The 72,089-nt window shown below is 35.9% G+C and overlaps 3 protein-coding genes and 1 long non-coding RNA gene across 17 annotated transcripts; 2 read left to right on the top strand and 2 right to left on the bottom strand.

Annotated features, from left to right (window-relative positions):
- Positions 1-4,638: 4,638 nt before the first annotated feature.
- Positions 4,639-11,612, bottom strand: LOC114283760 (Tetratricopeptide repeat (TPR)-like superfamily protein). 3 transcript variants are annotated; one of them, XM_028226631.2, is made up of 5 exons: positions 11,327-11,612; positions 7,965-10,472; positions 6,878-6,982; positions 5,668-5,749; positions 4,639-5,538 (listed from the first exon to the last, which is right to left on the bottom strand). In XM_028226631.2, exon 2 carries the CDS (start codon positions 10,279-10,281, stop codon positions 8,038-8,040), a length of 2,244 nt encoding a protein of 747 aa, XP_028082432.2. In that variant the 5' UTR covers positions 10,282-10,472; positions 11,327-11,612; the 3' UTR covers positions 4,639-5,538; positions 5,668-5,749; positions 6,878-6,982; positions 7,965-8,037. The 3 variants fall into 3 exon arrangements, with proteins under 3 accessions (XP_028082432.2, XP_028082433.2, XP_082753868.1); XM_028226632.2 differs by lacking the exon at positions 5,668-5,749 and having other exon boundaries at positions 4,812-5,347; XM_082897742.1 differs by lacking the exon at positions 5,668-5,749 and having other exon boundaries at positions 4,933-5,105.
- LOC114322478 (uncharacterized) lies at positions 11,598-25,129 on the top strand. 6 transcript variants are annotated; one of them, XM_082897759.1, is made up of 7 exons: positions 11,598-11,731; positions 19,264-19,469; positions 21,378-21,509; positions 21,654-21,685; positions 22,732-22,817; positions 23,289-23,332; positions 24,821-25,129. In XM_082897759.1, exons 2-7 carry the CDS (start codon positions 19,332-19,334, stop codon positions 24,944-24,946), a joined length of 558 nt encoding a protein of 185 aa, XP_082753885.1. In that variant the 5' UTR covers positions 11,598-11,731; positions 19,264-19,331; the 3' UTR covers positions 24,947-25,129. The 6 variants fall into 6 exon arrangements, with proteins under 6 accessions (XP_082753885.1, XP_082753888.1, XP_082753884.1 ...); XM_082897762.1 differs by lacking the exon at positions 19,264-19,469; XM_082897758.1 differs by lacking the exon at positions 11,598-11,731 and having other exon boundaries at positions 18,853-19,469.
- A 7,116-nt stretch (positions 25,130-32,245) lies between these two features.
- On the bottom strand, positions 32,246-33,798 carry LOC145804121 (uncharacterized). Of its 2 annotated transcripts, none has more exons than XR_014345732.1 (2): positions 33,384-33,798; positions 32,246-32,567 (listed from the first exon to the last, which is right to left on the bottom strand). It is a non-coding gene; the product is annotated as an uncharacterized LOC145804121 (long non-coding RNA). The 2 variants fall into 2 exon arrangements; XR_014345731.1 differs by having other exon boundaries at positions 32,246-32,608; positions 33,384-33,771.
- An 8,657-nt stretch (positions 33,799-42,455) lies between these two features.
- On the top strand, positions 42,456-61,205 carry LOC114283761 (uncharacterized). 6 transcript variants are annotated; one of them, XM_082897747.1, is made up of 14 exons: positions 42,476-43,042; positions 44,813-44,944; positions 45,089-45,115; positions 46,309-46,399; positions 46,866-46,909; positions 48,420-48,476; positions 51,835-51,933; positions 53,699-53,756; positions 53,880-53,932; positions 54,256-54,357; positions 58,111-58,176; positions 59,297-59,418; positions 59,915-60,086; positions 60,998-61,205. In XM_082897747.1, exons 1-14 carry the CDS (start codon positions 42,905-42,907, stop codon positions 61,058-61,060), a joined length of 1,224 nt encoding a protein of 407 aa, XP_082753873.1. In that variant the 5' UTR covers positions 42,476-42,904; the 3' UTR covers positions 61,061-61,205. The 6 variants fall into 6 exon arrangements, 5 of the variants coding, with proteins under 5 accessions (XP_082753874.1, XP_082753873.1, XP_082753878.1 ...); XR_014345730.1 differs by having other exon boundaries at positions 42,506-43,042; positions 58,107-58,176; positions 58,281-59,418; positions 60,998-61,172; XM_082897748.1 differs by lacking the exon at positions 48,420-48,476 and having other exon boundaries at positions 42,456-43,042.
- The last annotated feature ends 10,884 nt before the right edge of the window (positions 61,206-72,089 follow it).

Below are 72,089 nucleotides of genomic sequence, written 5' to 3'. Positions count from 1 at the left end.
GTCGTTTTGGCCATTTGAGCCACTTTTGAGCCACAAAATTTGAGTTACGAGACATTTTCCTTTTTTTAACATTCGGTTCCTTTACAGTAGCCCACATCACATGCGGCACACGTGATTCTGATTTGTTTGGTGTAGGACGATTTTAATTGTTTATTTTACTTTTTAATTATTTTAATCAGATTAAAAAAACAAAAAAACAAAAAAGACTTAGTGCCATTTTGAAAATAAAATAAAAAGTCACGTTTTTAGACAAAATGTCCAAAAATACAAGTACCAAAAACGCAACAACATTGGTTTGGGCAGTGCCAAAAACGCAAGTGTAAAATTACAAATTAAGGCCTATGACAAAAAAATAAAAAAATAAATTTCTCATGTTGGGTAAGGGTATTTTGGTCATTTTAATTTGATTTGACACCATAAATAAATATTAAATTAAAAAGTAAAAAGTCAACTCTTTATCAACTTCTCAAATTACTTTCCAAAAAGCTAAAAAGTTTGGTAAAAAACGCTTTTGGCTTTTTACCAATATCCCAAAACACCCCTTAGACCCCCTTTTAGAAGCAACCCCCACGACCCCCTCTGCCTTTCATTGATCAAAAAAAAATTTTTTTTTTTTTTTCTTCTTCCCCACTCACCAACCGCCGTGTGTGTGGGGTGGTGGGGTGGGAATCTGAGGGGGTTTGTATCGCCACTGTTAAAAAAATTATGTTTAAAAAGTTAATTAATTTTTTTATAATTAATTTAATGATTATAAAAGAAAAAATAAAATGATTATATGTTAGATGTGATATTTTATTTTATTATTTATTTTAGCCTATTTTATCTTTTAATAAATTGTTTTAGTTCAATCCTCTTCCCAAACAAGGTGTAAACCTTCCTGTAAAAAAATTTCACATTTAGACCTCGTTTGACAAGGTAATTGGGATAATTTAACCTATTAAAAGACAAAACAAACTAAAAAATTAATAAGATAAAATGTCACATTTAAACATAATCATTTTTACTTTTTTTCTTACAAAATTATAAAAAAATTAAAAATTTATCTCAAACAAAACTATTTTACTAGGTTAAAATAACTAAAAAACAAAAAAATCAAACTAATTTTTTTTTCCCCCAAACGGAGGCTTAGGTATCGTTTGACAAAAATTACAATTTTTTGTTGTTTTTGTTTATAAAAACAATTCAATATATTTATTTTTATTTTTAATAAAAATGAAAACAAAAAACATATTTAGTACATAAATATTTTTAAAATAAATAAAAATAAGAGTTACGAGAGGTGATTCTCTCCTCTCTTGTATGTGTATGGAGCTGTTTTTCACTACTTATTTTGATTTCATATTGGCCAAAGAGAAGTGAGCAACAAAAAAAAATATTAAAAGGTTGAGTTGAATTTCACAGTGGTAGGCCAAACAGGGGCTTAAAAGTGCTTAAACTTTAAGAATATGTCAATTAATAAATTATAAAAGAACTCAACAATTTCTCTGTATAATAATGCCCGACAATAATAAACTAGCTTTGAACGCGTTCCTCGTGCTAAGCTAAAGCTCTCTCTCTCTCTCTCGGAGTTGGTGAAAGATTATTGGAGTTAGTGAAAGATTAATCATACCTAATTTATAATTTTTCGTTCTTTTGATAGTAATGTTTTAAGGAGTAGATTAAAAATTAATTTTTAAATTTTTTTGATTTTTTTAAATATATAAAAAAAATTTTAAAAATATAATTCAAAAAAGTTAAAACAATCAAAATTTTACTTTTAATTATATTCCTAAAACAATCTACTGGTTTATGAGTAAATAATAATAATGGGGGGCCCATTTGGTAATTCTTTAATTATTATTTTTTAAAATTGAAAATAAAAACCAAATTTTCTGGCTTTTAAATTTTCAAAATGAGGAATTAAAAAAAATATAATTATATTTTCACTTCTTTCAAAATAAGTTTTCTTTCTTTCTTTCTTATCTCATCTCACCGACCCAAATACACTCATTTTCAATCACAATATGCAATGTGTTTAGAAATATGACTCCAACACATCGAATCATAAGTGGTACAGCTCACCGAGCTTTAAAAGATTTGGGCAAATTACCTATACTTTTTTTAAGGTTTAACTAAATTATAATTTTTTTAAAAAAAAATTTCAAAAATTACATCATGCCTTTAAGATTTATATTCGCATAATAATTTAATTTCTACCGTTAACTAAACGTTAAGAATGATTAGCTGACATTATCAAAATATAAATTGATGGACGATATTGCGCTTGCTGAAATCCCTTTGATAAATTAACAAAATTTACAAAAGAATTAAGCTAGGTGGAAAAAAAAAATAAAAAATTGAAACCATTTGTTATAAAAAAAAAAAAACTAATTTAGTAAAAATAAATATGAATTTCTAAAGACTCAAAAGATAAAATTATATAAAAATAATTTTTATTTTTTATTTTTTATTTTTTATTCCTTAATCAAATTAATTTTTAATTTTTTTAAAATAAATTTCTCAAAATCAAACAAAACATATTGAAAAAAAAAAATTTGACAAGCCATTTCTTGTGTTTTTAACTTATTTAATTATTTGTTAATTTTATGATATTTTCATCATCTAACACTACAATATATAAGAGTTTTAGCGACCAATTTTTTGATATCTAAAAGTGAAAATTTTGTTGCAAAAGACATTTAGAGACTAATTTCTATCGTTGTAAGGATAGTTACTAAAAAGTCGTCCTGAAAAGTAAAAAATAAGATTTTTAACAATAAAATTTCAAAAAGGTCAATAATAAATAGACTTTTGGGGCATGTTTGATTAGATTGATTAGTGTAGGTGATTGAAATTATTAATCCGTGAGCCCAATTATCCTATGCTTGTTTTAACATTTTGGTTCAGGATTAATGGATAATTAATCCAACAAATTTGTAGGATTATTAATAATGGGGTAGGGGTGGGATTATTAATCCAATAGATAATTTATCCTATTAATTCAATTGGATAGTAAATACCCCACTAATTTAATAGGATTATTAATATGTCACTTTCAGTCTTGTGAATCAAACATAGCCTTAAGGACAAAATAATTTGGTCTCAAAATGGTTTATTTTTTAAGACAAAATTTGATACCAAAAAGACAATAATTAATTATTAATGTTCAATTTTCGTTACTAAAAATATAATGACACTTTTCGCAATTAAAATATTTAATCTTCAAAAAATATTTTCTTTCCCCAAAACTTTAGTTTCTAAAACCTTAATTTTTTGTATTGTGACAAATGTTTTTCTATTTTAATTTTGCATTTCGTAACTTATTTAAAAATTATAATTTAACTAAACCTCAGGAAAAATTTATAATTTAACTAAATCTCAAGAGATGTAGATAATTTGCCCTTATTTGGCAAAATGACATTTTAGTCAATTTATGATATCCGTTAACAGTGTTAATTGCGATAAGAAGAGATGTAATTTTTAAGACCTCATGAGGAGTATGTAATTTCGTTAAATCTCAAGGGAGGTATAGGTAATTTGCCTTAAAGATTATAAATTTTTGGACAAATTACAAACACCCCACTCAAGGTTTGGTAAAAATACAGATTCTCTCCTGAGGTTTGAGAAATTACAAATTGCCCCCTAAAGGTCAAAATTTCATAACAAATTAGGAAAAATTAGGAAAAAATCTGTATGAAATAAAAACGTCAAGGGGCTATTTGTTATAAAAATATAAATCTCAAGGGGCTGTTTGTAATTTCTCAAACCTTAAGGGGGCTCTGTATTTTCACCGAATCTCGAGAGGGTGCTTATAATTTGCCCTAAATTTTTATGTCTATAGAACAAAGAAATTCTCAAATTTCTTTATTCAACAGGAAAAAAAATTAATAAATACATCCATTCAGCAAAACACAGATTTGGAAAAATTACTACTCTGTTCAACTGAGAAAATTGCAATTCAATAAAGAAATTGGTGGTTGGTGGTGGTGGGTTGGAATTTTTCAAAATAAATTGAACTAACAAAGAAATTCCTTTGTTATTAGTATTCAATTTATTTTAAAAAACCAAAAACCAAAACAAAAACAAACGAACGAACAAAATGGTTGTTTGATTTTTCAAAACAAATTGAACTAACAAAGAAATTTCTCCATTCAGTAAAGAGACAAACTTTGAAATTCTATTTGAAAAGTAAACTTCAAAGAGAAACTTTGGAGCACCTTAGATAAATCTCAATGAAACAATTTCAAAAAAATCAATTTTATGAAAAAATAAACATGAAAAATCAAAAGTTTCGGTATTTTAACAATGTCACTTCCAATCTCAGTAGAGATGTTCTTGAACATACTTCCAATTCATGCTTTCTCAATGTTAAAGGCCCTCGCTCCCACTCAACGAATTGTTTAGGTGTAACCTAAAACAAATTGCAACGAATAACTTTACTTGGAGAGACAAGAATTGAGTCCGCAAGCATCGCAGAGGGGGAGAGAAGTTTATGGTCAGAGTGAGGGAGAGAGCACAATGGCATGCAAAGATTTTTTTTTTCCCCTTAGAAAACCGTAAATTAGTTGTAGTCTTGGAACTTTTTCTATTTATGAGAGGGAACCAAATGATTTAATTTTTTATTATTGTACATCAAATTTTAATAAATTAGAATAAGGATTTCAGAATGTGTCAAGGATATTGAAATTGTAAAATCTAACAGAGACATACAAAATGTCATACAATGTGACATAACATTCAACCTTCCGATCTACCCTAAGGCTATGTTTGGCATCCTCTTCTTGGGCTAAAATAATCATAAAAAGATAAAATACGCTAAAAAGCCAATAAATCAAAATGTCACATTCAAACCATAATCATTTCATTTTTCTCTCACAAAAATTAAAAAGACTCATCACAAATGAGACTTTTTAACCCCAAGCTCACATCCCAAACGAAGGCTACAAGGCAATATTTCAAACGAAGTTCTGAAATGAACTAACCTTCAATGTGCAGAGTTCAAATGTGGATTTTATTGCGGTGAAACAGGTCTCCCAACTGATAAGCACTTTGCTTCCTCGATTACACCCATTGCAACAGTAGTGTTAAACAAAACTCTAGCCCCCAGATTTTGCCTGAATATTTCACTTTTTTTTTTAATTTTGAGCACATGTTAGGCCAATTTTAGAGAATTTACACACAAATAATGCAGAACAGTACATAATTTTAACCAATAGTCACAGATTCCAGCAAATTCACCCATCACAGATATGACATAAGATCAATGTGAGTTGGTTGCAGTGTTGTCACAGATCCCATAGAATGAAACAACTGATTGAATGATAATGATTTCGTTAGGAGGATGATGAATCCAATCCATGAACCAGTCCTGAATGAACAGTTGATTGCCTTGATCAAAATCAAGGCCCAAGCTCAATCCTCTCCAAACATTATCAAAAAAAATAATGAAAGAGAAGAATCGGTTAATAGTATAATATAATGAAGGTGATAAGAGTGAGCACAACAGACATAAAATTGCTCTTTAAAAATACCTTCCCATTTCATTGAGTGATGATCAACCTGAACACCCATAAAAGCCACTTCGATTACGTCAACATATATCATGTAGCTCTATTACAAAATAACAATGGGTTTTGCTACAGTAACACACAATTTTGAGTACTTAGGACTTTTGGTACTGAAACTTACGTGATGGATGAAAGAGAAATCCTATCGCAATCAGAATTGAAAAACTTGCAGAATTGGTACTTAAAATTCAAAATGACCAAAACTGTCAAAAAAAGAAGATAAGATGGTTAAAAAAACACAGAACTTTTTCTTATATCCAAAAAGAGTGCTCATGTGCAACGTTCAGCTTCTAGATATCATTGTCAAAAGAATGAGTGAGTTTTGGACTGTACTACAGATTGATTCCTTGCAGTAGATTTTGTGCCAATGAAAACAACAGAAACAGAATATCATTAAACATAATTTGTGGACAACTAAGCTGGCAATACATCAGATATTCTCGTATAGTAGATACACAAAAACAAAGTGATTACAAGAATATATGACATTGTGAGAATCTTCCTTGGTTTTCATTAAAAAGAGTTTTCAAGAAAATTTTGACGGCTAATTTTTCTGGTGACAACAAACTCAGCAGTTTGCAAAAAAGTAGATCTCATCAAGTAGCCATCAGGACTCTGGATGGGTAAAGTTTCAAAAATCACAATTTAGTACTAATCTAACCATGCTAACAGGCTCCTCAATAGAAAATTCATCCAAGCACATGCCTAATAACCCACCTAGGCAAGCCTCTGAAAGCCTAGCAAGCACCTTACCAGGCTTCTCAGAGGAGTCCTATAACAGTCAAAAGGCTAGTTCTTACGTTTCACATTGTTCATAGTTCGTGGTAGATTATCTTGCTCAGCCAATGAGAAAATAAAAATAAAAGTAAAATAAATAAATAAATTTTTTCATTGAAGGTTGACTCAGAGTACATAGGCACATGCACTTATTTAAAAACTCAAGCTAGTTAATTTTTATTTTTATTTTTTGGTAAGTAAAAAGGTTCGTTTTTTCTCCATAAAATTGTTGCCATGTCATCATAACCACAATGTCAGTAACTTGTTTCTCCAGTAAACAATTAATTGTTACATAATCTCCAACACATTTGGAAGAGAATCACAAAACTGACATCACACAGTAATTACATTGGAACCGGTGATGTACATGCCAATGACCCAAAATTCCTCTTAAATTATATTCAATAAAGAACCTCAATGATATGTACTTCCTAATCAGTTATACTGAGAAAAGAACAAAATTAACAATCAGACCAACAATTAGGCAACTTTGCTATTTCCATATGTTCTGACAACAAATATATCTTTTCACCTTAGTATTATGTTTCACTAACCTCTGTACCTGAATCTGGCAAAGAATCTGTAAAGCAACAAGAACTGAAGAACCATTCAATAAAGTGTAATGAGGTAGTCTCCTGCAAGCTTTGAATAGTGAATACCTACAAAAGCATAAAACATTACATTCATTGAACAGAAATTATACTAACTACAGAAAGACGAACCACAAAGTAAATTGTAAGAGAAATATGGTAGTTTTATCAGTCTTAAATCGTAATTTCCTCAGCATCTGTAGTCTTCATCTTAAGTAAAAGCATTTCAAATTGAACATCTCAACAACTTACAAAGTGGGATACTCCTGGTTTTGAAACTTATCACAGCATGTCAATTAATTTTTTATTTTTTAGTGGAAAGGGAGTTGTGAGATAGTTCATGGGAAAGTGAAATATATTTGGATGAGATTGAGAAGGCTAAATATAGGAGACAGTCATGAAAAAAGGAAAAGAAAATTGAGAAGGCTAACGCCTATCGAAAAAGCTAACTTCTAAAGCCTACAAAAATAGCTAAACCCTAAAACAGATCCACTAGACCATTGAAATAAGAATCTCAGGTCCAAAACAGAGAAGAAAAAAAATACTAACATATTAAACGAAATAGAAGCCATACATGTCTGTATGGCACACAAAGGCATGTGACCATAAATAGGTTTCGAAACATAACATATTAAACGAAATCCTCATACACTAAGCATAAAACCAATTCTCACAATTAATCCACAAATATGGTGCACTGAGGCATATGAAACGGATTGTGTAAAACTTTTATATACTAAACATATAAACCAATCCTCCCTGTTAATGAACATGTGGAATAAAAATAAGCCACATGTTTATGTGCAAATCTAGCTCTAAAAAAAGTAAGGGTGGGGATAATTCGAACAGCGCTTACCAATTAGAGAGACAAAGCATATATGAGAAAAGCCAGAACAGCCACAAAAATATACATCAAACAAAAAAAATAACCATAACTAATAAAATAAATAACTTCATTGAAGGCCAAAAAACAACTATCTATAATACTTATGAAAGAAAACCAAAAGAAAATGAAGACTATTTAAATTTCATAAATTTTCAAGGTTATTACCATACGGACCAAGAATGGCATTTCAGAAGGCTCTTGAGGACAATGCGCATGAAATATGCAACAACTTAATTTTCTAACAGAAGTATTGTTGCTGATTATATTGCTCAAATTCATTATCTAAATCAACATCCTCTGCAACAACGTAACCAGCATCTTTCATTTGCTTGATCAATCCCCCCAATAAGGGGTAAATCTCGTGTGCTTGGGGATTTGATGTGTCCCCCACCAAAAAGGGAGAAAATCCAGAACCCACAGCAACCCAAGCACAGCCTGGAGCCTTTCTCACACCTAAGTCCCTCATGAAAGTTCTCACTCTAGCTAACTTGTTCCAACATCCAGCAGCAGCATACATGTTAGCAATCAGAACATAGTATCCTGAATTTTCAGGCCTCATTTCCAACAATTTCTCAGCTGCCCATTCCCCTATCTCTGTGTTTCCATGGATGCAACATGCTCCAATAAGAGTGGCCCACATTGCAGCGCTTGGCTGGTAAGGCATCCTTGTGATAATCCCTTCTGCTTTCTTCAGTAAACCAGCCCTACCAAAGAGATCAACCATGCAAGCATAGTGCTCCAGTCTCGGAGTTAAACCATAGACGTGCAGCATCTTTTTAAATAGCATTTGACCTTGGATTACAAGACCCGAATGACTACATGCTGATAAAATAGCAACCATGGTTACATGGTCCGGTTTTATCTGGCACCTGATCATCTCTTCAAATAGTTCTACTGCAGCATGTCCCTCTCCTTGTATCCCATACCCAGCTATTAATGAAGTGTAAGTCACTTCATCCTTCTTGCTCAACAAATCAAACAGTCTTTTTGCTTGTAAAACTTTTCCAGATCTGGCATACATATCCACAAGAGCATTCCACAGTAGTAAATAATCCTTGAACCCTGCATGCCTTGTAATGTAGCAATGAAACTCCTTACCATGTTGCAGATTTGCCACACGGGCACAGAGGGGAAGAACACTTGCGATTGTCACATAATTAGGTTCAATCCCAGAAAGCAACATTTCCCTAAATAGAAAGGAGGCTTCCTCAGAGCAGTCCCAATACGTGTAACCCGAAATAATGGAGTTCCAACTAATTACACTTTTAGCTTCTACTGACCAGAACAAAATATTTGCATGCCCAAGGTCTTTGCACCTGGCATACATATTGATCAAAGCATTTTTTACATTATCAAACTCAGCAAAATGACTACGAATAGCTACACAATGAATCTCTTTCCCCAATTTTAATAAACCCACATGGGAACATGCTCCCAAACCAATAAGTGCTGCAACAGAATCCAGAAGAATGCCACAAGTCACCATCTGAGAAAGCAATTCAAGTGCCCAAATATAGTTTCCTGTTTTCAAGCACCCTCCAGCTATGGTATTCCATGTTATGATATTCAATTCTATTCCCTCCATTCTCATGCCTTCAAAAAGCTCAAAAGCTTCTCCCCACATACCCTTGGAGGCATATCCAGAGATCATTGAGTTCCAAGTAACTGCATCCTTTTCAGGCATTTTGTCAAACAGCTTCCGAGCATAATCAACTTCCCCACACGCCCCATACATGGAGACTAAAGCATTTTGCACAAACAAGCACTCAAGGCAGCTAGCATCAATAGACTTATGAACCACCCTCCCAAAATCCAGATTTTGTTCTTGACCACAAGCCTTGAGAACTGATGGGAAAGTAAAGTTATCGGCTCTAATTCCCTTGTTCACCATTTGTCTATAGGTAGATAGAGCCCCCCCAGAAAGCCCCTTTCTAACATAAGAAGAGATAAGCAAATTCCAGGGCAAAGGGTGCAATATTTTTGACGTTTCAGTAATAACATGGGCATCAGCAAAGAGATTAAAGGTTGAGTAAAAGGTAATCAGCTTCGGAACCAATATGGGATGTTCTTCAAAACCTGAAGATATAATATAGGCATGGAGTTGTTTACCCTGTGAAAGTGACTTTAAGTTGGTGCAAGATATCAAAAGAGAAGATATGGAATGCAAAATAAGGTCAGAAGAAATACAATAAGAAGAAGAAGAATGGCATTGGAGGAGAGTGAAGGTCTGGAAGGCTTGAAACAGATGGCCTTTGGCAACAAAATCTTTGAGAGATGTGAGAAGAGAATCAACCATATAACCATCAAGTTCACTGGTTGGAGATGCTACTAGCAATGAATCTCGGTAATTATATAAGTCAGACGGGTTAGTGTTTTGAGTTTCTGATGGTTTGACACTTTGTTTCCATTTCTTAGGGATGAATTTCTGGATTTGGGAGAGAGAAAGGCCTCTGGGTAGCAAATAACATGAAGAAGACGGCATACACTAGAGATGTATGTGTTATGTGTAAAAACGCAGCAGGTGGGTACCGACCACATGACTGGAAACACGTATGCAACACTATACTACAAAGATTGGTAACAGGTCAGTCAGCTTCTTTTCTTCTCAAGACTAAGGATTAGTTCATTTAACTAACAAACCTACCGTACCAACTAGAGCTCTTTGATGTTTTCCTGCAAACAGAGATGTGCTACAGTAAGGAAAATTGTCAATCAAGATACTGAAAAAATTAATTTGACAAGACAAACAATGACTGCGTATGCAAAGACTTTAACAAATCTCATGAAGCACTTGGAATCCTAAGCTTACAATTACACTTTCTGCATGAAAGTTTTCAACTCAATACATTACTTATATTCTAAACCTCAGAGTATCTCCAATCCTTCATCAATTCTTTCATCGAATTCATATTTGATGAATTAGTAAGCTCCAATCATTTCATCAAACTTGTATCAAATCAAGGGAGAGGCAAAACTGTTCACTAAAATGATGAACCAAATCCTTCACCAAATTTTCAACAGTGATACTTTTAATTAAATTTGATGAAATTTTAAAATAGGATTGGAGATGATTTTCTTTCATAAAAAATGGTCAAAACAGGGTTTTAGGATAAATTGAGATTTTTTTTGAAAAAATATAAGGATTAGAGTATTCCACATCTGATCAAACTTTTAAACAAATTTTCGCTCGAATTGATTAAGGGAGTGAGCATTGTAGATGCTCTCAGAAACAAATTATGTGAGAAGTTGAATACAAAATTAGTTTTTCTTTTTTGTAAGTTATAGAGTGGGATTGTGAATAAGACCATTTTATTATTTCAGCAATTGAATGACAGGAAAAACAACTGAATGACTTGTTTTTCTTTCCTACCAGTTGAGCACCAAAAACCAAGACGTTCAAACATTTTCTTTCATTTAGTTTTACAACCCTACATTTACTTAGATACCAAACAACAGACAGAATTCGAAAAAGGAAAAATTTACAAAATAAAAAGAGAAAGTGAGTGTGGAGGAAAATGGAGACCCACCTGCCACAGTTATATGAATTGAGAGATTTCTTTTCCTTTTTTCTGAACTCAGAAGAACAAAATGGAAATCCCCCAAAAGCCCTTGGCGTTTTGGAAGCCTCTGGTAATACTTAGAGGGTTTTTTTTGTGGGATTTTTTTTGTGGGTAGTACTTAGGGTTTTTTAACTGATATGGGCGGCTCAGTTCACTTCATTAAAAAAAATTAAAAATAAAAATTAAAAATTAAAACCAAATTTTGGCTGAAAGCGTGAAAGAGGAGAGAGACAGCAAGCGAAGAGAGAGAGAGGGAGAGAGAGAGACGCATCGATTAACCATCTCAGCCACCGTCGCCGTTCTCCACCGGCGACCACCGTCCATCGGCCATTGTTGTCCGCTGGAGCTCTCTCACGCCATAGATTGAACCAGGTTCCTCCTCCAAACTCGAAATCTAATTTTAAATCTAGATTATAAAGCTAGGATTTTGATTGAGAAAGTAGATTTGAAATTTAAAAAAAAAAAATTGGACTTTGATTTGAAGCTTCAAAAAATTAAGGTTTTCATTAGTTTCATACTATTTATGGATTTATAATTCCATGTTAAATTTTTATTGTTGTTTTAAGAGATTATTTATTTATATTATTGCTGGTGATGAATAGTGACTCATTTTTGTTATTAGTTTAGATTCAAATTTTGGAAATATCAAAAGGTTTTAATAATTAGACTTAATTTTCATCAAGTCTTATTGAAAATAAATCTTAATAAAATTGTCGTTAAAAATAATTTTTTTGCGATAATTTTTTATATATGTCGTCAAAAATTGACAATTAGTGACTCTTTTTTTTATTAATAATTTTTATAAATTGCCGTTAAATTTATAATTAGTGACTTTTTTTTATGATAAATTTTTTTTATAAGACTTATTAAACAATAAGTCAATTTATTATGACCTACATGTAAATATCCCTAGATTTTATCTATATGTGTTCAAAAACTCATTTGAAATCTTGTTTGACAATATTATTTTTTAATTTAAAAATAAAAAATTATTAAAAAATTGATAATATATACTAGAAAGTTAGAGTTTTTTTTACTCTCTACTTTTTATTTATTTTTAAGTAAAAAATTATTTTAAATATATTAATTTTTTTATCTTATATTTTAATTAAAAAATTATTAAAAAAACTATTCACAAACGTGACCTTAATCTCACTAACCCTGCCTATATGTAAGATTATTTTATAAGTGTCTCCACATCGATAATAATATAGTGATTATCTACATTCACTTCTAGAGACCGGAGACCAATATATATATATTCTCTATTTGTATGGTAGAGAATGAAAGTGGGTGGGTATCAACACCACCCCTCACTCTTACGCTGTGTTTGGTTGGGGGATTTGTGGAGGGATTTGGAAAGGGAAATGAAAAAGGTATGTGAAATGTGAATAAATCATGCCTATATTTCACATAATTTCACACACCTTTTCCCTTTCCCTTTCCAAATCCCTCCGTAAATCCCCCAACCAAACACAGCATTAATCGATTTGTTTTTCAATAAGTATTTGATGACTCCTATGTTTAATTACCTATTTTAGTACTTTTCAAAACAATCCATGTATTTGTCCTTAAAAATTTACCACTAAAAAATTACCATTTCGACAAATATCAATTTTTTCTAGTCTTTCTAGATTGCGGCTTTACACCTTTCTTTGCTTTGCATTCACTGGGTTTTATTTTCTCGGAATCCATTTTCCCAGGAAAACATGTTTGCGTACTCTGTTGCTGCTGCTTCCATACAATCCCATTACCAACCCCCCATCAATAATATTTCAATCCCATCAATACCCAAACCCAAACCCCTCCCTATTTTTCTTCCCCCTATTACCAACCCTAAATTACCACCATCTTCAACTCTCAAATCCCAATTTCAGAAAGGAAAAAACCCTAGAAAACCCAGAAAAATTGTGGTCGCTGCAGAGAATGGGAATAATGAGCCGATCGCAGATCCCAAGGAGCAGGAGGAGATAGAAAAGAATGAAGATGATGATGGCATTGACAACAAGAATAAGAAGATGAATGTTGGTGATGAGGAGGAGAGGAAGAGGAGGAATGGACAGCCAGCGTTTAATCTGAGATGGGGAGATCTGTTGCTGGACCCAGATCCTGATAACATATTGGCCGTTGGATTGACGGGGTTACTGGCATGGGCGAGTGTGCAAGTGTTGTGGCAACTGTTCTTCATATCAGTGGCTATAATTGTTGCAGCTCTCAAGTATTCATTCATTGCTGCTCTTCTTCTTTTCATCCTCATCACCCTCCTTTGACTCTCTCTCTCTCTCTCTCTCTCTCTCTCAATTTGTTTGTTTTGTGTTACATATGTTACCTTAGCTTTCATTTGTTGGGATCAATAGTAGAAGCTTTGCTAATTTTTATAGAAAAAAGTATTATTAGTAATATAATTATCAAATTAGTTCCTTATGTTAGCTTTATCCCTATATTTCCCAATTTAATTCCATTTCAATTGAATTTGTTTCGAATGATACAATTATCAGATTAAAAAAAACCCCACCAAAAAAAAAAAAACTTTGGACTACCCAACCAAACATGTCCAATGTTTTAGGAATTGCTTTTGTCTTTTTTAGTTAGATTATTTTCATTTTAATGAATTTATTAAATAATTATGTCCAATTTTTAAATTTTTAAACAAAATTCAATTAGACTAGTTAAACCTACCATATTAATTTGGCATAAATTAATAAGTACATACTTTTTATCTTTTTATATTTTTTGGGTAATATCACCTCTTTATTTTTCTACACATCTTTTTATTAAAAAGTCAAAAAATAAACTTATTTAGATCATTCCAAAACAAAATTTCATAAAATTTTTACTCATATTTATTTCAAGAAACCTATCAATACTCTTTCTTTTTTTCTTTTTTTAGATGGGATATCACTACTCTTTCTTAAACACAAACACCCTATGACATATTTCATTTGTGTTAATTTTGACGCGCATTTAATTAGTTAAAATTTTGTTTAATGTTGATTCATTAAGTAAATTAATCAAATTTTAATTTTGTTAAATTTTTCGAACAAACATTGAACCATTTACTACTTAACTCGATAAATTTATATATACTATAAACAAACAAAAGTATTAAAATTTGATTTATATTCATCTCATCAAAAATTCATTCAATATCAAATTATTATGTTAATAAATTAAATTTAAACACAATTTTAAATAACTTATTATTCATCTCTATTAGACTTGCTCTTAGTTATAAATTAGTGTATTTTGTCTAAATTTTTTAGAGTAAAATACAAATACACCACGTTAAATTTGTTTAAAATACAGATTGTCCTCTATAATTTTAAAAATTGCAAATATCACTTTTATTATAATTTTTTATTTAATAAAATTAATAGGAAAAATAAAATTTCTAACAATTATTTTACACAATAATAAAATTACCTGATTTGTTAATTAAAAAATATTTTTAATATTATTAAAAAATATTAATTGACTTTATAATTTATTAATAAAAATGATCATTTGTTATATAATAAAAAACTTGAAGAGAGATGATGTAATTTCTTGAATTATAAATAGTTCCTATTTTAAACAAGTTACTTATTTAGAGTTCGTTTGTGATGAGAGTTATTTTTTGGTTATTTTAATTTGGAGTTAAAAAATAGATATTTGAAGTTGTTATTTTAGTTTTTAGCTATTTTAATTTTTGACTATTTTAATAGGCTAAATTTATTTATGTTTGAGAAGTTAGTTGAATTTTTTTGTAGTTGGATATGATATTTGCATATGTTTTGAGAAGTATGTTAAAAGTCACTTCTCAGCTTTTAATCCATTTCCTCTCCTACAAAAAAGTTAAAAAATAACTTTTAACTATCTTTTTAAAACACTGAGAGAAAAAAATAAAATGATTATGGATTTGATATGACATTTTGTTTTATTAATTATTTAAACATATTTTATCTTTTTGTAAATTTTAACTTAAAAGAGGCTAAAATTTTTGTTGCCAAACACCTTTTGAATAGATTTTTTTGACTTTTTTTATTTTTATGAAAAAAATAAATAAAATAATTATGAATTAGATATAATATGTTTTAACTTGAAACTAAAAAATTTATTTATTATTTTTTGTAACTATTTTAACCAAAACTTACCCCCAACACGTCCTCCCAAACGATGACTTATAAATACATCCTATTAACATTATGAATGGCAACGGGCCGGGGATGACACTCCCCGTCCCCGATCCCCGAAGGTTAAAAAATCCCCGTCCCCGCCCCCGATCCCCGACGGGGAAAGCATCTCCTCCCCCGCCCCCGCCCCCGCCCCCGTCCCCTAACGGGGATCGGGTTTCCCCGACCCCGAAAAATCCCCGACAGACTTATTCACAACACACACACTGATCTGTTCAACACACACACACTGATCTGTTCAACAAAATATATATATATATATATATATGTATATGGACAACAATCTACAACAGATCTAGAACACACACACCCATACAACAATAGATGTAAAAAAAATTAATCTGTATATATATGGACAACAGATCTAGAACACACACACAGATCTATATATAGATTATTATTTCCATAACCAAATACAGGGAACAATGGCAAGGAAGACCACTATCTCTCACACACACACACACATATATATATAGAGAGAGAGAGAGAGAGGAAAAGAGATGCACAGATCAGTGGCTTGGCTTGACGATTCACGGACCACGATCTGTTAGATCGGTGGCTTCACGGTTCAGATCGGTGGCTTCACGGTGGTGGATCTGGATGATCATGATGATAACGAGGAGTGAGAGAATGAGAGAGAAATCACCGTGGATCTGGACGATGATGATGATGATAACGAGAAATGAGAGAATGGGAGAGAAATCAAAGTGAGTGAGTGAGGGAGAGGGAAAGTAAAAGGGAAAGGGAGAGGGACACGGAGAGTGAGAGAGAGGGAGATGAGAGACGCTGTGGTGAGTGAGAGGGAGATGGACACAGAGAATGAGAGGGAGGGATATGAGAGACGTGGTGGTGAGTGTGAGTGTGAGAGGGTTTGGTTTTTATATATATATAGGGGTAAAATGGTAAATTCATTTCGGGGACCAGCAGGGACGGGGCCGGGGACAGGGGACGGGGACGGGCCGGGTACGGGGCTGGGACACATATCCCCGTCCCCGGCCCGAAACTGATCGGGTATTGAATTTTAAATACCATCCCCGTTCCGTTGGGGATATTTTTCGGGAAAAAACAGCTCAAATCGGGATCGGGGGGTCTGGTCCCCGTCAGGCCGGGTTCAAATTGCCATCCCTAGTTAACATGTGTGCAAATGATAATGACACTTTAAAAAGTATTATAGTATAATATACCAACGACAATGATACATAACATTAAAAATAGTATTTTAAAATATTACTAGTGAGTTGGTATACACTTTAAAAAAAAAATTAAAGCACAACAATATTATGGCAGTGGGTGAGGCCCACTAGTAGGTGAGGCCTACTGTCACATCATTAGTGTTATCACTAATTAGTAGTCTCAACCATTTTCCATATACAAATAGACAAAGCATATCAACAATGATTCATCCCACTAAAAACATCACCACTAATAGCACTAATGCATTAAAAAAGTAAAAAAAAAAAAAAAAAAAAAAATACAACTCCAAGACCAAAACATCACATCATTACTGGCGGGACCCACTGCCACCTAATTAGTGGGAGCACTAATTAGTGCTCCCAAGCATTATTCTTTTTTTAATTGCCACCTCACTAGTGGTGGTATTAGTGATGGTAAATTAGTGGTCTATAGCATTGCTCTTGATATGGGATGCGTTGGCAAGGGAGTAAAAAGCTAGCTTTTAACATTTTACCTATTTTGGATCACATTACCTCTCACAACAAAAAGACAACATAGACTAAAAAAGTCAAAAAATTAACTTTTTACCAACTTCTCAAAACACCATTATGACCATGTTTGGTAGAACTGTGAGAAAATGATTATAACTTATAGTCTAACAGCTTATAGCTTATAACTATGAACATAAGTTAATTTTTGACTTATAAATTAAGCTTCTTCTCCACCACTCAAAGAATAAGTTGATTTTTGACTTACAAAAAGTTATAAGCTGTATTATTAAGTTGAACCAAACACATCAAAATAGCTTAAATTAAGTTAAAAGCTGAAATAAGCTGAAAATAAGCTCTACCAAACAGGGCCTATATATTTTAAGTGCACACATTAACCAAAAAAAAAAAAAAAACCTTTATAAATTATCCAAATTTTAACCGACATCGTTGGTGTAACAGTCACGAGCTAGGTTTAATAAGGCACTAATATTACAAACCCATAATTAACCATCCAAAATAATTATATTTGTGATTTTGATTTATTTTATACATAGATTTTGTACCATACAAATTTAATTTTAATCACACAATTTTAATTCGGTATATATTCAAGATTTGTAAGGCTATCTTTAATGGTTCATCAAATAGATTATCAAATTTAAATTTGATAAAAAAATTTACTTTTTATTGTTCCAACCGTTCATCAAATAAACTATCAAATATAAAATTTCTCAAATCTTCCATCAGACTGAAAACAAATGTATTTTTTATCAAATCACTGTTTATTACCTTTGAATTTTCACCCCTAAATATTTTTCAAATGTCTCCGAATGGCCTAAAGACAAAAATTTATACTAAGGGTTGTTTTGGGAAGATGGTAAAAAGTGACTTTTTGATTTTTAACCAAGCTTTTGGCTTTTTTAGACAAATGATTTGAGAAATCAGTAAAAAGTGACTTTTGACTTTTTTGATTAATGTTTGTTTATGATGTCAAATCATAATAAAATGACCAAACTATCCCTATTTATTTGAAATATTTACAACTTCACCTATGTAACACATTTTGACCCATGAGGGCAAAATTGTAATTTCACCGTTGGCTAAAAACCAACTTCCCAAATGAAAAAAAAAAATACAAAAAAGCCAATTTTTAACTTTTGCTACCAACTAAAAAAAGTTACTAAAAGTTAACTTCCCAAAATAGTCCTAATTGATCAAAATTTACACTGTCCAATCGATTGACAAGACAACCTTCCGGCCAATTGATTGATAATTTAATGAAACTCTGTTAAAATATTTGATATAAAAAAAAAGAAGAGTAATGATTCATCCCCCTTTTCCCCCCACCCCCTTTGACCCCCTCTCTCTCTCATTGGTTACCTTTTTTTTTTCTTTTTCTTTTTTTTCCTGCTCCATCAATCACCCCCTGCCACGTGGCAAATGGGGGTGAGGGGGTGACCCCCAAAAGGGGGTCCCAAATATTATTCAAAAAAGAAAGTATTATTCAAATTTTTATTCAAATTTAAATGAAACAAAAGATGGTGAGATTTATTGCATTTTTGTTACGAGAGATGGGTAGGGTAGCCGAGCAACGATCCTCTCATTTTTTTTCTACTTCACTCTCATTGCGATGGTTAAAATTTATCTTAAGAAAATTTATTGGTTGAGATCATTTTAAAAAAATTACCTTTTAATTTTAAATTTTTTTTAATCAAGTGATTTGAGCCGTTAAACGAGGGAGTTAAGTAGAGACCACGGAGAGAATCCTTGCTCAGCGTAGCCACGTAATCTCCGCCGAACTACCATCACCACCAGCCCATCGATCTGTTTACTTGCACACCACACCACACCGCACCGCACCACACCACGTCACTTCCATGTCCGCGAACCACAAAAACTGAGAAAGAGACACTCCCCACACCCAACACCACCGTACGCTTCGGTGTCTCCGTCACCCTGCTCAAACCCTCTCTCTCTCTCATCCTAAATCTCCGAAACACTCTTTGTTTGATCTCCGACAACATCTCTCCAATTCAAATTCAACAATTAAACTTGTATTTTGATTCAGCATAAATATACATAAGTCACAGAACCAATAGAGAATCGAAAGGACCTGTTGTTGGTTTTGGTGGTGAAATGTCGTCGGTGATTTCAAATTTTGGGGCCGAATCATCGGTTGCTTCAGCAGACAATGGATTTCTAGGCATTGGGTCCGTTTCTGGGATCAATCGAATGGTGCCCACAATGGCTTTCAAGGTTTCGAGGCGTTTCGAGGTACCATCACATCACCGTCCCAATATACATTATTATTGTATGTATTTGTTAGTTTGCTTCTCTCATTTGGTTCAATTGACATTTTAACTTGCATTGTGCTCTCTGTGCCTGCCTCGTGTGGGTTTTAGGGATTTGGTTTGGTTGGGTTTGGAGCGGGTTTGTATTAATCTGCCTGCCACATATCATATCGTGGCGAGGCAAATCGGGGGTGTTGGGTTATTTTTGTAAGTTCAATAATGAGAATAGTAATAAAAATTATAGATAATATACTATCAACAATGCTACATTCCCTAATTTACCACCCCTAAACCACCCTAATTATGTGGTATTGAGGTTAAATCTACGTGAGGGAATGTTTGACACATCATTAGGGGTATTTTTAGGTGTGATAAATTAGGTATCTCAAACATTTTTCATATAGGTTTTGTTTGGTTTATGAATTTAGAAAGAGATTTAGAAACGAAAAGGGAAAATGTTTGTTAAATATAGTTATATTTCATTCATATTTTACCTTAATTTTTCTCTTTCATTTTTCAAATCCCTCACCAAATTCATGAATCAAATAGAGCGATAGTATATTGTGGATAATAATTTATAATTAATGACAATTATGGAGCCTCTGTGTTGCAGTCATAATTATTTAAATTTAAAAATAAAAATAAAAATTGAATTTTGTTTTATAGTTTGAGTTATCTAGCAGTTAGGATTAATAGATATGTTATAGCTATTGTAGTAGTCAGTGGCCAAGCCAGAATTCAGTTGTGGGTTGGTAGGGTAGAGGGGGAACACTTAACCAGAAGTTTTTGTCTTTTATAGAAGAATGACTAATCATATATACTGAAGGGGCAATGGTAGAGGGTCACAATTTTTGTAGCTCAAATGGCTCAAAACTGTCAAAACGACATCGTTTTGGCAGTTTTGAGCCATTTGAGCCACATAAATTGTGGCTCTCAAACATTATTCTATACTGAAGTAACTAAATAGACAAGAAATTATATTGATAAATTGAAATAATGGAAATCACCAATCAAAAAATCAACAGCATTAGAAATTCAATAAATTAGGTTGAAATGTCCTAATTCAACAAACCACAAATTTATAAATTCAGTACATATATATATTTTTATCAAAATTCAACAATAACCCAACATAATTCAACAAAATCAATAGACCCTAATTTTTTACCCAAATCTTAAACATTGAATTCAACATGTCAATAAAGAAGATTAAACATTAAAGAATAATAAATAAAATTGCACCACCTGAGAGTGAGAAAGAAACCAAAATAATAAAGAAGATTGCATCACTTAAGAGTGAGATAGAAAACAAGCCTAAGTGAGAGCATAACATCACCTGAAAGAGAGATGATTCTTTTAGGTATTTATTTCATTGATTCGCTGTAAATATTTTTGAGTTTAAAAATTTTCAGAGGGGGCACGGGCCCCTCCTAAGCATGTGCTGACTCCACCACAGGTAGTAGTAATACGTCTCTTAGTTATATTTTGATACATTTGTAAATGTATGGGATTCGGGCGGATTTTGTAATATTTTTGTATTTCCAACCTTGAGGGCAAGGTTGATTTTGAGGGGATTGGAATGTTATACTCATAGTTATTTTAATTAATTTGGATTTTATTTATTTTATTTTATTTTTTAGTTTATCTAGTTGTATGATCAACCAAATAAGGGTTTGGTCTAATCATGATATTTAGATGATAAAACCAATTTTAGGCAGTTTCAAATTTCAACATGAAATTTTACACTAAATTTATGGTTCATGTCAATGTTATGTTTAGTTTAGTTTATGTAACCAATATATGGTGAGGAAGGATTAAAATTGACACTTGATGTGGATCATTTTTTTGTCTTAACTCTCTCTCTCTCTCTCTCTCTCCCTGTGAGTCATAGAATGGCGTATTCCACATCTCTCGGTTATGCCTTAGTCACTCAACGAAGGCTGCTAAAGGTTCAAAAATTGGTATGACATTAGTAGATGAGAGGATTGCACATGGTAGAGATGTCAGGCCTTCCGATATCTTGGTATTGAAACTTCCTTTCATTCATTAGTCTAGTTCAGTAAAAGAAGTGTCAAGCTGCAAGGCTTGGGGAAGCTTGATTTTGTTTGAACTGTATTTCGGTCTATTTTGGATCTTGTCTTTTATTTTTTACATGTTTTTAATGCAGGCGTACGATCTTGTTCAAGGAGCACATGTAAGTCATATATTTTCCCTCACAGACTAATCTATCAGTCCCTTACAGAGATATGAATTGTTTTCTGTCCATTTTGGATTCTCCGAAGATGAATGTTTTTCTTACCTGTCAGAGTAATCTAGAACTCCCTTACAGATTTATCTCCTTGTTGACATGCTTTCAGAAATTTTATTATTTATGATATAAAATGTTACAGATTTGCTTAGTTTTGCCTTGAAATGTTGAATATTCTGCTGATAGGCAGCTTTATAATCGTGCTTAAATGAAATAGAGATTCACCAGTTTCAAATTGCTATTAATATGAATTTACACTATTCATAATGTGACATAATGAGACAAATACTCTCCTAATATCTAATAATAATAAATTTGCTATGAACCATGACTAATGAGGCAAATATTAGCCATTCTTAGTTACATTTTAATTTGTAAGTCCATATTCTCTTTATTTTCTGTAACAATGAACGATGGAAATATACTTTCTGACCATAGCAAGGTAATAGTTGAGGTTGGTAAACATGGAAACTGCTGCAGGGGTTGAAGTCCATCTGTTCATTTTAGACAAGTATATTCCCAGTTTTCATATGTTGAATTCTGGGATGATCAATTCCTGAAGAATGTGATGTGAAGTCCATCTGTTCATTTTAGACAAGTATATTCCCAGTTTTCATATGTTGAATTCTGGGATGATCAATTCCTGAAGAATGTGATGTGACTGTTTGATATACTGCCATAAAACTGTATAGAAAAAAGTTAAAAGACATGGTAGATTTTGAGTAGTGTGTAAGTTAGAAGGAAACTGTTTTCACACCTCGTAGCTCAACGCTTTGATAATTGTATGTTTTATTGTTATTTCTGAATTAAGGGTATTTTGGTGGACTTCTTGTCCTTTGTTGTATCCTTTTGTACTTCTTTTATTTAATAATTTTTTTCTTTCATTTATGACATGACATACAAAGATGTTTTTCTGCTGAAAATATTGGTAACTTACTCCCAGTTAATTTTATTGGGCATGGTTATATATGTTAAATAATTTTGATGCACGGGTAAGATGGAGTTATATTATGGACAAGTCAGTACCTGATCCGCCAACAGCTGTTCTTCTGCATGGCATTCTAGGTAGCAGGAAGAACTGGGGTAGGTACTTTATTATCTTTTGCAACTATTCCAAAAGCAGTCTTGGATTTCAGTTCTCTACCTGTGATTGTGAAAAAACCCAGATTGCACGATACAGTGTTATATGATTATGTCATGTGTGCCAGACCTTCCTTCTGTCCATGCTCTCAACACAATATTTTGATAAGACAAATTGGCTTCTTTTTTTATTTATTTTTTTTATTTTAAAAAAAATTCCTGTTGAGCATGCACTATCTTAATGACATGACTTTAATTATTAATTTATTAGACTTCAAACAATCTTGTTTGAATTAGAATTGTTATTAGAAGTGAAAAGTGACAGATCTTGTTTCCAGGTTAGTATGTATGTTAGTCCTGAAGAGACTTTTTTGACTTGCATGGGTTTGATTTGACCTTTGTATTTGGTTATCAAGGGAAATTTGTTGACTTATTTGGAACATCATAGATTAATGTTGAAGACTTGTGTGACAGGAACCTTTGCTCGAAGATTGGCACAAGAATTTCCAACGTGGCAGGTATATTTCTGTGAATATATTCTTGGTTTTGTGTTATTTTACATATTTTTACATGCTTCAAAGTCAATCTTGTAAATTTTTTTCTGCCTTTTGTTTTTTTGTTAAATCAAAGGGGATAAATGTCACCATAATTCCTATTTGTTTTGAGATATCATGTACCATTTTGTTTCCCTTCTAGACTATGGTGTGTGAGAATTATGTATATATGGCAATATATGTATATATGGCAAACTTGTGTATATTAGGAATTAGGCAAAATTGTGGTGGCGTAAATAGGAATGAATCTGTGTATTTCCTTTTTCAGACCGATGAACTCTTTGTAAACAATAACAATTGAATATACTAGTTAATTCTCTTAAGAAAACTTACCTGGTATCAGAGCAAGGTTCCTAACCCTAGCGCCGTCTGTGTGCTTGCGAGCCCTAGCACCGTTCTCCCTCAGCCTCGCAAGCCTTAGCACTGTTGTCTCCCTCAGCCATCTCTGCATCGCGAGTCCTAGCACAGTTGTCGTCGCATCGTCATCGTGTGTCTCCCTTATGCATTCGCCGACCACAATATCTCTCCCTCTCAGTTGCTTCGCGATTGATTCGCGTTGGTATCTCTAATAACTGGTTGTCTATATTGATAACAATAGTGTTCTGCTTATTACTCTTTTACCCCAAGGTTCTCTAGCTTGCTCTTATGGAACCTCCTCGTCTTATAGCCCTCGATGCTTATGTGAAGTCTAGGGAGGAGGGTTGTTTGGTGCAATTCTTGACGACTCTCTCTCTTTAGTACGAGGCTATCCGTGGTGTCATCCTTCACCGTTCTCCTCTCCCTTCTGTGGATGCTATTATTCGTGAGCTTCTTTCAAAAGAAACCCGTCTCAAGATGGCCAGTTAGACCGTGTCTCCTTCAGTCTTCTTAGCACAGCCACCCCTATTGGCGACTCTTAGTCATCAAAAGGGTCATTAGAAGTACAACTGTCCCAAGAAGGGACGTTCGTTTTCTTAGCAGTCTCAATCTCAGTTCCGCACTCTTACTCGGGGGTCTTTTCGGCCTCCCGCTGCTTATATTGCCTCCATTCCGGCTTCGGCTCCGACTCCAGGTCCTGATTTGGCTTCCTTGAGTATTCAGCTTGCTCAACTTCAACAGATCACTTGTCCACCTCTCAATCATCTTCATCTGTCTCTGCTCTTACCTCTCTTTCTTCAGGTATTCCTTACTTTATCTGGCTTTTTGATTCTAGTGCCTCTTATCATAGGACTCCTCACCTTTTCTTACTTCAAAACTGTATCCCCCCCTCCCTTTCCTATTACTATTAATACTGCTAATGGGTCTGGTATGTCTGTCCTATCTATTGGGTCTGTCTTATCCTTTGCCATGTCCGTTGTTACTATTCTCTCTGTTCTTTATATTCCGCAATTATTTGTTAGCTTGCTTTCTATTAGTCAGCTTGATGCTTCTGGTTTTGATGTTATCTTTTCTTTTTCTGTCTGTTGTGTGCAGGATCGGATGTCCAAAAAGCAGATTGAGATCAGCCGTAGAGTTGGAGATCTCTATATGGTGGAAAGCCTGCATCTTCCTCTGTCTACCTCCCCCCGTTGCACTTTCATCTTTTCAATTAGATTCTGAGTCAAGTCAGTTTTATTTATGGCATTCTCGCTTAGGTCATTTGTCTGTTGACCGTTTGCGATTTTTAACTCAGCCAGGATTGTTAGGTAAAGTTTCTCTTAGTCAAATTGATGAGTGTCGAGAATGTAAACTTGCTAAAATGACAGCTGTACCTTTTAATAACAGTACTTCTATTTCTGCTTCCCCTTTTTTTTTTTGTACAGACTGATGTCTGGAGACCTTCTCCTGTTCTCACTAAAGGGGGTTCTGCGTACTATGTGTCATTTGTTAATGATTGTACCCGTGCTATACCTGGGTTTATTTTATGGCTCATAAATCTGACTTCTACTAGATATATCGTACCTTTCAGGATATGATCACTGCACAGTTTGGAGCCACAATTAAAATAGTCCAGTCTGACTTGGGTGGGGAATACTTTAAAATTGAATTCTGTGAGTATTTAGCTACATTGGGCACCATTCACTAAACCTCTTGTACTAATACCCCTGCCCAAAATGGTCATGCTGAGCGTAAACACCGTCATCTCCTTGAGACAGCTCGATCTCTCCTTCTCTTTGCCTTTGTTCTGGCACCATTCTAAGGTGAGGCAGTTCTTACCACTGCCTTCCTCCTTAATCCTATGCCGACTCCCATACTCTCCGGTCAACCCCTTTATAAGGCTCTGTATTCCCAACCTCCCAATTATTCCCTCCTATGTGTCTTTGGGTCTACTTGTTTTGTCCTTCTTTTCCGTAAAGATAGGACCAAACTCAGTGCCAGGTTTGTCTTGTGTGTCTTTTTGGGTTGCAGTTTTACTCATAAAGGCTACCGCTGTTACGATCCTGTCTCTCATCGCCTTTATGTCTCCCGTCATGTTGCCTTTCTCGAATGTCTGTCTCACTTTCAGTTTCCCCCCTCACTGCTCCCGTTTTCAAAGAGGATTTGGTTCACATCGACCCATTTCCTTCAGAGGTTCCGTCTGATGAGTACATTTCTACTGTTCCTCTTGAGGTCATTCCTACTTCTCCGTCTGCGTCACCCATAGCTCCTTCTCCTTCGCCTTTTTATATAAATAATGTGGTCTGTTTCAAATTTTATATATAAATAAAGTGGTATTTTTTTTTTTTGGAATTGTTATTATTCATACATCTCAATACTATATTTTATGGATTCCAACCAGACCCACAACAATAATCTAAATCATTCCTATTGCAGGCTCAGCAATAAAGATGAGCTGTGTAAAAAATCAATTTCATTCAATGTCATAAACATATGAATAAATTACATTATATTTTTTTAAATGAATGACAACTAGGAGTTTAACTTTCAATTATCTATTTTATAATAGACTGATGGTATATACAAATAAAATTTTCATATATAATGATGTAACTTAATGATACATTTCACTTTAAAACAAGGGATTTTTGGTGGAACCCCCCTTTTGGGCCTTTTTATTAGGGTAAAGGATAACCCAATTAATTTTCTTTCAAAAAGTCCCTGAGTAAGAAATGCTTAACTTAATAAGGACATTTTATAATTTCTAATTTTTTTTTATCACAATATTGCCCTTATATAGTATCATACGTAAAAATTTGAAATCTGAGCTCCAAATCGATCATACTTCACAAAATCGATGAAGACGATTTTCAGATCTGAAGATCTCGCAGCCGAACATCTCTCACTTGTTCAACAATAGACGATCTCGCAGCCGAACATCTCTTACTTGGTGGCCGATGACCAACACTCTCAATTAAACGAAAGTTTCATTGAGATTTGTGATTGTTGATCGAGTTGTAGAGGTTTTTCTTCTCAATTAGGTATGCTGATTTGTAATGAATTTTTTTTATTTTTGTTTGTTTGATTTATTTTTGTTGTGTTTGATCTGATTTCGTTTGACAGAATCAGAGTAAAATTTTACTCTGGTTCTATTGCTATGCCTTTTGTTTCAGAGAATCAGAGTAAAATTTTACTCTGGTCCGAATCCTCTGTTTACAATGAGAGTAAAATTTTACTTTTATGCAGAGTAAAATTTTACTTTCAAATTCAGGCCGCAACATTTTTACTCTTAAATTCAAAGTAAAATTTTACTCTTATGCAGAGTAAAATTTTACTTTTATGTACTTTGAGATTCCTTTTGTAACATTTTACTCCTATATCAGAGTAAAATTTTACTCTGCTTGATTGCTCTATTTACAATGAGAGTAAGATTTTACATTTATACAGAGTAAAATTTTACTTTCAAATTCAAGGCGCAACATTTTTACTCTTAGATTCAGAGTAAAATTTTACTCTTATGCAAAGTAAAATTTTACTTTTAATGTACTGTTATATTCCTTTTGTAACATTTTATTCCTATATCAGAGTAAAATTTTACTCTGCTTGATTGCTCTATTGATATGGTTGTCTTTTTTTAGTGTTTTTTTTTTAACATTTCGGCTAAAATGACATAATTTTACTTTACATTTAGCATTGACTTTTTATTTTATTTTATGTGAAAATACCCAAATACCACTTAATGACTTCTTTAGGTCCTTTAGTTGTCATCGTCATAATATGGTTTTACCATTTTATTCTCCACAAGTGTGAGAGTATCATTGATATAGAAAATGAAATTTTGAAAATCATAAAACATTGAAGGACAACCTAGCCATTTTCTTGTAATGAAATACTAAAAGTTATGAGAGGCTGTTAGATAATGTCTCAATGGGACCACATAATTAAATGTGGTGTTATCATTTATAAGAAGCCTACAATTTAAGTGATTCAATTTAGTTAATAGGCTTAAGGGTATATGTGTTATGGACCTAATGTGTAGATACTAGTTGTATAATTTCTATTTCTATGAGGGGCAGAAATAGAAATTAAAACATATTGGTTAAAGTTGGTTTTCATTACCTTTCAGTTTTAAAACCAATAATAATAATGGTTAATTTATTAGTTTTTATTACCTTTCAGTTATGAAATTAATAATGGTTAATTTATTGGTTTTTATTACCTTTCAGTTATGAAACCAATAATGGTTAATTTATTGGTTTTCATTACCTTTCAGTTATGAAAACCAATTACAACCTTTAAAAGGTTATGGCCCCTATTCCTTCCCAAGAGTGAAAAAAAAAAACAAGAATACTGTTTTGTTTTCTAAATCCTCTCAAGGAGAAACATAAGGCACATAAGGGAAAGGATTAGAAGGCTCTAACAAAGTCAATATTAAGGTTTTATTGACAATCAGACGCTTTCGTTTAACAGTTCATCAATGGATTCAGGTATGTCATTTTGTCTTGATCTCTTGATAATACACATGGTAAATGATCCAAAGTGTAAGGTTTATGTTCTGAAATTTTATGTTTACAGAGGCAACTAGCCAGGACAACAACAAATGAGGCTTAAACTAGTAGGCAACCATGATTCTCTTAAAAATTTAGTCTCAATGAATTAGGAGACACACTTGTTTTGCAAGGATGAGGATGTTAATTCTTATATGTGCTAATCTAATAACTAACAACTAACTTTAGCCGATCAAAAAGAAAAAATTAGCAAGGACAACCTCAAGATATTTGTCCTTTTTAGGCTATGCCAAACTAGTAAGCCTATTTTAGATCAGACCTTAGACTTTTTTTTTTTTTTTTTTTTTTTTTTTTGGTGGAGGACTTTAAAACAGCCGTAAAGGAAATGGTTATTGAAAGGGTTGTGTAGTCTATAGGCGGCGGTGGCGATAATGGTGGTGGTGGTGGTGGTGACTACAACAACAATAATAGTAATAATAAAGTCCAAAACAAAGGGGGGAAATAGACATACATGAGCTAAAAAGCCATCAGAAATCCCGGAATTAGACCTCCAAGTGATTTCTTGGCCCCTAGGGAGCCTCCCTGATCTCTGCCCTTGGAAGAACAAAATGGACTTTGCAAGGGCTTCTCTGTAATTAGGGCTCCCTTGGCCTTGGACACTAGTGCCCCAAAACAAAGATCAATGCAAAAGAGAAAAACACAAACCAGAGTGAAAGTCCCTTTCTCAATGCCATTATACACTTAAAAACTATGTGGCTAAGCAAAGCTAGCTACAACTTACAAGTACGAGCATATAACATATGCCTTGTAGGACTAGTTTTACGACTGATGACTTTGATTCAACAATGACATGGCCTTTATATAGAGAGTCTTTGGAAACCCCAACCACCCCAACGCAATATTAGGCTTTCATCCAAGTAACTTTTTTTTTGTTTATTCCTAACTAAGTTGTTTTCATTAAGTAATGGGTTTATCCTTGTTTACACACTATTTTTTTTTTAAAAAAAAAAAATTAAATATTATACATGTTATGAACATGTGTAAGGGTCCAAAAAGACAGTCCATGCAAAAAAAGACAAAAGATGGCAAATATATATTTTTTAATTTTTATAAATAATAATTATAATGATACTTTATATATATTTGCTTTTATTTTATGGAAATGTAGCCAGCTGCTTTAATGTTTGTGATTTATTGTTTATTTAGAAAACATTATTTAGAATGAAAATCAAGTAGCATAATATGTTGTCATATTAGTAGTGATACAAAATCGTTTTAGATTATAAAAAAAAAATAAGCATATATAGCATTAATTTCCATAGTGAGTAATTTTATTTGGGCGTCCTTAATATTTTTTGGGGTGTAAATAGAATCCCCCATTTAATACGAGCTTCGATCAAGAATGGAAGCAGATCAAAACTTCGATCTTTCCCCCAATTTTGCTTCCCTATTTGATACGGGCTTTAATACGTTGTTTGACGAGACTTAGAGACTATAAGTATGGGGTTTGTTCCATCGCTGAAATCACAGAACCACACCCAGCCTCACACAAATGGATGCTGGAAAGTTCGCTCATGGGGTGGGAGGGCGGGTCGTCCCGCCTGGGCGGGTTACTGACCGGTCAGCCACAATGATCGACCCGGCGGAAGCTTCGCGAAAGCGCCGGAGGGCGGAGGTGGACATCAACGATCGCCCCACGAAGAAGAGGAGGATCGATCGCGCTGGTAGATCCGTTGACGTTGTTTTGGGTGAATAGATCATCCGTGGAGTTTATCTTCCTAGTCCTTTTTTGTATATAAATAATGTGGTCTGTTTCAAATTTTATATATAAATAAAGTGGTATTTTTTTTTTTTGGAATTGTTATTATTCATACATCTCAATACTATATTTTATGGATTCCAACCAGACCCACAACAATAATCTAAATCATTCCTATTGCAGGCTCAACAATAAAGATGAGCTGTGTAAAAAATCAATTTCATTCAATGTCATAAACATATGAACAAATTACATTATATTTTTTTAAATGAATGATAACTAGGAGTTTAACTTTCAATTATCTATTTTATAATAGACTGATGGTATATACAAATAAAATTTTCATATATAATGATGTAACTTAATGATACATTTCATTTTAAAACAAAGGATTTTTGGCGGAACCCCCCTTTTGGGCCTTTTTATTAGGGTAAAGGATAACCCAATTAATTTTCTTTCAAAAAGTCCCTGAGTAAGAAATGCTTAACTTAATAAGGACATTTTATAATTTCTAATTTTTTTTTTATCACAATATTGCCCTTATATAGTATCATACGTAAAAATTTGAAATCTGAGCTCCAAATCGATCATACTTCACAAAATCGATGAAGACGATTTTCAGATCTGAAGATCTCGCAGCCGAACATCTCTCACTTGTTCAACAATAGACGATCTCGCAGCCGAACATCTCTTACTTGGTGGCCGATGACCAACACTCTCAATTAAACGAAAGTTTCATTGAGATTTGTGATTGTTGATCGAGTTGTAGAGGTTTTTCTTCTCAATTAGGTATGTTGATTTGTAATGAATTTTTTTTTTTTTTTTTTTGATTTATTTTTGTTGTGTTTGATCTGATTTCGTTTGATAGAATTGGAGTAAAATTTTACTCTGATTCTATTGCTGTGTCTTTTGTTTCAGAGAATCAGAGTAAAATTTTACTCTGGTCCGAATCCTCTGTTTACAATGAGAGTAAAATTTTACTTTTATGCAGAGTAAAATTTTACTTTCAAATTCAGGCCGCAACATTTTTACTCTTAAATTCAAAGTAAAATTTTACTCTTATGCAGAGTAAAATTTTACTTTTATGTACTTTGAGATTCCTTTTGTAACATTTTACTCCTATATCAGAGTAAAATTTTACTCTGCTTGATTGCTCTGTTTACAATGAGAGTAAGATTTTACATTTATACAGAGTAAAATTTTACTTTCAAATTCAGGGCGCAACATTTTTACTCTTAGATTCAGAGTAAAATTTTACTCTTATGTACTGTTAGATTCCTTTTGTAACATTTTACTCCCTATATAAGAGTAAAATTTTACTTTGAATTTAAGAGTAAAAATGTTGCGGCCTGAATTTGAAAGTAAAATTTTACTCTGCATAAAAGTAAAATTTTACTCTCATTGTAAACAAAGGATTCGGACCAGAGTAAAATTTTACTCTGATTCTCTGAAACAAAATGCACAGCAATAGAACCAGAGTAAAATTTTACTCTGATTCTGTCAAACGAAATCAGATCAAACACAACAAAAATAAATTAAACAAACAAAAATAAAAAAAATTCATTACAAATCAACATACCTAATTGAGAAGAAAAACCTCTACAACTCGATCAACAATCACAAATCTCAATGAAACTTTCGTTTAATTGAGAGTGTTGGTCATCGGCCACCAAGTAAGAGATGTTCGGCTGCGAGATCGTCTATTGTTGAACAAGTGAGAGATGTTCGGCTGCGAGATCTTCAGATCTGAAAATCGTCTTCATCGATTTTGTAAAGTATGATCGATTTGGAGCTCAAATTTCAAATTTTTACGTATGATACTATATAAGGGCAATATTGTGATAAAAAAAAATTAGAAATTATAAAATGTCCTTATTAAGTTAAGCATTTCTTACTCAGGGACTTTTTGAAAGAAAATTAATTGGGTTATCCTTTACCCTAATAAAAAGGCCCAAAAGGGGGGTTCCGCCAAAAATCCTTTGTTTTAAAATGAAATGTATCATTAAGTTACATCATTATATATGAAAATTTTATTTGTATATACCATCAGTCTATTATAAAATAGATAATTGAAAGTTAAACTCCTAGTTGTCATTCATTTAAAAAAATATAATGTAATTTGTTCATATGTTTATGACATTGAATGAAATTGATTTTTTACACAGCTCATCTTTATTGTTGAGCCTGCAATAGGAATGATTTAGATTATTGTTGTGGGGCTGGTTGGAATCCATAAAATATAGTATTGAGATGTATGAATAATAACAATTCCAAAAAAAAAAAATACCACTTTATTTATATATAAAATTTGAAACAGACCACATTATTTATATACAAAAAAGGACTAGGAAGATAAACTCCACGGATGATCTATTCACCCAAAACAACGTCAACGGATCTACCAGCGCGATCGATCCTCCTCTTCTTCGTGGGGCGATCGTTGATGTCCACCTCCGCCCTCCGGCGCTTTCGCGAAGCTTCCGCCGGGTCGATCATTGTGGCTGACCGGTCAGTAACCCGCCCAGGCGGGACGACCCGCCCTCCCACCCCATGAGCGAACTTTCCAGCATCCATTTGTGTGAGGCTGGGTGTGGTTCTGTGATTTCAGCGATGGAACAAACCCCATACTTATAGTCTCTAAGTCTCGTCAAACAACGTATTAAAGCCCGTATCAAATAGGGAAGCAAAATTGGGGGAAAGATCGAAGTTTTGATCTGCTTCCATTCTTGATCGAAGCTCGTATTAAAGTGGGGGATTCTATTTACACCCCAAAAAATATTAAGGACGCCCAAATAAAATTACTCACTATGGAAATTAATGCTATATATGCTTATTTTTTTTTTTTTAATCTAAAACGATTTTGTATCACTACTAATATGACAACATATTATGCTACTTGATTTTCATTCTAAATAATGTTTTCTAAATAAACAATAAATCACAAACATTAAAGCAGCTGGCTACATTTCCATAAAATAAAAGCAAATATATATAAAGTATCATTATAATTATTATTTATAAAAATTAAAAAATATATATTTGTCACCTTTTTTCTTTTTTCGCATGGACTGTCTTTTTGGACCCTTACCCATGTTCATAACATGTATAATATTTAATTTTTTTTTTTAAAAAAAAAAATAGTGTGTAAACAAGGATAAACCCATTACTTAATGAAAACAACTTAGTTAGGAATAAACAAAAAATAGTATTTCAAACCATAAAAAGATAAAATAGGCTAAAAAGCCAATAAGACAAAATGTCACATTCAAATCATAATCATTTCATTTTTTCTCTCACAAAAATAAAAAAAATAAAAAAGACACATCACAAATGAGACTTTTTAACCCCAAGCTCACATCCCAAATGAAGGCTACAAGGTAGTATTTCAAACGAAGTTCTGAAATGAACTAACCTTCAATGTGCAGAGTTCAAATATGGATTTTATTGCGGCGAAACAGGTCTCCCAACTGATAAGCACTTTGCTTCCTCGATTACACCCATTGCAACAGTAGTGTTAAACAAAACTCTAGGCCCCAGATTTTGCCTGAATATTTCACTTTTTTTAAAAAAATTTTGAGCACATGTTAGGCCAATTTTAGAGAATTTACACACAAATAATGCAGAACAGTATATAATTTTAACCAATAGTCACAGATTCCAGCAAATTCACCCATCACAGATATGACATAAGATCAATGTGAGTTGGTTGCAGTGTTGTCACAGATCCCATAGAATGAAACAACTGATTGAATGATAATGATTTCGTTAGGAGGATGATGAATCCAATCCATGAACCAGTCCTGAATGAACAGTTGATTGCCTTGATCAAAATCAAGGCCCAAGCTCAATCCTCTCCAAACATTATCAAAAAAAATAATGAAAGAGAAGAATCGGTTAATAGTATAATATAATGAAGGTGATAAGAGTGAGCACAACAGACATAAAATTGCTCTTTAAAAATACCTTCCCATTTCATTGAGTGATGATCAACCTGAACACCCATAAAAGCCACTTCGATTACGTCAACAGATATCATGTAGCTCTATTACAAAATAACAATGGGTTTTGCTACAGTAACACAATTTTGAGTACTTAGGACTTTTGGTACTGAAACTTACGTGATGGATGAAAGAGAAATCCTATCGCAATCAGAATTGAAAAACTTGCAGAATTGGTACTTAAAATTCAAAATGACCAAAACTGTCAAAAAAAGAAGATAAGATGGTTAAAAAAACACAGAACTTTTTCTTATATCCAAAAAGAGTGCTCATGTGCAACGTTCAGCTTCTAGATATCATTGTCAAAAGAATGAGTGAGTTTTGGACTGTACTACAGATTGATTCCTTGCAGTAGATTTTGTGCCAATGAAAACAACAGAAACATAATATCATTAAACATAATTTGTGGACAACTAAGCTGGCAATACATCAGATATTCTCGTATAGTAGATTCACAAAAACAAAGTGATTACAAGAATATATGACATTGTGAGAATCTTCCTTGGTTTTCATTAAAAAGAGTTTTCAAGAAAATTTTGACGGCTAATTTTTCTGGTGACAACAAACTCAGCAGTTTGCAAAAAAGTAGATCTCATCAAGTAGCCATCAGGACTCCGGATGGGTAAAGTTTCAAAAATCACAATTTAGTACTAATCTAACCATGCTAACAGGCTCCTCAATAGAAAATTCATCCAAGCACATGCCTAATAACCCACCTAGGCAAGCCTCTGAAAGCCTAGCAAGCACCTTACCAGGCTTCTCAGAGGAGTCCTATAACAGTCAAAAGGCTAGTTCTTGCGTTTCACATTGTTCATAGTTCATGGTAGATTATCTTGCTCAGCCAATGAGAAAATAAAAATAAAAGTAAAATAAATAAATTTTTTCATTGAAGGTTGACTCAGAGAACATAGGCACATGCACTTATTTAAAAACTCAAGCTAGTTCATTTTATTTTTATTTTTTGGTAAGTAAAAAGGTTCATTTTTTGTCCATAAAATTGTTGCCATGTCATCATAACCACAATGTCAGTAACTTGTTTCTCCAGTAAACAATTAATTGTTACATAATCTCCAACACATTTGGAAGAGAATCACAAAACTGACATCACACAGTAATTACATTGGAACCGGTGATGTACATGCCAATGACCCAAAATTCCTCTTAAATTATATTCAATAAAGAACCTCAATGATATGTACTTCCTAATCAGTTATGCTGAGAAAAGAACAAAATTAACAATCAGACCAACAATTAGGCAACTTTGCTATTTCCATATGTTCTGACAACAAATGTATCTTTTCACCTTAGTATTATGTTTCACTAACCTCTGTACCTGAATCTGGCAAAGAATCTGTAAAGCAACAAGAACTGAAGAACCATTCAATAAAGTGTAATGAGGTAGTCTCCTGCAAGCTTTGAATAGTGAATTCCTACAAAAGCATAAAACATTACATTCATTGAACAGAAATTATACTAACTACAGAAAGACGAACCGCAAAGTAAATTGTAAGAGAAATATGGTAGTTTTATCAGTCTTAAATCGTAGTTTCCTCAGCATCTGTAGTCTTCATCTTAAGTAAAAGCATTTCAAATTGAACATCTCAACAACTTACAAAGTGGGATACTCCTGGTTTTGAAACTTATCACAGCATGTCAATTAATTTTTTATTTTTTAGTGGAAAGGGAGTTGTGAGATAGCTCATGGGAAAGTGAAATATATTTGGATGAGATTGAGAAGGCTAAATATAGGAGACAGTCATGAAAAAAGGAAAAGAAAATTGAGAAGGCTAAGGCCTATCAAAAAAGCTAACTTCTAAAGCCTACAAAAATAGCTAAACCCTAAAACAGATCCACTAGACCATTGAAATAAGAATCTCAGGTCCAAAACAGAGAAGAAAAAAAATACTAACATATTAAACGAAATAGAAGCCATACATGTCTGTATGGCACACAAAGGCATGTGACCATAAATAGGTTTCGAAACATAACATATTAAACGAAATCCTCATATACAAAGCATAAAACCAATTCTCACGATTAATCCACAAATATGGTCCACTGAGGCATATGAAACGGATTGTGTAAAACTTTTATATACTAAACATATAAACCAATCCTCCCTGTTAATGAACATGTTAAACCCACTAAACCTAACCCACTACTACCTACCACACACACTCACCTCCTCACCTAACCTACCACTACTACCTCCACTTCATCCCCTACCACTTCACCTACTACCTTCTTCTCTTCTATATATTTGATCATTGTAAACATAACAAAATATCAATATACACAACAATTACATCTATCAATCAATTATACATAAATCAATAATACATCAGTTTTTCTTACATGGTATCAGAGCAATAGGTTAAAGATTTTAGTGTTCTTCGCCTTCCGGCGGGCGGCAACCTTGCCTTGACCGCCCGCCGGATCTCAACCAATTCAAATCTCTCTCTCTCCCTCTCTCTCTCTCTAGTTCGATGACGTAAAATACACAAAAAAGTTCTGTCTCTGCCATCTTCTTCTACTTTTCTCTCTCTCCACACAATATTTTGCTTTTGGAGATGTTTTTGGAGCCGCATTTGTAGATATGAATCGGAATTTGAAGGAATCTATGATCGGCGGGAGGAATATTCCGGCTGGAACTCAGCACCGTCGAGGTCTTAGCCTCACCGGAATGTCCAGAGATGCCGACGAGAACTTGGATTTATTCTCTAGGAATCGCCGGAGCCTCTCCGTCGCTTCCTCCGATGAATCTGACGTTTTGGTGAAATTGGGGAAACTTTCAGTTGGATCAGCAAAATTGGCTAAGAGTGGAATGGATGATCTATTGTCATCGGCCAAAGGAGGAAAGCATGACTATGATTGGCTTCTCACTCCTCCTGGAACTCCTTTTTTTCCTTCATTGAATGGAAGTGAGTCTCAACCACCGTCAGCTGCTCCAAGAAGCAGTTCCACGGTTAGATCAGTTTCTACAACTAAGGCTTCAAGGCTTTCAGTGTCACAATCAGAGAACAACCATCACTCAAGACCAATCAGAAGCAGTTCAGTGACTCGCCCTTCAATCTCTAGTACCCAATATAGTACCTACTCAAATAAATCTACCTCAGTCAATAGGTCAGCTTCTCGCCCATCGACCCCTACTCGTCGAAATTCAGCACCTTCTTTACCTTCCGCAGCAGCAACTTCTTTGTCGTGCTTTAAGTGCTCCAGCTTCTGGCAATGGAAACCTGCCTATCGGCAGTAACGGTGTCATTTCAAAAACGAAAACCATATCATTAGGTCTCCTGAAAACGGGACCAAAGAAGAGAATTTTCGGGACTCTGCAAAACTGAGTGAATTGGACATCTATGAGAGCTCGAGGTATGTTCTCTTTCCAAGTGGTCTGCAAAGGAGGTATTACATTCTCCAAGTGGTCTAATTTTTATTTTTTTATTACTATTATTATTATATTAAATAATCAATGCACTCCACTTTCTTTTCTTTTTTGTTTTATCTTTATTTTATTCCATCTTTTACAAAGTAACCGAAAGTTTGCACACCGATCATCATTATTTTATTTTACCCACCTTTTTTTATTTTATATCTATATATATATCTCTCTTTTTTTTTTATTATACTATATTACCCATACTTCTCTTCACCTTTATTTTCTTTTCTTTTCAAACCAACAACCCAGATACATACTTATCTCTGCTGATCCCGCTTTTCCCAATTTTATTTCTTTTCTTTTATCTTCCTTTTTTCCTTTTCATTAAAAAACAAAAAAACAAAAAAAAAAAAAAAAAAACAAACAAACAAACAAACAAAACACACAGTGGCATAAACTGCACCCCAAACTCCTTTTATTCATGTCGGGGCTCCCCCCGATCACCATTTTACACAAAAAAAAAAAAAAAAAAAAAAACACACACACACACACAACCAAACCAACACCACTCGGAACAGTGGGATTTTTCTTCTCTACTCTGCCGCCGGTCTCTTCTTCTTGCCTCCGTCTTGGACGGTCCTTGACGGTGCTGCCTCTGTGTTTTCCACGCCGCCGAGCACGTTCACTCCCCCATACTCCTCCACTGCAGCATATGGCGGCCCTCCAAATCTGAACATCACGGTGGCCTTCCGCTTCAGCTCCTTATTTTCTGCCTTCAGCACACTTATCTCTGCTCGCGCATCCTTATACATGCGTTGGAGCAGAGCCAGCTGGGAGTTTAACTGTTGCACCTCATTTGTCCTGCTCTGCAGCCGGTGCGACAAGTTTGTGACCGCCGTCATGGTTTCCACACATGACTTCAGAGTATACTGATTGGCCTCAATATCAGTTTGCACCGCCATTTTTTGCTCCACCGACCACATCGGAAAGTTCAACGGAGCAAAACCAGAGGTGTTTGGTTGAGGTTCACTGGCCACCGCACCAGTTATTTCTCTTGTGGGCTCGTTCAGTTCTGGAAAGAGCGTGAGCAGACCACGGGACGAGGAGGCCATGTTCTGGGTAGCTGGACGGGAAGAAGAGGCCATGTTGCTGAGTGTTTCAGAGAAGGGTTGGTTACAGAATGTTACAGAGAACGAAGAGGTTTTAACTGGTTTGTTATGCTTCCAAGCCTCAAACTTCGCTTTGGTTTATAAAGACAGAGACGACGAGGCCGACACGCGCTCTGTCAATCACGTGCATCGCCGCGTGTCAGGCGCCCCTTTTGATGGCTCGACGCTTTCTGTCGGGCACGTCTTTTGATGACGTGGGCGCGCCTTTTGATGGCACGCCTTTTTATGGATTGGGCACGTCTTTTGAAAAATTGGGCACACCTTTTGAGGGTGCATTTTTTAAGGGTCCGACAAGACTCTGTAAACTGTCCCGACATTAATTTCGGTTAGTTCCTTTATGGGTCCGACAAGACTCTGTAAACTGTCCCGACATTGATTCCGGTTAGTTTCTACAAGGGTCCGATAAGACTCTGTAAACTGTCCCGACATTGATTCCGGTTAGCTCCTTTATGGGTCCGACAAGACTCTGTAAACTGTCCCGACATTGATTCCGGTTAATTTGATATTGAATGAATTTTTGATGAGATGAATATAAATCAAATTTTAATAATTTTATTTGTTTATAGTATATATAAATTTATTGAGTTAAGTAGTAAATGGTTCAATGTTTGTTTGAAAAATTTAACAAAATTAAATTTGATTAATTTACTTAATGAATCAATATTAAACAAATTTTTAACCAATCAAATGCGAGTCAAAATTAATATAAATGAAATATTATATAGGATGTTTGTGTTTTTTGACTTTTTTAAATTTTTATGAAAAAAAATAAAATAATTATAAATTAAATATAATACATTTTTACTTAAAATTTAAAAATTTATTTTATATTTTTATGACTATTTTAACCAAAGCTCACCCCCAACACATCTTCCCTAAGGATGACTTATAAATACGTCCTGTTAGCATGTGTGCAAATGATAAGGATACTTAAAAGTATTACACTCTGTTATACTCAATTTTAATACATAATATACAAATAGACAAAGCATATTAATATATGCTTTAATTGCACGCATTAACCAAAAAAAAAACCTTTATAAATTACCCAAATTTTTAAACCGACATCGTCGGCGTAAGAGTCACAAGCCAGGTTTAACAAGGCACTAATATTACAAACCCATAATTAACCATCCAAAATAATTAGAAAAAATTAGTTTAAGGTCTCTCTCATTTTTAGTAATGAAAAAGATCCACAATATTATTTTTTGATGTATAAGGTCCTCACAGAGAAATTTATATATCTCATACTCTCTATCTCTCTCTCCTATTGCTCTTCTCTCTCTTTCTCTCATCGATCTCAATTACCAGTTTAAAACCCTAGATCTTTCTCTCTCTCCTTACCTAGATCTATCTCTCTCATCTTCTTCTCTCATATTCGGTTTCTCACCACTGCCATCGTCTCCATCTCCATCATCGTCACCCTCTTGGATGAGAGTTTACTCTGAGTTTTGGTCGAAGCAAAGAAAGTTTTAAGCTGGAAGCAATTACTCTAAGTTTCGTCGAGAAGTTAAGCCGAAGCAAAGAAAGTTTACACTAAGTTTCGTCAAAGCAGAGAAAATTTTGGAAGATTACTCTGAGTGTGAGATAAGCTAAAGATAAGAGAAGAATATGAGATAAGCCGAAGATAAGTCTCCATCATAAGCAATTACTTTGAGCGTGAGATAAGCCTTAGTTATCTCAGTAATTACTCTAAGGGTGAGATAAGTCTCTATCATATCTATATCAGTTACTGAGATATACACAAAGACTCCATTATAAGCAACTGTTATGAGTCTTTATGTATAAATATCAGTTTACTCTGAGAATAAAGTTTTGGAGGATTGCTTATGATGTATGTTTGGGTTCAAATGTTTAAGAGCCCAAATTAGATAAATTTGAAAACACATAAAAAATTGTTGCTAAAAATTCAATAGTGAGCAAAATCTAACTTTGTATTCATAAGCTTGGTTGGTGTATTTCCATGCCTAAACCAGAGAAATTCTTTTATCTGTTTTTTTTTTTTTCAATTTTCTCTGGTTTAATCAAAAACACAAATTTCCTCTACACAATTTTCTCTGGATAGAGCCACACAAAGCCATAGAAATTTTCTCTAATACAATTTTTTCTGGAGAGAGCCACACAAAGCCACACAAATTTTCTCAAACACAATTTTCTCTAGATAAAGCCACACAAATTATTTTCTAAAATTTCAACAATTTTTAAAATTTCTCTGGAGAGGTAATTTTGTGAGAGAGCCGGGAAAGCCAGATAAATTTTCAAATTTCTCTGGAGAGTGGGAAGTATATGAAAGGCAGAGAAAACAATTAGTTAGATAAATTTTCAAATTTTCTCTGGAAAGTCCCAGAATTTCTCTGTGAAGTCGAATTTTCTCTGGATTAATTTGAAAGACCTTAGACCCTAGACCTTAGATATTATTAAATTTCTCTAGAGTGGAAGGCTAGAGAAATTTAAATTTCTCTAGAGAGGAGGATAATTGACCTTAAAAATTATTTCAAGATTGTTGTTAGTACCTATATCCACTATTGAATCTCCAAACATTATCACCGCCGGTATTGTCATATTCTCTGGCAACCTTATCACAGCTTCTCCAATGACACAGAACAAAGTTAAAGAAGAAGAAGAAGATTTTTGGAAGAGGAGCAACAGCATTGTTTGGGAAACTTTTCAAGGGTAGTTACTCTCAGCTCAGCTTTAAAAGTAAAACAAGAAAAGTAAAAACTTGGTGCATTTACATTGGACATTCGTTACTATATTTATTATTTTCAGTTGTTGACTGGGTACACATGAGTAAGCAACTTACATGTTGTTGTTACTTATTTTTTTATTATTCAATAGAATTGTTGTTTTGAACTGTCATAATTATGTTATAGCAGTTGGGTAATGGAGATGTCATTGAAGTTGTTAAATTTTTCTATTGCTATCAAAGGTTTGATGTATTTTATAGAGGTCAGTGATTGAAAAGATGAGATAATGAGTTTTGGCATTTTGCACTATAAATGGCATGCAAAAATTAGAAAAGAGCCAGAGAAATTTGTGAAGCGAGAGAATTTTCCTGGATAGCCACACAATTTTTCTCTCCACAATTTTCTTTGCATTTCTTTGGTACTCAGAGAAATTTCAATTTTCTCTGGTTTGAATCCAGAGAATTTCTTTTGGAGAGAGTTTCAATTTTCTCTGGACAGAATTTCTCTGAAGAGATTTTCTCTGGACAAAATTTCTCTGTGACTGAAATTTCTTTGCATCGATATTGAGGGACCTTAGACATTATGAAAATATATGATGTTCTTTATGGTATAAAATCTTAATATCAGGGACTTTAAAAAAAATTTCTCCAAATAATTATATTTGTGATTCTGATTTACTTTATACATAGATTTTACATCATATAAATTTTTTAACTACACAATTTTAATTCGGGATGTATTCAAGATTTGTAAGACTATCTCTAATGGTTCATCAAATTTAAATTTGATGAAAAAATTTACTTTTTATTATTCCAACCGTTCATCAAATAGATTATCAAGTATAGGATTTCTCAAATTTTTATCAGATTGAGGTCAAATGTATCTTTTATCAAATTACTATTTATTACCGTCAAATTTTCACTACTAAATATTTCCCACGTGTCTCCATACGACTATCTAAGGACAAAAATTTAGAGTAATGCTAGAGATCCCAAATATTCTACTAAAAGTTTTACCAAATATCTTACATGGGTGTGTGGGTCCCACACCCATGTAAGACATTTGATAAAATTTTTAATAGAATTTTTAGAACCTCTACCATTTTTGAAAATTTATACTAATCGATTAAAATTTACACTACCCAATCGATTGGCAAGGCATCTTTCCGCCCAACTTATTGATAATTTGATGAAACTCTATTAAAACATTTGATGAAACTCTATTAAAACATTTGATATAAAAAGAAAAGAAAAAATTTATTCAAATTTTTACTCAAATTTAAATGAAACAAAAGATGGTGAGATTGATTGCATTTTTTTACGAGAGATGGGTAGCGTAGCCACGTAATCTCCGCCGAACTACCATCACCACCAGCCCATCGATCCGTTTACTTGCACACCACACCACACCACACCACACCGCACCGCACCGCACCACGTCACTTCCATGTCCGCGAGCCACAAAAACTGAGAAAGAGACACTCCCCACACCCAACACCACCGTACGCTTCGGTGTCTCCGTCACCCTGCTCAAACCCTCTCTCTCTCATCCTAAATCTCTGAAACACTCTTTGTTTGATCTCCGACAACATCTCTCCAATTCAAATTCAACAATTGAACTTGTATTTTGATTCAGCATAAATATACAATAGTCACAGAACCAATAAAGAATCGAAAGGACCTGTTGTTGGTTTTGGTGGTGAAATGTCGACGGTGATTTCAAATTTTGGGGCCGAATCATCGGTTGCTTTAGCAGACAATGGACTTCTAGGCGTTGGGTCCGTTTCTGGGATCAATCGAATGGTGCCCACAATGGCTTTCAAGGTTTCGAGGCGTTTCGAGGTACCATCACATCACCGTCCCAATATACATTATTATTGTATGTATTTGTTAGTTTGCTTCTCTCATTTGGTTCAATTGACATTTTAACTTGCATTGTGCTCTCTGTGCCTGCCTTGTGTGGGTTTTAGGGATTTGGTTTGGTTGGGTTTGGAGCGGGTTTGTATTAATCTGCCTGCCACACATCATATCGTGGCGGGGCAAATCGGGGGTGTTGGGCTATTTTTGTAAGTTCAATAATGAGAATAGTAATAAAAATTATAGATAATATACTATCAACAATGCTACATTCCTTAATTTACCACCCCTAAACCACCCTAATTATGTGGTATTGAGGTTAAATCTAGGAGATGGAATGTTTGACACATCATTAGGGGTATTTTTAGGTGTGATAAATTAGGTATCTCAAACATTTTTCATATAGGTTTTGTTTGGTTTATGAATTTAGAAAGAGATTTAGAAACGAAAAGAGAAAATGTTTGTTAAATATAGTTATATTTCATTCATATTTTACCTTAATTTTTCTCTTTCATTTTTCAAATCCCTCACCAAATTCATGAATCAAACAGAGCGATAGTATATTGCGGATAATGATTTATAATTAATGACAATTATGGAGCCTCTGTGTTGCAGTCATAATTATTTAAATTTAAAAAAAAAAATAAAAATTGGATTTTGTTTTATAGTTTGAGTTATCTAGCAGTTAGGATTAATAGATATGTTATAGCTATTGTAGTAGTCAGTGGCCAAGCCAGAATTCAGTTGTGGGTTGGTAGGGTAGAGGGGGAACACTTAACCAGAAGTTTTTGTCTTTTATAGAAGAATGACTAATCATATATACTGAAGTAACTAAATAGACAAGAAATTATATTGATAAATTGAAATAATGGAAATCACCAATCAAAAAATCAACAGTATTAGAAATTCAATAAATTAGGTTGAAATGTCCTAATTCAACAAACCACAAATTTATAAATTCAGTATATATATATACATATTTTTATCAAAATTCAACAATAACCCAACATAATTCAACAAAATCAATAGACCCTAATTTTTTACCCAAATCTTAAACATTGTATTCAACATGTCAATAAAGAAGATTAAACATTAAAGAATAATAAATAAAATTGCACCACCTGAGAGTGAGAAAGAAAGCAAAATAATAAAGAAGATTGCATCACTTAAGAGTGAGATAGAAAACAAGCCTAAGTGAGAGCATAACATCACCTGAAAGAGAGATGATTCTTTTAGGTATTTATTTCATTGATTCGCTGTAAATATTTTTGAGTTTAAAAATTTTCAGAGGGGGCATGGGCCCCTCCTAAGCATGTGCTGACTCCACCACAGGTAGTAGTAATACGTCTCTTAGATATATTTTGATACATTTGTAAATGTATGGGATTCGGGAGGATTTTGTAATATTTTTGTATTTCCAACCTTGAGGGCAAGGTTGATTTTGAGGGGATTGGAATGTTATACTCATAGTTATTTTAATTAATTTGGATTTTATTTATTTTATTTTATTTTTTAGTTTATCTAGTTGTATGATCAACCAAATAAGGGTTTGGTCTAATCATGATATTTAGATGATAAAACCAATTTTAGGCAGTTTCAAATTTCAACATGAAATTTTACACTAAATTTATGGTTCATGTCAATGTTATGTTTAGTTTAGTTTATGTAACCAATATATGGTGAGGAAGGATTAAAATTGACACTTGATGTGGATCATTTTTTTGTCTTAACTCTCTCTCTCTCTCTGAGTCATAGAATGGCGTATTCCACATCTCTCGGTTATGCCTTAGTCACTCAACGAAGGCTGCTAAAGGTTCAAAAATTGGTATGACATTAGTAGATGAGAGGATTGCACATGGTAGAGATGTCAGGCCTTCCGATATCTTGGTATTGAAACTTCCTTTCATTCATTAGTCTAGTTCAGTAAAAGAAGTGTCAAGCTGCAAGGCTTGGGGAAGCTTGATTTTGTTTGAACTGTATTTCGGTCTATTTTGGATCTTGCCTTTTATTTTTTACATGTTTTTAATGCAGGCGTACGATCTTGTTCAAGGAGCACATGTAAGTCATATATTTTCCCTCACAGACTAATCTATCAGTCCCTTACAGAGATATGAATTGTTTTCTGTCCATTTTGGATTCTCCGAAGATGAATGTTTTTCTTACCTGTCAGAGTAATCTAGAACTCCCTTACAGATTTATCTCCTTGTTGACATGCTTTCAGAAATTTTATTATTTATGATATAAAATGTTACAGATTTGCTTAGTTTTGCCTTGAAATGTTGAATATTCTGCTGATAGGCAGCTTTATAATAGTGCTTAAATGAAATAGAGATTCACCAGTTTCAAATTGCTATTAATATGAATTTACACTATTCATAATGTGACATAATGAGACAAATACTCTCCTAATATCTAATAATAATAAATTTGCTATGAACCATGACTAATGAGGCAAATATTAGCCATTCTTAGTTACATTTTAATTTGTAAGTCCATATTCTCTTTATTTTCTGTAACAATGAACGATGGAAATATACTTTCTGACCATAGCAAGGTAATAGTTGAGGTTGGTAAACATGGAAACTGCTGCAGGGGTTGAAGTCCATCTGTTCATTTTAGACAAGTACATTCCCGGTTTTCATATGTTGAATTCTGGGATGATCAATTCCTGAAGAATGTGATGTGACTGTTTGATATACTGCCATAAAACTGTATAGAAAAAAGTTAAAAGACATGGTAGATTTTGAGTAGTGTGTAAGTTAGAAGGAAACTGTTTTCACACCTCGTAGCTCAACGCTTTGATAATCGTATGTTTTATTGTTATTTCTGAATTAAGGGTATTTTGGTGGACTTCTTGTCCTTTCTTGTATCCTTTTGTACTTCTTTTATTTAATAATTTTTTTCTTTCATTTATGACATGACATACAAACTTTTTAGCCCCGTTTGGGGACTTACTTTTTTAGCCAATTAGCCAAAAAGTTACTAAAAATTAGCCAAAAAGCCAACAACTCATACCAAAAAGTTAAAGATTCTCTTTTCTCTCTATTTTTTGCACATCTTTTCGTAACTAGCTAAAAAGTCATCCCAAACATACAAGTTTTTTTTACGTACCTTTTTAGCCAAATAGCCAAAAAGTTACTAAATTAGCCTGTTCCCAAACGAAGACGTTTTTCTGCTGAAAATATTGGTAACTTACTCCTAGTTAATTTTATTGGGCATGGTTATATATGTAAAATAATTTTGGTGCACAGGTAAGATGGAGTTATATTATGGACAAGTCAGTACCTGATCCGCCAACAGCTGTTCTTCTGCATGGCATTCTAGGTAGCAGGAAGAACTGGGGTAGGTACTTTATTATCTTTTGCAACTATTCCAAAAGCAGTCTTGGATTTCAGTTCTCTACCTGTGATTGTGAAAAAACCCAGATTGCACGATACAGTGTTATATGATTATGTCATGTGTGCCCCCGACCTTCCTTCTGTCCATGCTCTCAACTCAATATTTTGATAAGACAAATTGGCTTCTTTTTTTATTTTTTATTTTTTTTATTTTAAAAAAAATTCCTGTTGAGCATGCACTATCCTAATGACATGACTTTAATTATTAATTTATTAGACTTCAAACAATCTTGTTTGAATTAGAATTGTTATTAGAAGTGAAAAGTGACAGATCTTGTTTCCAGGTTAGTATCCTGAAGAGACTTTTTTGACTTGCATGGGTTTGATTTGACCTTTGTATTTGGTTGTCAAGGGAAATTTGTTGACTTATTTGGAACATCATAGATTAATGTTGAAGACTTGTGTAACAGGAACCTTTGCTCGAAGATTGGCACAAGAATTTCCAACGTGGCAGGTATATTTCTGTGAATATATTCTTGGTTTTGTGTTATTTTACATATTTTTACATGCTTCAAAGTCAATCTTGTAAATTTTTTTCTGCCTTTTGTTTTTTTGTTAAATCAAAGGGGATAAATGTCACCATAATTCCTATTTGTTTTGAGATATCATGTACCATTTTGTTTCCCTTCTAGACTATGGTGTGTGAGAATTATGTATATATGGCAATATATGTATATATGGCAAACTTGTGTATATTAGGAATTAGGCAAAATTGTGGTGGCGTAAATAGGAATGAATCTGTGTATTTCCTTTTTCAGACCGATGAACTCTTTGTAAACAATAACAATTGAATATACGAGTTAATTCTCTTAAGAAAACTTGCATGGTATCAGAGCAAGGTTCCTAACCCTAGCGCCGTCTGTGTGCTTGCGAGCCCTAGCACCGTTGTCTCCCTCAGCCTCGCAAGCCTTAGCACTGTTGTCTCCCTCAGCCATCTCTGCATCGTGAGTCCTAGCACAGTTGTCGTCGCATCGTCATCGTGTGTCTCCCTTATGCATTCGCCGACCACAATATCTCTCCCTCTCAGTTGCTTCGCGATTGATTCGCGTTGGTATCTCTAATAATTGGTTGTCTATATTGATAACAATAGTGTTCTGCTTATTACTCTTTTACCCCAAGGTTCTCTAGCTTGCTCTTATGGAACCTCCTCGTCTTACAGCCCTCGATGCTTATGTGAAGTCTAGGGAGGAGGGTTGTTTGGTGCAATTCTTGACGACTCTCTCTCCTTAGTACGAGGCTATCCGTGGTGTCATCCTTCACCGTTCTCCTCTCCCTTCTGTGGATGCTATTATTCGTGAGCTTCTTTCAAAAGAAACCCGTCTCAAGATGGCCAGTTAGACCATGTCTCCTTCAGTCTTCTTAGCACAGCCACCCCTATTGGTGACTCTTAGTCATCAAAAGGGTCATTAGAAGTACAACTGTCCCAAGAAGGGACGTTCGTTTTCTTAGCAGTCTCAATCTCAGTTCCGCACTCTTACTCAGGGGTTTTTTCGGCCTCCCGCTGCTTGTATTGCCTCCATTCCGGCTTCGGCTTTGACTCCAGGTCCTGATTTGGCTTCCTTGAGTATTCAGCTTGCTCAACTTCAACAAATCACTTGTCCACCTCTCAATCATCTTCATCTGCCTCTGCTCTCACCTCTCTTTCTTCAGGTTTACTTGGGTCCTCTTCAGGTATTCCTTACTCTATCTGGCTTTTTGATTCTGGTGCCTCTTATCATAGGACTCCTCACCTTTCCTTACTCCAAAACTGTATTCCCCCTCCCTTTCCTATTACTATTAATACTGCTAATGGGTCTGGTATGTCTGTCCTATCTATTGGGTCTGTCTTATCCTTTGCCATGTCCGTTGTTACTATTCTCTCTGTTCTTTATGTTCCGCAATTGTTTGTTAGCTTGCTTTCTATTAGTCAGCTTGATACTTCTGGTTTTGATGTTATCTTTTCTTTTTCTGTCTGTTGTGTGCAGGATCGGATGTCCAAAAAGCAAATTGAGATCAGCGGTAGAGTTGGAGATCTCTATATGGTGGAAAGCCTGCATCTTCCTCTGTCTACCTCCCCCGTTGCACCCGTTGCACTTTCATCTTTTCAATTAGATTCTGAGTCAAGTTAGTTTTATTTATGACATTCTCGCTTAGGTCATTTGTCTGTTGACTGTTTGCGATTTTTAACTCAGTCAGGATTGTTAGGTAAAGTTTCTCTTAGTCAAATTGATGAGTGTCGAGAATGTAAACTTGCTAAAATGACAGCTGTACCTTTTAATAACAGTACTTCTATTTCTACTTTTCCTTTTTTTTTTTGTACAGACTGATGTCTGGAGACCTTCTCTTGTTCTCACTAAAGGGGGTTCTGCGTACTATGTGTCATTTCTTGATGATTGCACCCGCTATACTTGGGTTTATTTTATGGCTCATAAATCTGACTTTTACTAGATATATCGTACCTTTCAGTATATGATCACTGCACAGTTTGGAGCCACAATTAAAATAGTCCAGTCTGACTTGGGTAAGGAATACTTTAAAACTGAATTCTGTGAGTATTTAGCTACATTGGGCACCATTCACTAAACCTCCTGTACTAATACCCCTGCCCAAAATGGTCGTGCTGAGCGTAAACACCGTCATTTCCTTGAGACAGCTCGATCTATCCTTCTCTCTGCCTTTGTTCTGGAACCATTCTAGGGTGAGGCAGTTCTTACCACTGCCTTCCTCCTTAGTCGCATGCCGACTCCCCTACTCTCCGGTCAAGCCCTTTATAAGGCTCTGTATTCCTAACCTCCCAATTATTCCCTCCTATGTGTCTTTGGGTCTACTTGTTTTGTCCTTCTTTCCCGTAAAGATAGGACCAAACTCAGTGTCAGGTTTGTCTTGTGTGTCTTTTTGGGTTGCAGTTTTACTCAGAAAGGCCACCGCTGTTACGATCCTGTCTCTCATCGCCTTTATGTCTCCCGTCATGTTGCCTTTCTCGAACGTCCGTCTCACTTTCAGTTTCCCCCCTCACTACTCCCATTTTCAAAGAGGATTTGGTTCACATTGACCCATTTCCTTCAGAGGTTCCGTTTGATGAGTACATTTCTACTGTTCCTCTTGAGGTCATTCCTACTTCTCTATCTGCGTCACCCATAGCTCCTTCTCCTTCGCCTTTTTCTTCCCCTCCGTTGTTGGTCTATTCTCGTCGCAAGGCTCTCCCGCCACCAGTTGTCCCTACTTTTGTTGCTGCTCCTTCTACTTTTGATGACTTTGATCCTGTTGCACACCGATATCCTACTCATGAGCATTGCCCTCCAAACAGGTTGGGTTAGTCTAATACATGTTTTTCTGCTCCCTATCATACTTTTTTGTCTGTTATTCATTCTTTTTCAGAACCTTAGTCTCACACGGAGGCCTATCAGGATCCTAATTGAGTTCAAGCTATGGAAGATGAGTTGTTTGCCTTGCAAAAGACTAACACTTGAGAGTTGGTTCCTTCGCCTGCTGGCAAGAATCTGGTTGATTGCAAATGGGTCTATAAAGTCAAGACTCATTCTGATGGTTCTCTTGAGCGCTACAAAGTTCGCTTAGTTGCCAAGGGTTTCTCGTAGGAGTATGGTATTGATTATGAGGAGACATTTGCCCCTGTTGCCAAGATGACTACTGTCTGTATCTTGATTTCTGTTGTTGCTGTTTGCCATTGGCCTCTTTACCAGATAGACGTTAAGAATGCTTTTCTTAACGGTCATCTCACTGAGGAGGTTTATATGCGTCCTCCCCCTGGTCTTCTCCACTCGTATGGGAAGGTTTGTCATCTTCAGCGTGCATTGTATGGTTTGAAGCAGTCTCCTCATGCTTGGTATGATCGCTTTCAGACTACTGTTATCGAGCTTGGGTTTCATTCTTCTGCTTCCGACTTTGTTTTGTTTCTGAGACATACCTCAGCTGGTTTTGTTGCTCTCCTCCTCTATCTGGATGATATGATCATCACTGGTTTTGACTTTTCTACTATCTCTGAGGTCAAGTAACATCTCTTCTGCACCGTCGAAATGAAGGATCTGGGTCATTTGCGGTATTTTGTTGGTATTGAGGTTGCCTCTTTTCCAAAGGATTATTTTCTGTCTCAGGCTAAGTATGTTAATGAGGTTATTCACCGTGCCGGTCTTATTGATACTAAGGTTTCTGATACAGCTATTGAGCTTAATGTAAAACTTAGCTCTACTGATGGTGTCTCTCTGGATGATCCCACGTTCTATCGTGAGCTTGTGGGTTGTTTAGTTTATTTGATTGTCACTGCCCCAACCTTGCTTATGTTGTTCATGTGGTTAGTCAGTTTGTTTTTGCTCCTCGCTCTACCCATTGGGCTACTTTGGTTTGCATTCTTCGCTATCTTCGGGGTACCATCTTTCAGGGCTTACTGTTGTCCTCGACTTCCTCTTTAAATTTGGTGGCCTATGTTAATTTTGATTGGGCTTGTGATGTTAATGATCGCAAGTCCACCTCCGAGTTCTGCATGTTTCTTGGTGATTCCTTGATCTTTTGGAAAAGCAAAAAACAAACTGTTGTTACTCGCTCTAATGTCGAAGCTGAGTACCGTGCTATGGCTTATGCTACTGCTGAGCTTGTTTGGCTTCGTTATCTTCTCTCTGATTTGGGTGTATCTTAGTCTTCTCCAACCTCTCTCTATTCTAACAACCGCAGTGCTATTCAGATTGCCCACAACATTGTCTTCCATGAACGGATAAAACACATTGAGGTTGATTGTTACTTTGTACGACATCATCTGCAATCTTGCACTATCTTGCTACCTTTCGTCTCCTCGGCTTTACAACTTGTTGACTTCTTCACCAAGACTCACACTATCGCTCAGTTTCGGTTTCTTCTTAGCAAACTCTCCGTATTTTCTGCTAAAACACCTTGAGTTTGAGCGGGGGTGTAAAAAATATGTATATATGGCATACTTGTGTATATTAGGAATTAGGCAAATTAGGCAAAATTGTGGTGGTGTAAATATGAATGAATCTATATATTTCCTTTTCAGTCGTATATTAGGGCTATATAAACCGATGAACTCTTTGTAAACAATAACAATTGAATATACGAGTTAATTCTTTTTAGAAACTTATAGATACGCTTATTTGTTCCCCTTTCTTCTTTTTTCTTTAGGAGAAAAGTGGGGTGTTTGGCCATGTTAGTGGACAAATTAGTTACACTTAGGAGTGACACAATCTGAAAGAAATTTTAATCAGGTCTTCACTGTGTGATGCTACAGTTCAGAAAGAATAAAGGAATAATCAAATGCTTAATTGACCAAATGGCACCTTTCTTTTGTTGGATTTGAAATTTGGTGCATGGTTATTATGGTTTGTTACATTTTTCAGAACCTAACTTGACCTCAGATTGTGATTGGCACAGTTTCTCTTGGTAGACCTGCGGTGCCATGGTGATTCAACAGCGATCAAGAAGCGGGGTCCACATACTGTTGCATCAGCTGCTCTTGACATCTTAAAGCTTGTCCGTAATTCTTGATACTGGCTGCTGTATACATGCATGAATTTATTGTTTCCTTGTTCTGGATTATCTGGAACTAAAACAAAACATGCTCTTAATTGTTTTTATTCCATGTCCATGGATGCTGCTATCAGCCAATTATGCATATCTGAATTTGTTGTCTTTTGTCTTTCTATATTTTTTCCCTTTTCATACAAGTTCTACATGGAGGTAACATAGCCAAGTTTCATTGGCTGCCGTACCAGTTACCAATCTAACAGTAGGAGCAGTGACACTTGGCGGGAGTTCCAACATAGGAAGACACCGAGAGGTTTTTATTCCTTTACTTTATTCAATGTAATTCCTTCAGGACCCTTTCGACGTTGCACAAAAGCCATTACTTTATGTTCAGCTAGCACTAAAACGGCTACTCCTAGTAGAGGTAGTAGAATTCCCATTGAAGTTTTATAGAAGGATGTATTTGAAGAGGCTTCGGATCCTGAAGAGGAGGAATGGAGCAGTTTGATGAAGCGAAACACATGTGGAGTTGGTGATGTTTTGAGGTTATCTATTCAGGGGTTTTGAGAAGGAAGGTATGTAACCATTGGAAGACATTGACAAGAGGTGGAGACTGGAGGCTGTTGCAGCCAAGAAGAATAAGGGTTGGGGTTATCATCTTCTAGGAAGGATAGGGAGTTGAAGAGGTTGCATTACTCAGTCAATTATGACTGACTGTAGGAAACAGATCTATGGTTAGCTATTGTTAGTTGTTGAAGTGGATTTTCCTCTGTTTCTTTCTTTAGTTCTTTTTTTTTTTTTTCTTCCTTTTCTCTCTACTTGGGTGGTGCCCCCCTTTTCACTATGTTAATAAAATTCACTTCAAAAAAATTCGGGTCAAGTTTCATAGAATTTATATAATCCTTTTGTGGAAACTCTTCACCACTTTACTAATTTTTGGGCCAACAGTGGCTGCCCCAATCCTACTTTATAACTGATTACGTTGTCTCGTAAGGGTGCACTGTGGCAACAAAATCGCGAAGAAGCATGAATAACTCAAAAAGAGAGCGGCACCTAGTCGTTGAGAGTTTCTTCTGTCTTCATAGAGGAAATATGATCTTTGACCATCCGGCTTCGCATGACCTTGATAGAAACACAAGTCCCTATTGCTGTAAGGCCTCCAACTCCTCCCTCAGTACACTGTTGTGGTTCCCCACAGGAACGGGGTAGCGCTGACTTGCATAGGTCCTTGATTGACCTCCTAATGAGAATCTCATCCCTAAGCTACTACTTATTCTTTATACCCTGAATCTGTACCTACACCATCTTGTTCAGTTATTATTAGGCTATTTCTTGGGTTTTGATGATGGAGCGCCATTCCGTGTAATGATGTTATGACATATGATTCTTGTGGTTTGCTTGAATGTTAGTGTGTTCCATCTTTCATTTGCTTACGTCTACTTATAAAATTTCCACTATACTATGTACATCTAGTACTCTGAATTTTCTTAGTCTTCTATAATAAAATAAGGTTCACATGGTTTTCTTGGAAACATATTACTACATGAACATTCATTGATTACTTACCTGGTTACTTCAATATTCTCACTGAATAATGCATATGTAGCATTTCTTTGTAGTCTTATTCTCTGTAATACAAAGTCCTCTAATGTGTGAATTAACCAGCTCCTTACTGGATGATCACATGAAAGAAAATACACTTCTCCCCTTGTTATGTGCTGGCTTGATTATATATTTGACAAGTTATTTCTTTGTCTTTTATCTGGAGTAGCTTGGGCAGCTTAGATTAACACCTCGAGTTGTAGTTGGTCACAGTTTTGGAGGAAAAGGTATGTTTAGCATTCTTTCTCATGTAATTTATGTAACTCAGAGCATGACAGATGCATGATGGTTAAGGTACTAATCATTTATGCAAGGCAAGTACTTAATCTGTGCCCTTCTTGTTTGTGCAGTTGCCTTGAGCATGTTGGATCAAACTCCAAAGCCATTGGCACGACCTGTCAGAGTAAGTTTGCGTTATTTTATTTTATTTTTATATCATGAAGAATCAGAGATCTTTTAAACTTCAGTATAAACTAGTTAATTGTGGAAGTTTATCAAAACCCAAAAAAAAAAAAAATTATATTATCAACATAACCCAATGATATTTTGAGCATCAACTTCAAGGCAATCTACCTACGAAAATAAAGTCTTCAAGGTAATCCCAATTGACCTGAAAAGTGAATCCAATTTGCGTATTCCCGCTATTATGGACCTTTTTATGTCTAAATTGTCATTTTTCTCCTTGGTTTTCTTATCATATTTCACCGAACTTTTTCCCCCCTATAGGTTTGGGTTCTAGATGCTACTCCTGGAAAAGTTCGAGCTGGTGGAGATGGCGATGATCGTCCTTTTGAATTGATCTCTTTTCTAAGGACATTGCCAAAGGAGGTGAGTTTCAATTCTTTGGTTGTAGTTGCACTAGTAGCTGTCTTTGTCCTTTTTCCTTTTTTTTTTTTTTTTTCAGACTGGCAATCCTTTTTTCTGGGTTAAATGAGGTGTTGTGTTCCCTTTGAGCTATAGATTGTTCTATACATGCTTTTCGGGCTTATTCTGCCTGTAAGATGGAAAATGAACAATTTAAGAGAAGCATTTGGTTGGTGTGTGTTGACTGATATGCCTTTAGCCTATTTGCACTGAATTCAATGGGGGTGTTTGTTTGGGCTTTTTTGAGCCAACTTATAACTTCTAGCTTTGGAAAGGCTATTTTGGACTGTTTGGTTAAACTTATTTCAAACAGCTTTTGATTCTAACAACTTATTTTAACTTAAAAAAGTTGATTCTGAGAAGTGGCTCACCTCTTACTTCTGATTATTAGCTTCTGCTGTAGACATGTTAATTTACGGTTATACTCTTAGATTTTTTAATTTTTTAATTTTTTAAAAATAGAAAAATAACCAAATGATAGATTATTATTCAGTGTGTTCGGTTTCAGTTTTCTGAAAATTGAATTTTTTGTTTTTTGTATTTTTTTGTTTTTAGTGAATATTTTTAAAATTTTAAGTAATTTTTTTACTCTTTTAGATGCACCTTATTTAAATGTATTTAAAATAGTAAAATATTTGTGAAAAAATATTTTTAAAAATTAATAAATACACAAAAATACGAAAATGTACTGAATTTTCGTTTTTTTTTTTTTTTTGTATTTTTTGGTATTTAGTGTATTTTTTAAAGATTTTTTTCACAAATATTATATTTTTTAAGTGTATTTATGTTAGGTGTGTCAAAAAATTAAAAAAAAATTCTTAAAATATTAAAAAATTCATTGAAAACATTAAAGTATGAAAAATAAAAAAGTAGAATTTTTTGAAAACTGGAACCAAACAAGCTGATTATTATTTTTTATGAGAAACGTAGACAAGTAGTGAATAACAAAAAATAAAAATTAATTGAAAAAGCTACTTCACAGCTTATTTAACAAACACTACTCAACAACTTAAATCTATAATCTAACAGTTACACCAAACAGATTAACAACTTCTGATTAAAGTCATAAGCTCTGTTTGATAGAACTGTAGGAAAGTGATTATAGCTTATAACTTAACAGATTATAGCCTACAGCTGTAAACATAAGCTGATAACCTATTTGGTATAGCTGTGGGATTATAGATTTAAGCAGCAGAGTAGTGTTTGGTAAATAAGCTGTAAAATAGTTTTTTGCTGTATAATTGTCATTTTTGCCCTTATGAACATTACATATTATTTTTCTTTATATTAATTTAATAGAAGTTATAATATTCATTTTTTTATTTCATTTAATATAAATTATTTCATTTTGTATTTCATTTTTTTTCTTCAATTTTAATTTTTAAAAAAAAATTGTGATTCTGTTTTCATTAATTTTAATATAACAATTGCGATTCCATTTCTTCAATTTATTCTCGTGTTTCTTTATTTCTTTATTTCTTTTCTTCTCTAATTTTTTTTTTCTTTTTCTTTTTCTTCATTTTATTTTATTTTCTTTTTTGTTCTTCTCTTCTTACATATTAATTATATTCATGCATTTATATTAATGTTGTGATTTCATTACATATTATTTTTTTATATTCATTTTAGCTTATAAATACATTAATATTTATTAATATTTTTTAATTTAATTTATTATCAATTAATGGCTACTTAGTATCAAATACTAAAATTATTTAATTCTATCAATTAATATAAAATTTATTTCATTAATGGCTTAATTATTATTTCATATTTTTTTATTAATGGCTTAATAGAAAGTTAATTATCAATTAATGGCTTAATTATTTAATTCATTAAACAATTTTAATTTATTTTATTTTTCTCTTTTTTCTTTTTTATTTTTCTTCATTTTACAATAATAGCAAACCCTAGCCACCGCCGGCAGCTCTAGGGTTTTGCCTCTGGTTCAGATCGCAATCGATCATGATGGGTGTGGTTAGGGTTGTCAATCGCGAGCTCTGGTTCGTCACCGTTTGATCGTCACGCCGTCGATGGCGAGCTCTGGTTCATCAATGGCGAGCTAGGGATTTGCCCTTTTGGTTCGAGAGAGAGAGAGTTTTGCCCCTCTACAGCGGGAGGGTTTTGCCCCTTTGGTTAGGGTTTCAGATCACGAGAGAGAGAGAAGAGATAACGAAAAGAGAGAGAGAGAGAGAGAACCAGAAATCACTTCGTCGCCGGAAATCCCCTTCACCGGAAATCACCTCGCCTCGCCTTGCCTCTTTGGCTCGTGTGAGGGACAAAAATGAGTGTGTTTTGGTTTATATACATGGCACACTTGTAATAATTTGAAATTGTGAGGGATATTTTAGTCATTTTACCCCTCACATCTCAGTTGCGCGCTTAAGTTGATTTTTGACTTATAAATTAAGCTTCTCCTCCCCCACTCAAAGAAAAAGTTGATTTTTGACTTATAAAAAGCTATAATTTGTATTGTTAAGCTGAACCTAACACATCAAAATAGCTTAAATTAAGCTAAAAGCTGAAATAAGCTGGAAATAAGCCTTACCAAACAGGGCTTTAATCTATAATCTGTTACGCTGTAATCTATAATCTGTTTTAACTGCTACACCAAACGGGGCCAATAATTGCTTTAGTTGATGGTCAGGTAGGTTTGGTGTCAAATCTTCCCAGCCAGGTTATGGGAACTTGGTTTGCTTTAGCTTTAACTTGGTTTAGTTTGTTTTTAGAGCTACTCAAATATATTGAGTAACATAGAGGATTTGGCTCAGGTTAGTTATGTATTTATTGGTTGAATATGTCAAGATTCAGAACCCGTTGATTCATTTTAATGAGAGGTGTTTTGATATGCTTTTCACAACTTTCTTGATTATCGTAGATAGTCTCAACATACGGTTTTCTTGTTACCAAAGAGTGGAAATAAAAAATAAAAAAAAAATTAGAAAAAGAAAAAAGCTCATGACAGTCTTCTAATTTGATTTATTATGTGCTTCTGTTATTTAGCTAACCCCATTTGATGGGACTTAAGACTTGGTTTAGTTTGGTTATGTGCTTCTGTTATTTCATTCATTGAATGGATATGCATAAAGTGTTAGCTATAATCTCTATTTATTTCTAAAAATGAAGTGTACGTTATTATCTTTCCTTACAAAGCTTCAAGCTTGAAGTATAAATAATTTGGCCTGCCAAAAATCAAAATTCTATTCCCATGTGATAGAGCTGAATTTTGATCTGGAGCACTGGCAAGTGCTATCTTCCCCTAGCACTGTGGCACGGGTTCGTGTCATAGAAATTAACCTCTCCACAAAAAAGTTGAGGGTAACCCTGCCTACCTACCACCTCTCCTAGGCCGTGCTGTAAGCAGGAGTTGTGTGCACTAGGTACAACCGTGGCTATTAAAAGTTTATGAGTGGGCACTGTTGATTATTTAGGTATTCATTGTTTATTCAAATTTTAGGTGAATGCATAGACTGTATCTCTATTATCATGACCTAAACTTGAAGTAGTTCAAATTTTTGGATGCATATGTAAACAGTATTTGAAAACCACAATTCATTTTATTGTATGATTCCTATGGCTAACTAGTTCGTTCATATATCCTATACTTGTATTCTGTACTTTTCACTAATAGAGCCTGGATCTTCATGCTTTTTAATAGCATATTTTTATCTCATTATTCAATTCTGTTAAGGATTTTGTAATCTTTGTTTAAGGAAGGTTGCTTCAAAGAAGGATCTGGTAGATTCACTTGTTCGAGAAGGGTTTTCAAAAGATGTGGCACAGGTATATCTCTAACACAGAAATTGATATACGTGTTTATCTATCAATCTCTTTTCTTTAAAGTCTGGATGTAAAAACTCTTAATGAATAGATTAACCCTGGTTCAGGCATTTCACAGAGGGGCTATGGGATTCCAATGGATATTCAAGAGTGTGGGCAGATAGAAGATACAGTGAGGAGAATTATTGGAGGAGTTTGAGATAGATGGGAACTACCATGGTGTTTAGGAGGAGATTATAGTATGATTGGCTTTCTTAGTGAAAATGTTGGGTCCCTGCAGATTTCTGTAGGCGTAGAGAGTTCATGGAGTTCATTGATTGTAACATCATGATTGACACCCTATAATTTGATTCTGGATAAGGGAGAGAAGCATCTTTCATTATTTACAGCATAATTCTTGCCTTAGCCAATCCAAGATCATGTGTCAATCTTGTAGGAAAGCAAAAACTACTGAAGGGGCCTTTTAAATTTGAGAACATGCAATTGAAGAGTTTTTTCAAGAGGGTTTGGGGTTGGCGGAGATATAAACAGGGTGAGGGTCTCTATATTTATCTTAGTAAAAGTAACAACAGTTCTTGATGACTTATTTGAAGTTATGGGATTTGGCAGTTATTTGGTGATTGGAGGGAAACTTCAGCTCAATATTATTTTTTCTACATCATTGTGTTTTTATATATGGATTATGGTTCTGCATGAAGTAATCTTTTTGTTTGCAATCATTCTCAATCTCTTGAATTTAGCTCTTATAGTTTTTACCATTGTCGTCATCATTATGGCATCTTCAGAGTGTAATATTTTAGCCTAATACTGTCATGTGACCTTACAGCAACATCATACAATCAACTTTTTTCTTTCTTTTTTTTGTTTTTATTTTTTATTGCACTTCATGTCATACAGTTACGTCATAGTGTCTCATCTTCTGTAGGAACCTTTGTTATGCCAGTTTATTATTATTTTTTTGTTTTGAACTTGTGATTATATTACATTTTTAAAGAAATAATTACATTTACGTATCTGTAGGTACTAAATTTCATATATTTTTTCCTTTTATTGATATTCATTTCTTTCAAGGCCCTTGTAATCGTATATTCTTTCCTTTTTTTGGTTTGATTTTTGTTCCCAGTGGGTGGTAACTAATCTTCGACAAAGCAGCACTTCTGGTTCATCACCGTCAAGTTTCTCATGGGTGTTTGACCTTAATGGGATTGCTGAAATGTATGAATCCTATGAAGCAACAAATTTATGGTATGTACCAGTTAAAATTATCTTGGATTATCTGTTTTAACTTATCTGGATACATTAATTACATCATTGGTTGTACAAATGTACTCTGGTATGGATTCAAGAATTTAACAAATGTGACTAGTTAGGGATTTTTTTTCCTTCTAAATTTCTGTCAAATCAAATGGTCATGCAGTTTGATTAATAAGAGTTGTATCCAGTGCATGGCTTGCAAGAGGTAGTAGCCAGGCAACCTCCCCCACGTTATTGTGGAGAGGCTGATTCACGTGCCTCAAATGTGTGCCACAGCACTGGTAACAGATAGCATTTGCAATCCCTAATAAAATAATTAATGATTATAAAATAAAAACAACGTCCAATTAGTAACATTAATGTGTGTTTGGGAGGGAACCTTACAAGGGGATTTGTATTCTTTAATTTTTAATTTTAATTTTTTATATTATTATATTTTTGGGTTTGACACATGGAGCTTGTTTATTGCTGCTTCAAATACATCCAGGAAAATAGTAGAAGATGTGCCTAGAGGGGTTCATGTTAATTTTTTGAAAGCAGAAAGGAGCTTGCACAGATGGGCCCTGGAAGATCTCCAGAGGATTCATACAGCTGAGGAACTAGCTGCTGATGAGGGAGGTGGAGTCGAAATGCATGTTCTTGAAGATGCTGGCCACTGGGTATGTTGACCTTTTCCCCTCTTATTTCACTACTCTCTGCTTGGAAGACACCATCGCTGTTTTACATGTTATCGACTTTTCTATTGTCTGTTGAAGCTCGAAGCATTGCTTATATAGTTAGAACTGTTATATGCATGGCTCCTATAGGCGTTTTAGTTTTATTCTACTAATTCATTTGGCTGTTGTAAGGGAGTCAAATTATGAGACATTCTATTCTAGTGAGTAGCTCGCATCATCTTTTTTGCTTAAATGTAGCTGTCTACTTCTTGTAACAGCAACTTGCTAGGGGTTGAATTTATGATTTTTCCAATCTCACTTTATTTTCTTGTGGATTTTCACCTTAGTATCATTACTTAAAAAAACTTCCCAAGCCAGTGTTGACCACACATTCCAGTGATCTTTTTTTGGGTAGGTACATTCCAGTGATCTTATCTTTAAATATGACTAGAAAAGGGTATTTGGAAGACATATTGTTTCCAATTTCCTCTTGCACCAAATATCCTTTGTGGCATGTCATGTTTTGTCTAATACAATTCCTAAATGTGGTTCTAATTTTGGGACTATCAAATATGCTTATGCTCGACTCTCTTGTTTAGTTTACTAAAATGAAGTAGAATAGTCATTTCTTGCTTCTATATAGAATGATCATTCCCTTACAATGATAAATGATATAATTTCATTTATGAATAGTCATTTCTTTGCTTCTATATAGAATGATCATTCCTTTACAATGATAAATGATATAATTTCATTTATAATGTGTTTTTCATAATTTTTTTTAGTGAACATACTTGAGAATGAATAGTCTAATAGAACAATCATTTCAATCCACCTTTCTTCTAGTGAACCAAACATTATATCTTAATTCTTTGTACTATAGCCTACAAATCACATTATGCACTTATTGGCAGGTACATGCTGACAATCCCGACGGTCTCTTCAAGATTCTTTCTTTCTCATTCCAAGGATTTTAGACTTGAGTATTGCATGGTTTCACAAAATTGAACTGTAATGTAAGAGTAAACATTTGATCCAGCAACATACATTTTTATGCCTTTTTATTTATTTTGTAAAATACCCCACAAATTGAAATCTAATGTAAGAGAATATTTGATCCAACCCCTCTTATTTTTTGTTTTATTTTTGATTATCGAACGAGTTAGGACTTGTTAGACATTTATTTATTTATTTTTTAATCTTTTCATGCCTTAAATAGGCCAAAATTGTGTTGTTCAAGGCACATGGCCGACATGGACGGAATTAAATTTTTATGTTGAGGGAGTTGAACATATGAATGGAAATATTTCATTTATTGTAGATGATTTTTTCTTTCTAAATCAGGATTGCATATATTTGCCTTCGTTATTCATAAATTCAAAATTTTGCATTTTTTTAAATTTATTTAAAGCATGCATATACATTGTAGGAGAGGGTTCAAGAAAGGAGTTGGAAAATTCGAAGATCTTCAAAGATCCTTGAAGAACAACTTCAAATTCTCTAGAATATGATGAGAGGCTTAGATTCTTCAATAATCTCAACTTAGGAACACAACAACAAAGGAGATGATGGAGATAAGAGATTGGGTGAAGAAGAAGGCAAAATGGCTAGAGAATAGAATAATGGCAAGGCTCTCCCAGGGATCTCCCACTTTCGCTCTCAAGGTTGATAATGGAGAAGGGAAATTAGTTCTTTCCCAAGAGTTAAAAATCTCCAAAATCCATCCCTTGTAAAGCTATGGATGGGTGCTATTTATAGGCACCTCATGATGTAGGATGGAGCCCATGTGCAAGGCACATGGGGGATATTCTCTCTAACCACCTTGTCCGAGGAGGTGACCTCTCCGAGGAGGTGACTTCTCCGAGGATGAGAAAACCCCGAAGAGGAGATCAATCCCTCGGCGAACCCTTCTTCTTAGCCACACCTAACCAATGATCCCCAATCATCCCAAAGGGTCAGGGGTAGTCCCAGAGGACGTCCTGCCGCAAAAATATTGCCGAGTCTCATGGACCCCCCGGGGTCGTGCCACCTCGACTCGGGTATAGGCTAGTTTAACCGAAGAGTGAATTTGTCTCCACTCACCGTCCTCGGGATCGGGTCCTTTGTTCGAACTCCATTACGCCCATGGTTCTGGTGCGTAGATCCCGGAAAGCTCCGAGCCCGCAAGTGTTCTGGGACTCATTAACGGAGCGACTTCTAGATTGCGTCTGAATCCGTTCGAAGCCAAGTATTTCGGACCTCTAGGTTCGTGGATCCGAACCCTTTCGAGTCCGAGTGCCTCGGATCTCTAGGCTTGCCTAATACCCTTTCGAGTCCGGGCCTGAGTAAGTCTCTAGGTTCGTGGATCCGAACCCTTTCGAGGCTTAGAGCGATTCAATCCGTTTGATGGCGATAAATCTGGGCCCACTGATTCTTGGACTTGCGATAAATTCGGGCCCACTAATCTTGGGCTATTGGGCCTAAATAATTTAGTGGGCTCAAATTAGCCCCTCTTACATTTGCCCCTTGCGTGTATGAGAAATTTTAAATTTCTCAGACATGCATACTGTCATTTCTTCGACCCTGTTTCGCATCACGTTCCCCAAAAAAAAAAAACATTTTGTCACGACAGAGCCTATGGATAAAGTTGATGACGCACTTCAATTTACAGAAAAAATTGACAAGCAAAAAATTTTTTTTTTTGTATTTTTTTTTGTATTTTTTTGTACTTTTTTTTTTAACGGCTACACACATTTTATTTTATTACTTTCGTTCAACAACCTGTAAAGTTTCAAAACCACATATTTTATATATACATAGCCTTATCACTTTTGAGGTCACCAGAAACAAACTTTATCTTTTTCTTTTTATATTATATTTTTTCCTTTTTGGAGATATGGACAAAAACCCTAATTCTCTTTTAGGCAAGACCTATTTGGCAGCACACTTCCTCTCTCTAAAAAGAGAGACCCAGCTTCTTCATCTTCAAGAAAGCTCTGTTTCTGCAATAACAGAGGCCGACCCCAGTTACTTGCATCCACGGCATCTCTTTTATTTATTTATTCTCTTTTCTGTGCTTCATCTTCCTTACCTCAGTAACGAATTTTTTTTTTAATTTATTTGCAGGAGATCAAACTCCAAGGACCCATTTCGGCACACTTTCTCTGCAAACTAAGATCAACCCAAGCTTCATCTTCCTTACTTCACTATCGAAAATTTTCAGGTTGTACGTTGTTCATCGCCTCCGCTGCAGCTTCATCGCCAACCCGTTGTCGGTCTCTCCGTTGCGACCTCTCCGCCAGCCTTGACTGTTGTTCCGGTACCCACCACACACGTCGCCCGTTCAACGCGTCGTGTGTGGTCACCAACTCCTCAACGACGTCACTGCCGCTTCTGGCCTTAGACTGCCGAGCTCGACCACTGTTGGCCTCTCTGCTGCAACTTCGCCATCGATCCCGACTGCCCAGAGACGACCACACCGTTGCCCATTCAACGGGACCCGTGTGGTTGTCAACTCCTCTGCGACAACACTGCTGCCTCCGGCTTCGGATTGTCCGACATTGACCACACACGTCCGCCCACTCAACGCGACGTGTATGGTCTTGCCTAGCACTGCACAGCTCGTCGTCGGCCTTGAGTGTGCTTGTTTCATATCTACGATCCGTGCTTGTGCGTCTCACACTTGCGGCCTTGCCACTGCCTCTAGCTGCGGCTTGCTCCGGCTCCGGTTTGCACCATTTCTCGGTTGGCACTATTTCTCAGCTTCTTCTTTGTCATTGTTGGCTTAAATCTACTCCGTCAAATCTGTGGGTAAGTATATATATATATATATATAAATATATATTTTAATCTTGGTGTAAACTTTTTTGTAGAGTAAGCTTTTCAGAATTTCTAATTCCCATTTTTTTTAGCTCAAAGACTTTGATACACTAAGCCTTAATATTGGTGATTTGAAATTCCAATGTGAGGCCTGAATTTGTTTGGATTTTGCAATTTTTGAAATAGGCTATGGGATTTATTTAAACGATTTTTCTGACTTGAAATTTGCCAAAGAAATTCTGGACTATTGCATAACTTGAACCATTGCTGCTGAATTTTGCCCTCGTAATAGAATATTTGCCACTTGAATTGAGCAAATAATATTGACTTGGGAGGAACACTCTTGTAATTCACATGACAATCCATTGAATCTTGCTACTGATGAGAAATGTAAAATACTTCGGATCTTGGGCCTGAAATTTGCTATTGAACTTCACTCTGTCCAAATTTTGAACCCCGTATAAATTGGACCTTTAATATAGAACATAGTGACTTTAAGAAATTGACCCAATTGAACTTCATCATGAAGCGACCTATGACATTGCACCTCTTATTGATGATAGAAGACGAAAATCTATATGTTGATGATGCACCCATTGGTATTAAAATTTGTTGAGCTTGAAGAATATCCAAGAAAATGAATTGTTGATGACGTCCGAAGTTGAATTTGTTGATAAACCCATCATGTTGCATGTAACAATATTCTGAATTTTAATACGATCAACTCTTTAATATTTATATTGGTTATTTCAGCCATATGTCTTCTCAAAAGAAACCCGTTGTCTCGGGGTCATCGGAACCGGCTCTCATGAAAGAAAGGGATGTACCTCCGGCATCTGAGTGGAGGAAATCTCCTTATTTTGGTCGGAAGGATCCCTTCTGGCGGGCGGCTACCTCCACCACTTCTCTTCTATCTCCGAAGGCGGCTCCATTATGTCTCACTGAGGACACTGACTCTGGACATGAGGCCCTCATTTCTCCTTCCTCGGTGCTACGCTTTCGGATTGAGCGGGGGGACTTTCCATACTGTTATCCTCAGTTCAAGGCCTTCTCAAACCCTCCTTTTGGTTGGCGGGAGTGGGTCGATGATGTCCTCTCGGACAAGAGCTTCTGTCAGCGGCTTCAAGAGGCCCGACTATTGATCCCAGTGAAAATATCTCGATCCCTATCCATCCGTCGCAACAATGCTAGCCTGGAAGCCATGGCTCTTCGGTGGAGCACCGAGACACACACCTTTATACTTGGCCAGCACGAGATGGGGCCCACCCTTGAGGATGTGTTCATGTTGCTGCGTCTGGAAGTAACCGGCCCTGATGCCTTCGACCCTGAGCAGACACCCCCGGAAGATGATTCTTTGATCCAATCTCTGAAGCTAAATCTTCAAACTTGTGGTCGGTGGAGTTCCGTTTTTGATGGTTCAGCGAGGAGGACTAGTCGAGTAAGGACGGACCGTGCCTCCTATACTGCATGGATCCGCCACTTCTTCAAAGATCTTCAGCCCTTGGCCAGAGATGCTGACCCTAACTCTCGGGAGTATGAGGTCGGTCCGATGTATGACTCCAGGCTCTATTTCTTGGGATTTCTGGCTTGCTTCCTTTCATTCTTCATTCTTCCGAGCACGCCTCCGGATTCCCTCAATCCTTTCGTCTTCCCCTTGGCAGTCAGGCTCTTCAGAGGAGATCGGATCCCTTTGGCTCCACTATTTCTTGGGAATCTCTACTATCGGCTGGATCTACTACATCGAGATATGGTTCGCTCCGTGGGTCGATATGAGCCTGTCTCCTTTATTCACAGCCAGTTCCTGCTATGTTTCTTCTTCGAGAGGTTCCCAAAATTTGCCCCTGCTCCGACTGTATTTGAGGCGGAAGTTCTTCGGGAGATAGTGGATAAAGATGGCATCCCCGTGCTCGATACTGATGGGTCTCGGACATTTGAGAAAGCGAAGTCTTGCCAGCCGTTGATTACACGGTGGTCACGTACCATTTCCACCTTATCCTTGAATACTCTGGTGGATGATCCCCAACGCTTTGTGGCACAGCCGTATGTATGCCCACCTGTGGGTGTGGCCACACCGCTTATCTATCATGGTTCCTCCCGCTCGGTGTCCTTTCCTTTGCCGAAGAACATCCCTGCACCTTTTGTTGATATGCTGATTATGATTCGTCCGAGTTCATTACCGGTGTGGCATGAAGAAGGCGTTGATAGTGCCGTTTATAGGCCTGACCGCGTAGCATGTCAATTCGGGTTTGATCAATGTACCCCGGGGCCAGCACCTCCTTTATTATCATTTTCAGCGAGCTTCGGGCGCTTCAGTCGCGGGCTTGTACACACCGTGCTTCCCACATCCGGCTCTTTGACGATGCCAGGCTTGAGCCGAGTAGGGGGTTTCACCCCCTCTTTCAGGCGGTATTGGCAGAAGAATATCGATGGGTTTATTGCATTTGTCCAGAGCAGACCGACCGTATGTTTGCCTCCACCGATTTATAAGAAGGATTCTTCTCTTCGGCTACCCGAGAGCCGAAAATCTGACCACATGTACGAGAGTTTCTTCACCTCATCTACTCCAACTGACCCTTCTGCTCGGGCATCTGCTTCTAGCTTGGCAATTACTTCTCCGGAGCCAGTCCCTTTGAATAAGGCCTCTGGTCCTCGGACGACCCGCCTTAAAAAGATGGCTCACAAGAGGACTTCTGATGCCAGTCCTTCCGCTTCTCGCCTTTCCAAAAGGCTTCATGAGGTACCCGAAATTTTTTATTTGAAGCTACTTTCCTTTTTGCGACTATACCTTCTAAAAATGAAAACTTTTATTTGCCCATGTTGTGTAGGATCCTGCGGTTGTTGACGTTCTCAGTACCGTGGCTCTTGGCCATGCTGCCTCCCCCAGGCCGGACTCAGACTTGGACGACACCCTCCCTTTGTCTGCAAGACTTGTGAAGATGCGCACCTCTCGTATAGCAGTTATAGATGATGATGATGATGAGGCTGAGTCCTCCGACCATTTTTGTGACCTTATTCCACGTATGCGTCGTCACCGCCCTACCGTGGCTGAGGAGGAGCGTTATCTTGGTGACGAGGTTATTGGGGCTCACCGTTCTGATGTTGAGATTGCTGGAGGGACTGATGCCACAGAAATTGATGCCGCGGGCCATGCTTCTAGAAGCAATGTAGAGATGAGGTGCGCCTCTGGGAATGGTGTGGAGGTAGATGTGCTAGAGATCTCTGAGACTCGCTCTGGCACTTATGGTGATTCTCATCCTCCGGCCCTCCTTCCTTCTTCAGGGATGACTGCTACTGTTTAGGCTTCGTCAGACATTGAGATCGATCAGGTGCTCTCTATACGGCCAAGTGACCTTGCTGATGCTAGGAGTCCTTCAGTTGCTCCGGCTTTGCATATTGATTCTCCCTCTGGTAATCTTTCTTTCTGAAGTTTGTCATTTACTTCTATCTGTGAGAAATCTTTACTCAAATGACTTTCCTGTTCCCTACCTCTAATAAGGCCTTCTTATCTTTTCTTCAGTGTTAGCTGCTAACGGGGTCTTGCCTTCACCTACCTCAGACTCTGCTCCAGTGTTAGCTGCTACCGGGGTCCTGCCTTCACCTGCCTCGGACTCTGCTCCAGTGTTAGCTGCTACCGGGGTCCTGCCTTCACCTGCCTCGGACTCTGCTCCAGTGTTAGCTGCTACCGGGGTCCTGCCTTCACCTGCCTCGGGCTCTACTCCGACTCTCTTTGTAACTCCTCACGGTTCTCCTTCTCAAGGGGGGACACCTGCCTTTGAGACGACTGCCAGAGGTTCTTCATCGCCAGTGCCTTCGAATATTTTGGATCTGAATCTTAGTGATTTCCACATTGATAGTGATGCTTTTGATCTTTCCCCTTATCGTTCGGCATTCTCAGGCTCGGGACCTCTGCCGGGAGTTACCCCTCCGGGTGGTTCATCTAACCCGATAGACATTGGGGAGATTCCTGAGACTAGCAGCTTTCCGGCCCCAATTCCTCCTTCAGCTTCTGGCAAAGTATCATTTCTCCATTATTGGGTAGCTCCTGAGTTTGCTTCAGTTCTACAGCTTGTGCATTCAAGTTACCCGGAGACCTTTGCTTCATTTGCTTGCCAGTGTCCACTCATTCAGACTGCTCTTCTCGAGTCTTTTGCCACTATCTTATATAGCTTGGACAGGCAACGGTTGTGTGACCTTAATGGGAAAGTAGTCGAGACGGCGTATCAGGGGATCTCTGACATGGAGCGTCACCAAGTGGACTTATCATGGCTTCGGAAGCGCCTGGATATAGCTTCGAACGCCAGTCATCGGCTGGAACTTATGTGTGTGCTTGCCTCTTATCGCACCTCTATAGATGAGACAAAGGCAACTCTTCGTGAACTTGAGTCGGGTTATGCTCGGGTCTTGGAGACTTTAGAGGCACACTCTACTGTTTGTCCTCCAGATGTAGACGTGACGGGCAGCTTCTTCGAGGGTATCTTTAGGAAAGATTGAGTTTTTTTTTTTTTATCATTACTTTCTTGCCCCTTTCGATAAAAATGTTTTATCTAGGACAATGCAATGAAATGACAAAATTTTTGTTGTTTGGATATTTTCGCATTGTTTTCTCATTCTACTTGATAAAATATTTATTTCGAATGATACAATGGAAAGAACAATCATATGCACATGTTTATAAAAGCTGAAATATTCTCCTTAGTTCTTCAACTTTCTTGGCAAAAGTATAATAAATTCACTGCAAGTGATGGGATAAAACATACACCATAGAGAAAACCAGCTTCTTCATAGCGTAAGGGAAATACGACTTTTAGACAAAGTAAGAAAATGAAAATGAATTTCAACATAGATGAGTCCAACTATGGGTAGTAATGCTTGATGAACTTTGCATTGAGCGGTCCAGTTCGGAAGCCGTCTTCAACCCTTACAAGTTTGTAGTACCCGCTTGAGCTCGCCTGAACCACCTTGTAGGGCCCTTCCCATTTTGGAGAAAACTTGGGCAAAGGCTGTCCTCGCATGATTGGGTCTACAATCTTCCATACTAGATCACCTTCTTCAAACTTCCTTGGTATCACAGTCTGGTTATAGGCTCGGGCGATGGACTCATGATACCTTTCCATGACTTTTGCAGCTCTGTCATGCTTTTCCTCTAATGCTTCCAATCTGGTGGTTCGAGGCTCCAATACCATCCCCGAGGCGAGAGCCATTCGAGCAGATGGCGTTTCCAACTCTATAGGTAACACTGCCTCGGACCCATACACAAGGGAGTAAGGAGTTGCTTGAGTTGGCTTTCTCTTCGAAGTGCGATACGCCCATAGGGCTACTATCAACTGTTCGGACCAAGTCCCCCCAAACTCATCCATCATCTTGCTCAGAATCCTTATCAGTGTCTTGTTTGTGGCTTCCGCCTGCCCATTCCTTTTTGGATAGTAGGGTGTGGATTTGTGATGCTTCACTTGGTAAGTCTCTAGGAGGCTCTTCACATATTTGTTTATGAAGGGAGTGCCGTTATCCGAGAGGATGGTGTTTGGTACTCCAAATCGGCAAATGATATTCTCCTTGATGAAGTTCGCAACTGCAGGCCCCGTAGCGTTCTTCAGAGGAATTGCTTCGACCCACTTTGTACTCAATTCTGTGGCTGCGAGAATCCACTTGTACCCCTTAGAAGATGTGGAGATGGGCCCTATCAGATCAAAAGCCCAGGTATGGAACGGCCATGGCGTTCGGATACTATGCAGGTCTACAGCTGGAGCATGGATCAAATTTCCGTGTTTCTGACAAGTCTGGCATCTCTTCACGTGATGGGATGCATCTGACTCCATGGTCGGCCAGTAATACCCAAGGTGTATAAGTTGCTCGAACAGCCGAGCCCCTCCTTGATGTTCAATCTCGTGGGCTCTTCCGAGGACTAGATCTGACTCCTCCTTGGAGAGACATCTCAGGGGAGTGCCCTCAATACTTCTTCTATACAGTTTGTCCTGATCAAGAAAGTACCGCCTCGCTCTCCTCTTGAGGTGTGCAATGTCCCTCGGGCTCTCAAGTAGTGTTCCCTCTTTGAGATAGTCAATGTAGACTTGCCTCCAGTCAGGGGTATCAATTTCAAAGCAACTCTCATCCTCCCGGATGTATGACTGACACTTGGGGCATTCCCTCTGTAATTGATTTGAGTCCTTCTCCATCTCGGGCCAATAATAACCTTGTCTTTGGATTCTTCTATACAGACTGATATCCCCATCCCCGCAAGACTTTTCATGGATCTGTTATAGTCGGAAGCTTGCTTCTTGTTGGCCAATACACCGGGCTAGGAATCCGGTACCTCCTCGGAAGTAAAGTTCACCTTGAATAATTGTGAATTGGGCAAGCTTGGCCATAGTCAGTTTTCCAACTTTGCTTCTGAGTTGCTCGAGGACTTCTCCTCTCCAGTCCTCCGGAAGGCCTTTGTCTTCGGGTATTATTGAAGGTTCTGTTCTCTTCTTGATAACAATTGTTGCCTCTTCCTCTGGAATGTCAACTCTTGCCCCTAATGTTGCGAAGGCATCTGAAAACTTGTTGTCGGAGCGAGGCACATGCTCTATTTCGACCTTCTGAAATTTGTCAAGAAGCCTTTGGACTGTTGTTCGATATGTGGCCAAGGCAGGCTCCTTTAAGACGAACTGTCCTGAAACTTGCTTCACTATCAGCTTTGAGTCCCCCCGGATCCGAATCTTCTTGATACTGTGCTTCTCAGCTGCTATCAAGCCTAAAATAAGAGCCTCATACTCGGCTTCGTTATTCGAACAATGGAAATCCAGTTTATAAGACAAATATAACTTTTCCCCACTTTTGCTTGTAAGGACTATCCCGGTTCCTCCCTTCCCTCCGGCTGCTGCTCCGTCAAAGCTCAATGTCCAGAAGCTTTCCTCGGAAGCCATAGCTGCGTGTACCTCTCCTCTTAATTCTTCATTCACTGGTTCATAGTCACCACTTGGAAATTGGGCAAGGAGATCAGCTAAGGCTTGGCTTTTGATCGCCTTGGGGGCTACACATGTGATCTCGAATTCACCCAATGCTAACAACCATCTTGCCACCTTCCCGGTTAGAGCAGGCTTGCTGAGGAGGTATCGAATTGGATCACTTCTAGTAACAATCTGAATCTGATGTGCTAGGAAGTAATGTCTGAGCTTTTGGGCAGTGAATACCAAAGCTAAACAATGTCTCTCTACTGGAGTATATCGGACTTCTGCTCCTCGAATCTTCCGACTGATGTAATACACCGGGCGTTCTACTCCATCTACATCTTGGACCAATAATGCCCCTATGGACTTGGGGGTTGAAGTTAGGTACAACATTAGAGGCACCCCGGGCTGCGGGGCTATCATGGTCTGAGGCGAGGTCAAGGCCGCCTTGATTCTCTCAAAGGCCTTTTGGTGCTCTTGGTTCCACTCGAACTTGGCATCTCCTTTTAACAAAGAGCCGAAAGGCGCAGAGATCTCTGCCAGTGCTGGGATAAACCTCCGAATATAAGACACCTTCCCGAGGAACTTCTTTAACTCCTTCTGAGAATGCGGGGGAGGCATTGCTCTGATAGATTTGACCTTGTCTTCATCTGCCTCGATACCATGCCTATGTACAAGAAACCCGAGGAACTTCCCGGCCGTCACCTCGAAAGCACATTTGAGAGGATTCATCCTCATTTTGAATTTCTGGCACCTCTTGAATACCTTCTCAAGGTCTCGGAGATGGTCTTCTTCTTTCTTGGATTTCACCACTAGATCATCAACATAATCTTCCATCTCATGATGGATCATGTCATGAAAGATTGCAGTCATAGCCCTTTGGTAAGTTGCACCGGCATTCTTGAGTCCGAAAGGCATGACTGTATAGAAGAAGTTTCCGAGAGGTGTTCTAAAAGCAGTCTTTTCTGCGTCCTCTTCAGCCATCTTAATCTGATTGTATCCACTGAATCCATCCATGAATGAGAACATCTGGTGTCCCGAGGTAGTATCCACGAGGGTGTCGATGTGAGGAAGAGGGAATTCATCCTTCGGGCAAGATTTGTTCAAATCTCGAAAGTCTACACATACTCTGATTTGGCCATTCTTCTTCTTTACTGGCACGATGTTTGCTAACCACGTGGGGTACTGTATTGGCCGGATGAAACCAGCCTGTTGAAGTTTTTCAATCTCCTCCTTAATCTTCTCTTCGAGATCTGGATGATATTTTCGAGCAGCTTGC

This window comes from Camellia sinensis, chromosome 12 (genome assembly GCF_055761805.1).
Source record: "Camellia sinensis isolate YWXY chromosome 12, ASM5576180v1, whole genome shotgun sequence".
In the NCBI taxonomy this organism is placed as follows: Eukaryota; Viridiplantae; Streptophyta; class Magnoliopsida; order Ericales; family Theaceae; genus Camellia; species Camellia sinensis.
The sequence above is the reverse complement of the archived record's forward strand: the minus strand, read 5'-3'. Positions and strand labels throughout refer to the sequence as shown.

Coding starts and splice junctions, on each gene's coding strand:
- LOC114283760 (XM_028226631.2), bottom strand. CDS start 10,281: ATGCCGTCTTCTTCATGTTATTTGCTACCCAGAGGCCTTTCTCTCTCC.
- LOC114322478 (XM_082897759.1), top strand. CDS start 19,332: ATGTCGTCGGTGATTTCAAATTTTGGGGCCGAATCATCGGTTGCTTCA. Junction 21,686..22,731: donor GTTCAAGGAGCACATGTAAG/TCATATATTTTC, acceptor TGCACGGGTAAG/ATGGAGTTATATTATGGACA. Junction 23,333..24,820: donor AAGAATTTCCAACGTGGCAG/GTATATTTCTGT, acceptor TGTTGTGTGCAG/GATCGGATGTCCAAAAAGCA.
- LOC114283761 (XM_082897747.1), top strand. CDS start 42,905: ATGTCGACGGTGATTTCAAATTTTGGGGCCGAATCATCGGTTGCTTTA. Junction 58,177..59,296: donor TTTCAAAAGATGTGGCACAG/GTATATCTCTAA, acceptor TTTTGTTCCCAG/TGGGTGGTAACTAATCTTCG. Junction 59,419..59,914: donor TATGAAGCAACAAATTTATG/GTATGTACCAGT, acceptor AAATACATCCAG/GAAAATAGTAGAAGATGTGC.